This window comes from Scomber japonicus, chromosome 2 (genome assembly GCF_027409825.1).
Source record: "Scomber japonicus isolate fScoJap1 chromosome 2, fScoJap1.pri, whole genome shotgun sequence".
Classification (NCBI taxonomy): domain Eukaryota; kingdom Metazoa; phylum Chordata; class Actinopteri; order Scombriformes; family Scombridae; genus Scomber; species Scomber japonicus.
In genome coordinates this window covers 28,629,367-28,681,876 of record NC_070579.1, presented here as the reverse complement: position 1 = coordinate 28,681,876, position 52,510 = coordinate 28,629,367, and the positions used below count along the sequence as shown (strand labels likewise).

Here is a 52,510-nt window from a genome sequence, read left to right as displayed (position 1 = left end):
ACCGTCTGTTAAACTTCACATCCACCAACCCCTGCCTGCATCTACCTGCCTATAGTCTGGTCTGGATAGACAAAAGATTTGAACAATGTGAGACCATTTCCTGTGAAGTCAAACCACATACCTCAGTATTTGGACAGAGTCTGAGAGGGGAGGGGGCAGTAGAGCTTGTGTAATACTGAATGTGGCTCAAAAGAGAAAACAAATGAACCGAGAGAAATGAAGAGGGAGGCAGCTGAAAATGATACGGGCTGCCCGTTTGAGTGTTGTGTAAGCAGCTTGTGCACTCGACCTTTTGCCTTTGTGATTGACCCTCGCTTGTGATACTTACCTGTGAGACGACTGAATTGTGAACACACAAAAACCACTACCACTCTATATGTCACCTGTAAATATATACAGATTTTTGTACAACTCAAATGATACTGTAAAAGCACTTTTTGATGTCCATGATAGTAGTATTAATTACCACTTTGTAATGACTTGTAGGATGTAATATATTTTATACAAATGTGATGTAGCTGTTTTTTTTACATAAACCCAGTGAATGTACTGTAATGGTGTTGAAAAAAGCATAAATAGCAAGAGAGCAACTCATTTTCCTAATGTGTTGTACAAGTAGATGTGTTCGAATGTGTCCGTCTGCCTGTGTGCAGTGTTTCGTATACATAGTTCATTGATCAGAGAATGTCCATACAGTAGGTATAATCCATGAAGAAGAGATGCTACTACTTTTATAATGCTATGTATGTTGCTAGGCTACTTACCCGTCCAAGAACACAGATTATTAAAGAAAACAGTGTTTAAAAAAAAAAAATCTGAGTAGAGTTTGTCATAATTAAAAAAAAAACACTAACATTCTTAGTATTCTCATTTTTTTGAGAATAAAAAATTGAGATGTTATTGCTTTTAAAAAATGTACATCCTGTTTGAAACCTTTTTTTTAAAGCCTTGGACAGTTTTGGGGGTTGAACATCAAGCTTTTATTGACATACTATGACCACCATACTGAATTCAATTCCAATTTTTACTCTTCTTTCAGCTCTGTTTTGTTTTCCCTTAACTCCTGAGGAAAATATTTGTCCTGCTAAATGCTCCTGAATGTGAAAGCCTTGTTTACCAGCTAACTTTGTCCTGTCTGCTGTTTTGTTGCTGTTGTTTGTTGGTAGCCTACCATGATTTTATTTTCCTGTAAATAGCTGCCTGCTGCTGCTGCTGGAAACATAGTGGTTGATGAGAAAAGTGAGACAAAACCAAAAGAGCAGAATTGTGGGCAGTGAAACCAAACACAATCAACTGAAAGACATTAAAGCGCTGTGTAGATGTGAGGGGAAATACAGAGTTGACTGATAATTCGCTGCAGGGTCGTAACTCTGAGTAATCCCTTGCACAACTTAGTCTCATGATCTGCTGTCATATTGCTTAGTTCAACTTTACGTACGTAGCTCATATTTTTGTCCACACTGCAGTTCATTCCTAATGATTTACTAATATTAAGTTTAATAACTCAATAAATATGTGGACTTTACTTTTTCTCTCAGTCCTGTGTTGACTCATCTGAACTTCCTGTTGTTTTGAATGTGTACGCTCTTTGATTTATAAGTTGTTTTTTGTATTAGTTATCATTACAAAGATCATACTCTCAATTCATCTAAAATGAAAGAAGAACTATCAGCAACATATACTCAAAATATCATGTAGCTGAGTGGCCCCTTTCTGATTTATGTTGTTGTGCATAATATCATAGTACCAATACTGATGCGTAAACGTGTATGAAGCATGTTAATGTTGAAGCCAGGTGTGTAGTTAGTTTGCAACAATGCTTTTTATATGCTAAATATGTTATAATATAAAAAGTCATTAGCATTTAGTTATATTATATTTCTCTCTAACATTTAGCAGAATAGAAGAATAAAGTAGAAAAAAGGAAATACTCAAAGGAAGTACCTTTCATAAAGTATTTGACTGTGGTTACATTGCACCACAGAAGCCACAATTTCTGTCTATTACAGTTTTTCTCTTCATTATGTATCATCAATTTCTCCACATCCTCCTTTTAGATATATTTCCTCCTTTTTCTGAAACTCTCCATCTCTCTGTACATCCACACAAACAAAAGAGAAACATTTATCTCACATGTTTACTTGAACTTCAATAGCAATACAAGACAATCAGAACACTTGAGGTTGATATGTACAAGGATCTTGGGGGTTGCAGAAAAGTTCTGAGGTCTTACACGATCGTCTCTGGAGTCGAGAGTTCTGTTGCTATGGCAAACTCCATGGCAACTCATTCGATCACCAACAGTTAGTGGTGGGAGGGGGGATTCAGAGGTTTTGGTCTTGATGTGAAATGGGATTGGTCAAGAGTTCAAAATCAGAAGGAGGGGATATGTGTAAGAGGCCCCCCGTTGATATTGATAAAATGCTTCACTGTGATACATTAATTATACAAGAATGATGTATATACACGCGCACACTCTCTCTCTTACTCACACACACACACATCTTACACACACGCATGCTCATCAAGCTATACACATACGCGCACGCATACACTCGCACACACACACACTTGAGCACTTTCCTCCTACAGTATGTAGCCTTGTAAAGCCACTAGAAAGTCATGCACATGTTCTTTGAAAGGATTTTTTGGCAACACACAAGTGCTTCTTTGACACACTGTTTGCTTGCTACAGGGAGGGGCAACACCCAGCCGATGAACCAATAGAAACTTAGACGATGGGCCAGTAAGGATAAGCACCGATGAGACGGGAAGACACAGCAGGGTTCAGGAAAGAGAGGAAAAAGAGAAGAGGGAGAGGAAGAGTTATGAATGGATCACAGTTATAGAAAAGTAACAAAACATGAAAAGGGGGAAGTCTCGTGGTGATCGGGAGATAGAAGCAGGGAGGAGCCATCACTGTCACTGTCATCATCGCTACCCTCATCATGCATCATGATTATCATCCTCATCTAAATCATCATTATTTCCATCTGTATGATTATCATCATGTTGTTTTTGTCGCCTTCTTCCTCCTCCTCCCTGGTTTCTATGCCCCGATCACCACCGCCCTAGTCACAGGCTCGTCACTCGCTGCATCTGTCCGTCGTCTCCCTCAGAGGTGGGCTCTGATGTGTATGCTGCTTCTCCATTGGATGCCATTGGTGGCGGCTGGTAGAAGGTCTGCAGGTGATTGGGCCGTGGGCCCAGTGGAGGTCTCCCCAGGCTGTAGGGCAGCTCCAGGGCAGGCCGCTGGGCCTGGCCAGTGGGGCTAACCTCCTCTTGACCTTCAGGGCTGCTGTCTGGGTAAGAGAGGGTCGGAGGGGAGGTGCGGGTGTAGAAGCGAGGAGGGGAGCTGCTTCGGCTGTACACCTGCGGGGAGTGACGGGAGTACAGATTGTTGGGAGGCGAGTTGGTGTCACGTGGAGCGAAGATATTTGTAGGAGGAGAGCTTCGGGGGAAGATGCTAAGAGGTGGTGAGCGTCGTTCTCCAGGGTAGAGCGGGGAAGGGTTTGAATCTCGGGCGTAGATAGGTGAGGAGTCAGGGTCAAGGTCAAGGTCAGGGGTCAAAGGCAGAGCAAAGCTGTCAGAATCCTCTCGTTCACCATGATACCGAAGAGACCCTCTATCTTTTCCTCTTTTCCTCCCGTCTAAACCGCCATCTTTGCTCTCAAACAGGAAAGATTCCTCCCTGTCTATATCCATCCCCCCTCTCCACACATCCAGCGCTCTATCCTTCTGTTTCTCATTCTCTCGTTCAATCCCTGCTCTCCAACCATCCCTGTCATTTAAAAACAAGGATTCTTCCTTCTCTCTCTCCTTCCCGCCCCTCCATCCGTCAATCCCAAAATCTTTCTTCTGAGTTATAAAAGTCTCTTCCTGCTCTGTCTCCGCTCCTCCTCGCCACACCTCCATCCTCCCATCTCTCTTCTCCAGCAGAAGAGGTTCCTCCCTCCCTCTCTCCATTCCACCTCTCCACTCGTCCATCTCTCCATCTCTCTTCTGAGAGGTAAAAGACTCGTCCCTTGCTCTGTCTGCACCTCCCCTCCATTCGTCCATCATTACGTCTCTTTTCAAGAGAAATGTCTCGTCTTTGTCTCTGTCCTGGCCACCTCTCCATGACTCTACACCTGCCTCCCTCTGTTTCATCAGCAGCGGCTCCTCCAGAGCCTTGTACAGTGGCTCAGACTCCTGTGGGGGAGGGGGAGGAGGAGGCGGGAGTGGTCTGTCCCGGTAACGATCCCGGTCTCTCTCCCTGTCTCTTTCTGTCTGGCTCGACTCCACTGTGCTGCGGTGGCGGGACAGAGTACCAGGGGTGCGGCTGAGGGTGGAGTAGGGTCGAGCTTGAACATCAGGGGGACGTGCTTGCTGCCTGTCCTGGAGTCCTCGACGACCCAGAGTGCCTTGCAGCTGCGATCTCTCCCCATCTTTAAGCAGTTCACGGGACTCAGAATCTCCAGGAACACGTGAGTGTGACCAGCCATCTTGTAAGCGTGGCGTGGTGGCGTGATCTGGTCCATGTGTTATGGAATGTGTCTCAGCATCCTGTGTGTGGTGCCTCGTGTGCGCCCAGCCGTCTTGGGCGTTGTGGCGTGAGTTCGGCTGCATGGTGGCAGCCCAGCCGTCCTGGGATTGCTGTGCATGTCGAGTTAGTGTGGCAGTGTGAGTGAGAGCTGCTCTGTCGTGGTGGTGAGGCCTCGCCAAGCTTCCGTAGCGCTCAGGAGGAACAGGCATGGCGACCGATGGCCTCAGGTTGCTCTGCACCAGCTCTGAGATGATCATCTTTTCAAGCGCTGCTGCGTCAGTCAGGTTACAGCGCATTCCAACGGCACTGCCCAGATCTGTGGTGCCATGGGGGGTAAGGAGAGCTGGAGAAATGTCATCCGCTCCTATCCCAACCCCTCCTTCCCTCAGAAGGTCAGTGCTGCCTACCACTCCAGCTCGGGACCCAGGCGTGGCCCCTAGGCCATGCAGGGTGAAGGTGTTAGGAGTGTAGCCTCCATTGAGACACACACTGTCCAGCCCACACGACTCCTGGCTCTGGGATACACCAACCTCTGTTGGAAGAAACAGGAAAATCGATATAACAGTTGGACAGAAATACCATAAAAGACTCAGATGAAGGGATTTACATGAATGAATGAATAAATGAGCAGAGCTTAGTGTTCATGTACGTAAAGAGGGTTTAGCTTTACCAAAAAGATTTGGGTATTAACAGCATAATTTAATGAAATGTTTGGTTATGTTGCCAGATGGAAGAGATGTACATTATGTCATCATGGTCTATGCATAGTTACTGTGTGTAAATATAGCACAGACAGTCAAGGAATTGAACCACAGTGCACAAGGAAGTGGCACTAAATGATTTGAGTGAGCACAACAAAGGAGAGCTCATACTCTTGTTTCTGAAGGTTCCTACTGGTCCACGTTAAGTCAGAGAGACAGAGAGGGAAATTGTCAAAAAACATTTATAAAACAAACATTGCAAACTCATAAATGAAAAGCAGAACACCACAGGGGTACAGTATAAAACAAATTCACAGCACTCAATTCACTCAATACATTTACAGGAACAAAAGCTGACAAACTGTGCTATGCATATGTCTTACGCCACATAGGAAAATTCAATTCAGGGCTACAAGGCAGGGGAAACAACAAGAAGCCAGAGAAAATCAAAAGAAGAGTGATGAAAATATGTTTTTAAAAATTGTCAAAAATTATGTCACACTTTAACACACCACTTGCCAGTCATATGCTGTATATCTTTTACACAAAGAACTGGTGGAATTAACTGCAGGATGTTTACAACATGTGTTTTTTTTCTGTTAATGCAATTGCTAAATAATAAAACTAAAACACATTTTAAAATAAAGGGAGTTGGTGCATAAATAAGCTGCTTCAAATAAAGTATTCAGTGTGGCGTATAGACTTTTGAATGTTTTTGTATGACCACATAAATCAAAGGATAGCTAAGCAAAGCAACAGAGGAGAGTAAATGAGCAGCGTAGAAAAGAACAGACAAAGTCACAATCAGCTGTAATGAGGTGTACCTGTGGAGGTGAAGGGTTGATTGTATCCCTGGGCCAGCATTGTATCATAAGGAGAGGCTCCTGCATGGGTCTGCAACACTTGATTGGTAAGGAAATGGTTCCCCAAAGTGGCTGTAGACAGAAAAGAGGGAGATAAATAAATTTTACATTCTACAGCAACGGACAAAGAACCCTATGATTAAATAAATAATAATAACTGTGATCTTCACCTCGGTTAAGAGTGGGGGTGTTGTTAACATCTGCAGCAATGAAAGATGATTCAGTCTGTCTGCGAACAGTGTCATTCCACATCCTCCTGATACGACTCTGGAGCAGAAATATTTCCCACAAGGTCAAACTCGGCTCAAAGAGAGAAAGGAGACACAGACATATAGAGGCAGAATAATGTGAGTACCTGTCTGTTAGCCGTGGCCCTCCGACTCTGGCTACTGGTGTAGCGGCTGTTGGACCGCAGCGCAGCACCCTTCACCGAGTCCGGAGAGCTGGATGAGGAGGTTGCACAGCACTGCGAAAGACGCAGGCATCGGCCATAGTCTTTCTGGCCCTACACAAAATACATGCATATATATATATATATAGGTTTAGCCACATATGACGAGATTACAGGCTGACATTTGCAGTTACATAACAACATGTGCACAGAGACTGACCTTCCTGGCGAGGGTGCAATGCAGTATGGTGATGAGGAGGCCTTGGGCTGTGTTAAGGGAAGAGAAGAGATACGCCAGAAGGAGAGACGGAGCAGACAGGAACATCAGGCCCGAGGACCAGTTGACACTCTGCAGGAACAGCAGTGTCAGCGAGCCCACTGCCCATGCTCTGGAGACATAAGTGGAGGAGAACAAGAGATTAATCATATTTGTTTTTTTTTCTGACAGGCAAGTTCAACAAGCGTTCACCTACCTATATCTTTTAAAATGCTCTTCTAATTCAGTTTTTTTTAGTTCCCCTGTGGTCAAAATAGTTGAGAAGGTTAAACTGTGTTTTGACTTTCCGGGCCAAAAAGAGAACTGTAGTGTGTGTGTAACTAATATACACGTCTAGCAAGTACAAAAAAGGGTTAAGACAACCAAATATATAATTTCCTCATCAGCAAAGTTTCCACAGAAACAGAGTCCACTTGATTTTTTCTGCAGTCCTCACTTTTACAACATTCCTTATCTTCGACCTTTTCTTACACAAAAGGATGCAGAGACTTCGGTGTAGTTCACGCAGCTGTCAAGACTGCTGCAGTTCACTTTATACTGTACTGGTCCTCCAAAAGCTATAATTGCTGGAGCTAAAACTATTCAGAATGATGCTGATCAACAAAAAACATGTGTTTTGAATGTTTTAGACAACTACATAGGTTTTTTGAGGTTATATTATTATAATCAGGATTCTATTTGTTATTTTATAGCTGGAATGAAGTTTGCTTGAATGAACAGTATACACACAGCTGCAAACAACTAGAATAATTATAATACAAATGGGAATAGGAATGTAGGAAAAAAAGAAAAGAAAGCTACTTAAACACAAGTAATTGGGTTCATCTTGATCTATGCATTATCGCCAACAATAGATCAGCATGAGACACTGTACTAACCTCAGGTTGTCATGGCGACTGGAGTCTGGCTTCAAAGCAGCAGTGCTGTGCATCTTATGTAAGGTCATCACCAAGACAACCAGGTTCAGCTGAGGTCAGAAAAGACACAAAGCAATCACTGTTTACTATATATTAATCAATAATTTGTTGATTAAATAGAAGGTATGTGAAATGATTATGATTATCTCAGTGAGCAATAACTCACCGTAATTATGACAGCTATAGGTCCAAGGAAACTCCAGATGAAGTAATTGTCTGTTCGTAGCCAGCATCTACACACACACACACACACACACAAATCACAGGAAAATTAGAACATTCACAATGACAAATTTAGTCTGTGAGCTGACACAAGAATATACATAGGGTGGAAAGTACATATGCACGCACGCACTCACGCACGCACGCACGCACGCACACACACACACACACACACACACACACACACACACACACACACACACACACACACACAGACACACACACATAGTCCACGTACGCAGTTTTTGAGCCGTAGCCTCTGAAGTCTATGGCTGCAGACACAGCCACCACCAGCCCAGGGATAGAGTAGCCACACAGGTAGAAATACTTCCTCCTGGAGTTACGTCCTTCAAAAACTTCCCGCTGCAGCAGGTAAAGCTCCACTCCCTCCAGACACAACCAGCAAAACACTGAGAGCAAGGAGAAGTGTAGCAGGCCAGCAATGATGGAACACACAACCTGCAAACGTGGATAAAAAAAGAGTGAAATGAGCTACAATAGGGTTATGGGAGGATAATATAGGGTAGAAAGCCCTTTAAGATATTTACAAACAACAAAAATGCATACTTTAAGTAAGAAATGATACTTTACAAACGATAAAAAAGTGCTTTACAGAATCACATTACAAGTTTTTACTCTTTTCAAATACTACTCTGTTTTATATTAGTCCAGCACTCACTGTGTATTGAGTCTTGTTGGCACCAACAAGGAAGAGCAGCTCAGTGATGAGCAGGTTGGCCCACAGGTTGCAGTGGATGGTGCTGTGGTCTGTGTGCCAGGGCGCCCCCTGGCAGCACAGTGTGGTAAGACAGGTGGCCAAACACACCAGCGCTACAGAGATGCCGACCCAGGAAACCACATAGACCAGAAGCTCTTCTACGCCAACACCAGACTGATGAAGTGAGATAAAAAGCGTGTGTTTGAATGCAGGGACATGTGTTAATGCAGGTTTGGGAGCATATGTGAATGTATTTTATGGTGCTCGTGTGTCTATCTCTGTTTTTTTATATGCCCCTGCGGGTTACATAACATCTATTCAAATGAATCACACCCAACAACTAGAACATCTTTCATAGATCACTTAATTCAATTTCATGGCAGGCAAAATATCCTACAGCATTTATCAGTCTCTCTCTTACAGCTACAACTCACAATTATCACCTCTCTGTGCCTGTTTTTTTTAACAACATCTTGGGGATCATAGTAGGGCTGATGTTGTGCCAAAGATGAGTGGTGGATGAGAGTGGAGTCAGGAAGCCATTGGTAGTGAAAAATGGAACAGGATTCAGTTAAAAAATTAAAGTTTGGAAACACGGGGCAACATAGCAGTAAACATGTATAATCCAAGCCTGAGCAACTTTGTACCTGCTCATCATTTACCAACACAATGGTGCACAGAATATAAGATCATTAGTTAAATATGTATTAAATCAGATATAATGTCAACTCAACAGAGTTCACCAGTATATTCTTGCTACACTAATCAATCTGTGTCAGTATAAATAAATTGCTCCTGCACACACAGCAAGTGAGAAGGTGCACAAAAAATTAAGCTGCTTTCTGTCGACTGTGAAGGAGAATGAACGCCTGTCAACTGTTGTTTTTGTGTTATGTGTTACTTACAGCTGGTTGCTGGTACGTCATGAGCACAGCATAGCTGGACAGGTGGTTGCAGGCACATGTAGTGTGTGTATTGTTGGTGTGTAACACACGGCAGCCCTGTGTGGACCACCTGCCACTACCAGACACCCCTGATGCATTCCAGAAAGAGCAGTTGGGGCCAAAGTGGTTCTCTAGCTGTGGGGACACATACCAAAACACATGAGCATCTTTTCACAACACTCAGTGACCAGATTATGTACAGCTTCATTTTCAAACAGACCTGTAGGTGCCTGAGAGTGAAGATGACCGGCTCAGAGAGATACACTCTGTTGGAGCCTCTGTGCACAGAAGCAGAGATGACATGGGAATTGACTACCAGGGTCCTACGCCTAACCTCTGAGCCCTGGCCTAGCCCCAGTCCGAGCCGCAGAGTGGAGTTCTGGGTGGTCAGGAAGGAGCCCAAATTCTTATAGAGAGAGAGGACCAGCTTCACCTGGCCTGCAGAGAAAACCACAGAGGGGATTGATACTAAGAAGAGATGGACCGAAATATCAGTATTTGTGCTGTTTTTACTGATCTATGCATACAAGATGAGACGACTAGATGTAAATCATAAACTAATTAAATCATCACATACCATTGTTGCTGTATTGTTGCAGAGCCACAGCTGAGATCTGCAGGATGCTGTCGCTGTCGTAAGAGTGAGGGAACGTCAGGTCCTGTATGTCCGCCTCTGTATTTAACACATACACCTCCAGATCTGTGCATGCACACAAAGACACACACACATACACAAAATCCTGGATGAGCTGTCACTTTCCACAAGATACACAGTAAGAGAGCTCAAAAACAGAAAGACCACGTACCAACATTTGGTGCTCTGTCACTGAAACGGCCTTCGTAGAGGTTGTTCGCTAACAGAAACGCTCCTTTCTCTACCGCGTCTAACAGCAGTGATGCCGAGCGTGACTGGTCAACACCACTCATATCAGCCCAGGACACCAAAGCCTCAGGTCCCAGCAGGTTGTCGACTGTTTGTACAACCGCCTGTGAGAGAGAAAGACAGATAGAGAGTGTTTTATCTGTCTGTCCATCTGTGTCTATTTATTTATTTATCAATCAATCAATCAATCAATCAATCAATCTATCTATCTATCTATCTATCTATCTATCTATCTATCTATCTATCTATCTATCTATAGCTTACCTGAACATAAGCCCTGCATGTGCGTTCCCTCTTCTGCAGCTGAAAAGAAGAAAAATATCAAGTATCTATTGTTAGCTTCATCATCGCTGACATTTCCGCTTTCATTTCCAGAAAAGGTCAAGTACACATCCACACAAACAACAGGAACAATTTACCTTGTTGTAATTGCGTGCTGCAGACTCTTTATTGGCTGGTCTCAAGGCTTGGAGCTGGGAGTCCAGGATGTCCAATAGTTGTTCAATTAGTTTGACGGACATGCTGACATCACCAGCATAGATCCGCCCCCGGGTCAGGTTGACCAACTCTCCGGCAATGTTGGCGGCGTTCTCTCCGCTTTTAATCTGGAGTGAGGTGGTGTTTATAATGTCAAATATTTTGACATTTAAGAGAGAGCTGCTCGCTGGCTCGCTGGCTGCAGGGCATTTGCAGTGTGTGTGTGTGTATGTGTGTGTATGTGTGTGTGTGTGAATGTGAATGTATGACTCACCTTCTGTGCAATTTGGCTGACCCAGGGAGAGGTGCAGTTGGAAAGGTCAGGCCCTCTGGAGCTCCAGCCCACTGGAGCTGACATGCACTGATAGGAGGCGATACCTGCAGGGGCAGACAGCGTGACACAGGCAGTCAAAAAGAGGAAAGACTGACAGGTGACATAGTTTGTCACTTCTCTTTGCACTTATAGCCTTGTGCATCAAGGCAGACCATCAAATCTGTGAAGTTTATTTGAATATATTTATGCAACACACTGAAAAAATATTCCAAAAACATGGACTGAAAAAAATGCTGTCTGTTGCTGTCCAGCAAGTGATACTAATAGATTTTTTTTCAAATTGTATTGATTCTTTGGGCCACTTGAGGCTCTACAATAAGGTGAAAAACACATAGCTACCTTATGGCTAAAGTGTTAGTAAAAACACTACCATTGCTTTTCCTGTTTTAACATTAAAAATGTCTGCTGTAAAAATGGTCTATTAGGTGTACATGTTGCAGGTCACAAACATTATTGAAAATAAGATTATTCTCCAGTCTAATCTTCAACTCTGTGCTATACCCATGTCCAAACCGTTAAACACGATTAGGACAAGGCAAAATGTACCACAGTTTTATCTACATAATCTCCCAATCAGTTTTTCCTTAGAGGGAAAGCAGCAGTGAAGAAGACGGCTGCACAGCGAGAGGAAGAGTAGATGAACCACATGTCTTACGTAACAGTATAACCTCTCTCATCTTCTTCTCTCTCATTTGAAGACAAGTTCAGACAGAGGACATCTGACTACATTTCAAAGGGAAACAAGATACACAGACACACAGACACAGACACACACACACACACATACACACACACACACACACACACACACACACACACAGACTGCCTTGCTCACATCTACGCAGACACATGCCATACTTACCCAGTGACCCTTTAGGGCATGGCCTCTCCACTGTCTCTCCCTTCAGGGTGGGGGGCCACTGTACCCCTCGAGCCACCCGTCCCTCACATCCGCCCACTTGACCGGGGCCCCCAGGGGCCAAGGGGACGCGCAGAGGGGGGCGTGGGGTCAAAGGGACCATAGCTGTGATTGGCCTCTGGTCAAAGGGCCCTCGGTTGATGACACCAATTGGGTGAGACGCTGAAGGCCTCACGGGAGTCAATGCAACAGTAGCCGTGTAGGAGCGGACGGTCGTCATCAGAGAGGAGAGGGGACCTGCAGGGGTGAAAACACTGTTGATTCTCTAAATACATCAAATATGTCCGATTACACTTACAATTAAACTCCACTTATTCAACAGACCTTTGGTGGGAGGTGGTGGTGTGAACTGCAGCGGGTATCTCAGCACATAGTAGTTATTCCACACGTACAGCTGGTTATCTCTGGGGTTGTAGTCTATGGAGGAGATGTACTGGTAAGGATTGGGGAATGGTATTTGAACCGGCAGCTCTTGTCCTCGGCTGGTGTCGTAGGCATAAACCACCATGTCGCTGCCAACCCGGCCATCCGCCTGGCCCTCGTCATCCTGGAAGACGGAGCGTACAGCGTAGAGCACGCCACAGGCCATAAAGGCATTGCTCGCCCCACGTTTGTCAAAGCCGGTGGCCCACGTACCCTCGAAGCGCAAGGTGTACGGGTTCACCTGCAAATTAGGAAAGATGTAAAAAGATGAGAGAACCCTTCATCCTTAACTAATTCCTTCCTAAACTCCAATCATCCATCTGTTTTTCATTCCTACCTGGCTGACCACGATGCGTCCGTTATTGGCTTCAGTGGAGTAGATAACCCAAAGGCCGTTCTCATCCACTGCCAGATCGATGTCTGACTTCCCTCCCCAGCGGTAAGGCGAGGTGTCATGGTAGTTGGCATTGACCACGACTGCCTCACCGCTCTTGATTCGTGTCCGCAGGTCATACTTGACAAGGTTGCGCGTTCGTTCCTTGTTGTAAAACACGGCACCGTCATACACCACAAAGCCTGTACCATCCACACGGCTAGGCAACCTAGGAAAGAGAATGAGAAAGAATATGTATGTATGACTATGTACAAATTTATACTTTTTATATGAGGTGTTACTAATTATACTTATATTAATTAACAAGAGACATACATAATTATTATATTACATTATTATATACATAATTATATTAATGATTAAGCAGACTTAGATGCAATTGTATAAATTTTAATCTTTATCCAGGATTTCACAGTAGTGATAGACTGGGAAGATAACAGTGAAAATAAACTGTTACACAGCCTGGGTGCAGCAATGGAAATGCTTCTGTCCCTTTTGGGAGTCTCAAAATCACAATTGCTTGTTTTGTAAGACCAACATCCGAAACACATTGAATGGACATGATATAATATAAAGACAAGCATGGAATATTTACATTAGAAAAGCGCCAGCAAATGTTTTGAATTTTAAAAGTATTAAGCATTAACTGATAAACAAAATTGTTGCCTGACAATAGCTGACTGACATGTTCACACACTCATCACTCACTTATAGGTAGTGGTGACTCTGTTCTGCCTGTAGTCGTCCCAGGAGGCGTACTCGTAAAGCACCTCTGTCCTATACGGCGTCCACGGCATGACGTACAGCCTGTCACCAGCCTGCAACGGGTCCTTGCACCATGCTCCCGACTGATGCTCTGCCTCCAGGAGAGAAGAGGCTGGCTGGATGCTGAGCAGTGAGCCAGGACAGACGAAAACTGGAAGATGGGAGTTTGGATGTGAGGAAGAAGAGAGAGAGGGAAGTGAGGGACAGAAAAAGAGTGGAAAGATAGTGGAGGCAGGTGCGTGGAGAAAATGGATCGATGCATGAAAAATGGATTGAATTAGATGCCGTTGATGCAGCGAGATTAAGGAAAAAGAAAGAAGAGAAAAAGAGAAGGGTCTTTAAAACACCTGTGCTGATCTCAAAAGGAAAGCAACTGAAGAGACGTATAAAGTGTTGGAAATCACACACTGTTAGTGTGTGTGTGGTGAGTAAAACAACAGGGACACTGCAATGAAAGGTGTGTGAGTATATTTATGTGCTTTGTGTGTGTGTGTGTGTGTGTGTGTGTGTGTGTGTGTGTGTGTGTGTGTGTGTGTGTGTGCGCGTGTGTGTGTGCATGTGTGTGTGGGGGTTAGTGCAAAAAGAGTGAAAAAGAGTGTGAGGTAGAATCAGGGACGCAGAAGGCGGGGCTAAATTTTGCCTTGAAGTGGATGAGAGGGCAGGTTAGTTTTACGTCGAGCACAACGATTGGTCCACCCACATGTCAATAACTGTATGGACACATGTATACTGTACAGTCTCACTGGCATGCAAATAGGCATGCACACACACTCACACACATAAGCAGTGCTTGGTAAGCACACATCCAGACGGATAAACAATCACACACATTTGGTCTTATTTTTCCTATGACGATAAATAAGGGGCTCTTCCTATAAGGGAAGAAAAGGGAAAATAAGCATGAAGAGGATGATTGGACAAGGAGGAAGGCAGAATAGGAGAGAGAAAGAAATAAAGAAAGAGAGAGATAAAGAAAGAAAAAAAGGGTGCTTTTGTGTGTGAAGGAAATAGAAAAGGTAAAAAGAAGATTATGTTTATGTTTGCGTGAGCAGTTGTGTTTATGTTTGTGTGTGCACAGAGAGATCGAAGGAGAGAAATAAGACACAGACAGATCGACCAGGAGCAAGAGAGGAGGAAGAAACTGGAGAGAGAAAGAAAGAGAGAGAAAAGGAAGGTGCAGAACCTGGATAAAATTGGATAAAAGGACGGATTTCCATACAACAAGAGATGGACAAAATGGGGGGAAAAAAGAACCGAGTAGGAAATGAAAAAAGGGGGGCAACATCCAGCATGACTACGAAACAACGTCCTAGGGTAGGAGGAAGAGAGAGATGGTAGGAGAGAGGAAGAGAAGGAAAGGAAGAGAAGGAGAGAAAGAGGGAGGGGGGTGGGGTCGGGGTAAGGAGAGATCAAGATGCTACAATGTATTGTCTTTACCTTTTTGGTCCACTTCTACTCAAGCATAGGAAAAAAGAGGGAGAGAAAGAAAGAGAAATCAGAGGGTGAAAGAAGGGAAGTAAAGAGAAGCAAGAACGCAAGAGAGAGAGAGAAAGTAGGAGAAAGGAAGAAATAAAAAAGAAAGACAGTAAAAAAGAAAGAAAGAAAGAAAGAAAGAAAGAAAGACAGAAAGAAAGAAAAGAAAGAAAAGAAAGAAAAGAAAGAATTGCAAAGATAAAGACTTTGGAACTCATTCTCACCACAACATTATAGTCCCCATAAAAAAAGCAAGAAACACAACAAGAGACCCAGCATACTCCCCTCATCCTCTACCCGTGTCTCCCACCCTACACACCTCCCCTCTCCTCCCTCCAACCCTCCCGATCTCTCCTTCCCTCAATCAGGCTCCTGTGGAGAAAAGAGAGCAACTCCTGTGGTGTGAATCTGAAAAAGAAAACACACACGCATGCACGCGCAAGTGCACACGTGCACTCCCCCATACACACACACAGAAGAAGACACACTGTATGCAAATGTCCTACAGTTCCTCTCTCTGTACTCTCTCCATCCAACTTTCTTTTCTGCACTTCAAACACACGCAGACGCACACACTCCCTGAGAAAAAGAAAAGGATCTCAATGTTTTCTATCCATCAATCTCTCAGGGATACAGTTGACATCAGGTTAACAAAAATAACACCTTAAACCTAAATGTAGCTTGATAAAAATAAGTTAAATCTGTGTTCTGCGTGCACATGCACATATTTGTGTGTAATTATGTTTATGGGTGTTTTTATTTATATGCATACTCACTATAAGGGACACACTCATATTGGATCTCCAGGTACTTGTATGTTCCAGGACAGGGGTCTGGGAAGACGTCAACCCCAGCAACCACCACACACTGAGTCCTGTTGTTACACCTGGAGAATGAGGGAGAGCAAATGGGGGGAGGAATGGATCAGTAAAAAGGGTGATGGAGTGAGAAAAGAAAGAAACAAGGGAAGGAGGGAGAGTAATTAACAGATAGGAAAGGGGAAGCAAAGGATGCTCCATTTATCTACTCCCCCTCTCCCTCTCTCTGACTATTGATCAGTTCTTCTAGGAAAACACCGCTGAGTACACAGCTAATGGTGCAGTCAGGGCACTCAGACTCAGCTGGAGATTACTGCACTTGTATGTATGTGCACATGTGTCACAACACAAGCATTTTCTCCATCTACTGTTTCCTCAGACATCAATCCACATGTATGTTGTGCAGCAGTGCACACATGCAGTATGTATGAAACAGTAGATATCTCATTGATTGGTTTAACTGCTTCCAAAACACTGGCACATACTCAAATAGCACAGTAATGACAAAATGATTTGCATCTTTGCTGTGTAATATAACCTCTTGTACAAACACATAGTACAATCATCACTGGATCCATCACACAGACACATACACACCTCTGGGCCATAATCTTTAGTGCATCAGGGAGGTAACACTGTGTGTTCTCCATCTGGAAGGGGTCTGCGTCACAAATCTTGTCATCGGTGCGTCCATAGTTGGCGGTCTCTACCATCACCACATCACTTCCTGGGCAGCGTAGCTCAATGGGGTAACCCTCGCAAGCCAGCTCCCTGCGTAGCAGCCCGAATGGCATGGCAGCCCGGGACATAGCTGCTCATGAGAGGTGAAGGTGGGGAGAGGGGGAGGGATGAAGAGGGGAATGAAATTTTCATGAGCAATTTGTATTTACAAACAACGAGCTTGAAAATCCAGTTGATAGAATTTGTTGGTGGCAAATTAATTTGGTCATTGGCACCTTTATCGCTTTGTAGGAGGCAGAGGAAAATGTGATCTGTAGCAGCCTGGAGTTAAAGTGACACTCTAGCAATTTAGCATTGCACTTCCATAAAATTGGGGACTCACAAGAAACACATTTAAGAGTGGTGCAGCACAGGCTACAATATCCTGACATTTAGTTGTCACAGTGTGGGTCGACCTCCTATAATGCTGGATCCTACTTTTCCCATAATGTAACCAACAGCATATTTAGTTAGATTCCCTGCATGTCAAGGAATCCACCCGCCCGGTTTGTGACAAAGCCTTTTTCTCCAAAGTCTAAAAGTGTAAACTGTTGTGACCCATGAGTATTTTAGTATGATCTTTTCTGAGCTTCCCTCAAAGCCACAGAAGACACAAAACAATTGTTTTCACAGGCTGTGTAAAACTCCCAATGGTGAGTATAGTATATTCCCATTAAATAATTACTCTATGAATTAGATCAGCCATCCAGTATCAGGTAGCAGGTATGTTGTTATACACTCTAATTAAAGCAATGCCCTGACTTCAACAAACATAAACACCTTACTTTGAATGACTGCTTCAATCAAAGCATTCATATAGCTGTATTACACCTAAACATAACATAGTTAACACCCAGAAATGTATTTGGCGCTGTAATCATCTAATGTGTGATTTCAGTTCATCTTTAAAACGTGTGAAAGCTTACACTGACAGGATTTCCAGATGAGAACAGAGTGTGATTGTGGGCAATAAATCACACCATGCATACACTGTTGCACCTATGTGTGATGCAATGTGTGGTTATATTGCACTATCTTGTATTTTGAAGGCAGTGGGGAGGCTGAAGCTTAAAGTACTGGCTTTCAGGGGCTCAGCAAATGCAATCAGACAAGTATAAAATTTGATTTTCCTTCCTGTTGAAGACGACATCTCACTATGTCAAACATGCTATGTGTGTAAATTCCCCTGAACCTGCCATATTAATCTGTGTAAACCTGGGTTATTGGAGAAAATCACATTACCATTACCTTAATCCGGTTGTTCACATCAGCCGGAGTATCATGCTGTATAGGGATTAGACCCACATTAAAAGTGAGCACGTCAGTGTGATCAGTATGCTGCTGGTGTACAGTAACTGTCCATGGTGCTGAATGACTGATTGTTTATTAACTAGGAGCTGCAGGCTTCTGAAACACTCCCTTTGGCTACACTTCAAATGTTTTGGTAATCTTTTGTTAATGTAGGTCACAGCGTTTCAAAAACTTTGCCAAGATGACTTTGCCATTCTTTAGAAGCACTGGGCTGAGTTCCACTTCTAACAACGACTATGCTCACAAAATACAGACATCTATATAGAATTGAAATCTTCTTGTGTCCGATTTGTGATTCATCCTGTTGATTGCTGTGTCAGGATCAACACGTCAACATGATACTACAGTACCACAGTAGTGTGATGCTTACCTTGGTTGGAGGGGGCAACGTGAGCCAGAGCGAGCACGCAAACCCCCAGGAACCACACTGATGCAGCCATGTTGGGCAGGAAGAGTTAGGACGTCACACCACCAGCTGCGTTAGGGGAGCCTGGGGAGGAGGCAGTGAAAGTGAGAGATTGAGAATGAAAGAACTGCACCCTTTCCCTCTGTGCAGTATGTATGTGTGTGTGTATGCATGCGTGCGTTCATATGTGTATACATATGTGTGTTCTGTGTTGTATGGTCAGTAACACACACTCACACACTAACAATGAAAGAGTGCACATGAGAAACCCAACTGGGTGGACAGAATAATAGAGAGACAGAGAGGAGAGAGAAACAGAGATAACAATTGAGCAATCGGTGCAGTGAAAAGTCCCTCAATCTGCTGTTACCATGGTGATACCACAGTGCAGTCGGAGGGAGAGAGAGACAGACAGGCAGAGAGCGAGGAGATATGCTGGGTGTGTTTATCTGTGTGTGTCTGCGTGGGTTTGTGAGTGAAAGCGCACGCGTATGAGTACGTGTTTTAAGTCCTTAATTAACCGGGAGCAACACTAGCCGCTGACCCATAAAAGAGCCTTAATCTTTCTATCCTCACACACACACACACACACACACACACACACCACACACACAACGCACATACACATAGGCAGGCAGAGGGCTGGGCTCAGCTTAGGCCACTTTTCAGTAATCCTAAATAAATGATGTTGTAGAGACGATCTCTTCCCCAGCAGGGGTAACGAGGTAAACAGCTGACTGAAAGCATAGGTGATCAGAGGGCGATGCTGTGCTGTGGGGTTTTGCGAGGGAACATACGGGATGCAGCCAACGAGTGATCTACAAGAACAACAGTAATATGACTCCTTAATATAGACTGAACTCTTGGCCCCGGACAGCAGGAAGGATCGAGGCCGAACTGCAACATGCATTACATTTCTTTTTTTCCCCCGTTTCGCATTACAATCTGCTGCTGGAGTGTGTACACAAAATCTAGCATGATGCTCCCCGGAGTGTGTCCGCGTGCATGTGTGTGTACACGTGTGTGTGTGTGTACATATACATATGTATGATTGCGTGTGCATATTTGTGACTTGCTTTTCTGTCGGTCTTCTTGTTAGGTAATGATGGGAGACAGATTTAGGTCACTCCTCAACAAATGTCCAACATGCATTCAAATAGTTGCACTTGTGTGCGGATCCGGCACAGAAACACACACACACATATTCACAAACACACACATATACACACACACACATGCACGCAGAAGAAAAGGGAGAAAGACCTCTGCCTTCTTTGAGTCCACTGAACCAACAAGACTGTAATAAAGCCCCAGGACCACTGTGAAACACACACAAATACACACATCTACTCACACACACACTAAACATAATACATAAAGGACTCAACAGAATGAAACCTTTCCAATTGTATCACACACACACAGAGACAAACACACACACACACATACAGGCATACATTCATGCACATGCATGTACACACAATACATCTCATCACATCCAAAACCCTTATGGCAGCCTGTTCTTTTGCTTGCAACCCCCCCCCCCACCCCCCCTCGCCATCCCGCTCTCTCTCTCTCTCTCTCTCTCTCTCTCTCTCTCTCTCTCTCTCTCTGTCTATCTCTCTCACTCTCTCTCTCTCTCTCTCTCACTCACTTACACACACACACATGCACACACACAAACCCTTAAGTGTTGATGTAGAGTAAGTAGAGCAAGGACACTGATGGGCCTTGACAAAGCCACACACCGAGTCCCCGTGTTCACAGCACCATGCTCCCTGCCTGCAACCAAAATCCAGCCCCGGGCCACCGGCCGGCCTACTTGGAGGAGCAGCAGTCGCTAAGTGAGAGTGTGTGAGTAGTGGGCCTAGAGTGAAATACATTACACACACACACACACACACACCGATATTATGCTGACAGTATGTTAAACATCCTCTAAATAGTCTAACGAGTACATCTAACAGTTTCAACAGTGACACATTCATCAGTTGCCATAACATGAACATGATTTCCCCCCTTTTGTTTCCCCTTAAATACATTTATGCTTGTTAAAACCATCTTATCTCACACTGTCTGTAGCATCTTGTTTCAGCTCTTCATTGAAGCTTTGTGATATTCAAATATTTTGAGAGAAAAATACAGATTTGTGCATATTGGTATCCATATTTCCACAGAATTCTTTGGAAACTTTGGCCACCAAAATAAAGTTGTGTTGAACTGAACAATGTTTTGCTGCACAGGAACCTTTTAGTTTAATTCATTTTAAATCATTTACGAGGGAAAATGTAATATTATTTTTCAGCCTTAAGTGACAGAGATGTGAAACAGGAGTCAGCCAAACAAATCCTCACAGACTTGCTGCTGTGGGAAGCAAATGATACCTGAAAACCATTAAAGTCCGCCTGTTGGAAATCATTCAGACTGATGAGAAATCATGCCAAGTACAAAGATTCACACTGTTTAGAGGTGCAGGCCATAAAATCTACAGAGAGTAACCTCCCCCTCTTTTGGTCAGAGAGCTATCAATGCCTGAGGGTAGATCGCTATGAAGCACAACGTGACAAAACAGCCTTGTAGTGTTATGTTCCTAATGGAAGACTGAATGTGTGTGTGTGTGACTGTAAGTGTGTGTGTGCGTGTGTTTGATGGCTTGAGAGCAATCAAGAGACAAGGGAGAGACAGAGAGACTAGACGTCTGACAGCATAGTGAGAGCAATTGCTCTATTGGTTGAAATACTTTTTTTAATAACAACAGTGGCGAGAATTTTCTTGTCGCTTTCGATAATATTTAAGGATTATGAAAGGATTTTAAAACATGCTACAGTGCCCTCTGTTAGTACGAGCCCGTTTCAGACCATTGACCTCTACAGCTCCCAGAGGGCTGAGGCCTACATGCTGCAGTCAAAGCCACTTACGGGGGTTTTAGAGCCTGTATGTTTGTCTGGTCGATGCGTGACTCTGGGGAATGGAGGTGTCACCCTTTGTCAATCATTTGCTTGTTGCAGGCAGGAAACACAGGCAGCACTCAGGGCCAAGTTCAGAGCATTAGGACCTGCACTGCATGTTGGCCATTGCTGAGAGCATTAGGGTTTGTACTGTATGTAGCAGCCTTCATGTGCACAAAGAAAATGGAAGGAAATTGCTTACAGATATATCCAGACAGTCATTTTCAATGTCGCCCACTGCTTTTTTATGATGTTAGCCATCAGGTTTTACATATTGTCCACTGCTAAAAGCTTGAACTGAATATATGAATACATATAAAGAAAGGTAATAGCATTTATATTCTTCATGTGTGTCTATAGTATATTGTGGTATACAGATGTTTGTGAGAAGGCTGTGGATAACAACTTAAAGACCCCCTCCAGACATGTTTAAGATGAAAAAGGAACACTCTAATTTGAAAATAATTGGCGTGTAATATGTTTATTCTAAATTTAAAAAAAAAAAGTTCAATTATCTTGTTAAAATCCTTAAAATGTCATCTCCTCCTTCTCCCTCATTTAAAATCCAAGAATCTATAAATATGCAAATAATTTTAATTTCAGAAGTTTAACACAAAGGAACAAAATGTCTCCTACTTTACTGTTAAGTCCATTCTTAGTATTGGTGCACTGGAGGCTCCAAGTTTCCACTTCACACTAGTGTAAATTGCCTATTGAACCATAATTGGCTCCAAACTAGTTGTGATGTCACAAATCATCCTCAAATGTAGTCACCTTAAGATCAGATTTTCAGTGAGCATAGAAACTTTCAGTAGCAGATTGTGAAAACAAACTCTGCACTTACATCTGTCAGCACAGTGAAGCTCAAACATTTAATTGAGGGAACAAAAAGCGAAACAAATTTTTGAGTGGAGAGGTTCTTTAAAATATTTGATTTTCATTCACCTGAAGAGCTTCTTCAAAATGACAGATTTCCTTACATATTCATCAAGATTGTGCTGCCCACTGCTTTAGATCACCACGCAGAGTGAATAAACAACCAACAAGAATACATTAAAGAGTGATCTTTAAGGATGGATTTGCAATGTTTTTAAGTCTCTCTTAAAACAACAAGAACACAATAAGAATTTTCTTTTGTCTTTAAAATAATTATTTGTTGCTGTAATTGTGTATCCTCTCTTTATTGGCTGTAAACTGATGCCTTTTGGGGTAGGGTACCCTGATGGGGCACAAAATACACAGAGCTTGTTTCAAAAATGAAAGTTCAGCTGAAAACATATGTGAACCTTCGGCAAGTCACACTTGAATTGACAGGAGGCCTACAGTATGATGGTTTTACATCATAACGGATGGATGAGACGGGAAAGTTCACATGTCAACAATGTCATCGAGATGGATGATGAATACAGAGTTGGTCATGTGAGGATTAAAATACTGTACATTGACACTGTAATACCATATCCATTAAATCAAGGTTTAATCATACTGAATGACAGACTTTGGCTGATTTCAGGCAGTTTCTTTAAAGATTTCCCAGAATTGTTAAAATATTACAATATCAGTATATAATAAATATTGATGTAAAATTACAAGAATACAAGGACCTTCATGGTCATCTCACCACAGTTACATTTATACTTTTAAGTTCCCTGCTACATATGATAGCTGGGGCTTTGGTACACTGTAATAGTTTTAGCATGTAAATAGTATTAGTATTAGCTACCATTAGTATTAATTTATTAGTATTTCAGTATGTAAACTGATATGCACAAATACATATAAAATACATATATGGTACTGTGATGCAATATATGTACAGTAAATATGTATATATATCGCCCACCCCTACACAAGAAGAACAATTATGACTAACAGTGTCCATATGGGAATGTAAGTATTGTATAACTGTTTGACAGGCTTGAAAAAAGGTGATTCATACTTTAAAAATAGAACACTGTGATTAATTGTCACAGGCTGCTCAGAGATTTTGCAATACATCAGCAGGGAATGCTGCATTAATGTCAAAAAGATTTTGTAGCTCCTGGAAAATGTAAATTCCAGTATGTGAAGTAACTGGGAATGAAATGGCTTGCGGTTGTTTGGTTATTCATATTAGGTTTCTAATGTTAAACACATGTGGTAATGCATAGTGCCTGAAGAACTCAGGTTTTACTGTAAAGTCTTATTTATCAGATGTAATGTTGAGCTTTTAGGCTGCTTGTTGCATGGTGATAGCATGTGTGTGATTTGTAGCACTTATTATGAACAATCATTAAGCGTAGGTGTCTGTTGCTTTGTATCCTGTCTTGCTGACATTTGATCTGTGTGTCAGCGTAACCAGTTACTGTGAACTGTTTGAAAATGTCACCAAGACAAACTCCAGGACAAACAACAGGATTGTAATTTTGAGATGTGACAAAATGTCACAACTGCTTCTGCTTCCTCTGAAATTGTTGACTGAGGTGTGACAGAGCAGAGCCAAATACACCCAGTAGCTCTTCTTTGCAGGAAGACAGAACAGGAGCCGGGCAATAAGTTTGGACAATATGGTAAAATATACCATGATTGTCTCCCAATAGAGATTTTGCCATTCATATATTAGATGGACTAAATCACTATTGCATAATGTTAACAATGGATTTTAAGGTTTTATCCATCAATATGATGAAGTACTTTCATTTCTCGGGTATTTAATTGACTGGATTTAGCAGAAGCAAACATTCAAGTCTGATTATCGTATGCAAACTGCTTATAAAATGACTTTTTAGAAAATATACTATTTCACAATATGTATCAATATCATGATGAAATCATACAGTTACAACTTATATTATAATGAAAAATATGTTCATTTCTGCTTTACACACAGGACAATTTTGAGAAAGAAAACTCTTCATCACATGGAGATGATGTTCACTAAAACAGGCCGTCATGGTTCAGTTTCCTCCACTGCAACAGTGCAATAAGCTCAGCCAATTGTACCACTGAACTGTAAAGCACCAATTAAGACAAGAAAACACAAACTATGCAGAAATATCGTAGAACTATTAGTCCATTCATCACTCAATCAACAGAAAATTAATTGAGATCTATTTGTGTAATTTCAAATATTGAGGGTTTTTGACTGTTGATCAAATAAAAAAAGTGATGGACATTTTTGCACTTTTCTTTTTAATTTCACAGAGGAATCTATTTCATATCATCATGATTTAATTCAACAGTGAAAATTGAAGCCCTACAGTATTATAATAAATAAAATCCCAGATGATGACTCGGCTCACATCACAATATTGATATTACACTGATAAATCCGTCCCCAGCTCTGAACAGGCCTGCATAAATGCTCATGGCAAACTGACTCAGTCTATCTGACTGATGTAAAGAGACATTATAGGAGTCTGCGTTAGGTGGTCCGAGGAGAAAAGAGATAAATATGGTGCACTTTACAAGTCAAATGATAGAAAATCATGTCAAATTGTGTGTGTGTGTGTGTGTGTGTGTGTGTGTGTGTGTGTGTGTGTGGTTTAAGCAAATCAATTTGTTTTTTTCTCCTCATGATGTAAATGATCCCTACAAGGAAACAAAGCTCTTTATCTTTGTTTTCTCTTTCCCATATAAGATACACAGCACAGACACACACACACACACACACACACACACGCATGCACACACACAACTAGGTGAGTCACCTTATTAAGATTAGAGTTTTGTGTCTCCATACAAATCAGTTCAAATCAATCATCCTTTCCTCTTCCTTATCCCAAATCTTCTATCTGATATCAATATGACACACAAATGAACTACCTTCACACACACAGTCAAGGTTACAGATGTAACAGAAATTCAGCCTGACAGGAAAGCAGGAGTCCTGTCAGCCACTGAGCTGTTTCTTTCTCCTCTCATCCCTCTTTCCTCCATCCATCCCTCAGCCTTCCTCCTCTTCTTCCTTTTTCATTTGCCTCCTTTGCATCTCGATGTCTGTCTTCCTCAGGTCACCCCTGCTTCCTTACCTGGCCTCCACCACTGACCCAGTCCTCTCTTCCCCTCTCTGAAATATTGATAGTGGACTCTCACTCAGTGTGCTCTCTCTGCTGATCCTTTTCTCCTTGTGTTCCCATCTGTGGTGAATCAGCAAACCCCAAGCTGCAAACATCCAAACCCAGCCCTGCATTTATACCCCTTTGTGTGTATGTATATTCCACTGTTTGCTGCACCACATCAGACACTGCAATGAGTGTGTGTGTGTGTGTGTGTGTGTGTGTGTGTGTGTGTGTGTGTGTGTGTGTGTGTGTGTGTGTGTGTGATAATCAACATTTTTCACCCAACCTATGACAGACCCCTCCAGTCGGCCAGCATGGGACACCCTGAGTCATTACCACTTTCTCCCCTGCACTCCCTCTGAGGCCAAGAGGAGGCTAATCACGTGCACATGAATATTTCACGGCACTCATGCCTCACACTCGTTTACTACTGACCCAGCTTAATGGCAGCTAGGCTGTATGAGGCCCTGCACAGCAGCACATCAGATCCCTGTCCCTCAGTGATCAAATGGCCCTTGACAGCAGCAGCAGCAGCAGCAAAGGAGCGGGGCACCTCTGCTGTCTTCTCAGGCATTGATCACGTATGTGCGCGTGTGCATGTGAAAGAGAGAGAGAGAGAGAGAGAGAGAGAGAGAGAGAGAGAGAGAGAGAGAGAGAGAGAGAGAGGCGGGGTGCATCCCTATAGCCTATATCCATATCTTACCGTCAATCCTCCGGTTTCCCTCCTCCTCCTCCTCCTCCACCTCCTCCTCCTCGCTCACTGCGTCTCCCGCATCCCGTCTCTCAGCGTCCGCGCCCTCACCCACTATACTCCCCTCCCTGTCTCCCACTCCACTCTGCCCGATGCATGAAAAAAAAAATGAAATATTCAGTAGGGATTGGTGATGGGCGATACCTGCTGGGCTATACGCTAGACAGTAAAGCAGTCATTAGCGCGATATGTGCAACAACTACTGGGCGTCCTCCTCCTGTGATCAGTGTACTGTGTAGGGCTCTGCTCTGCTGGACCTCACACCCTCCCTCCGTCCTGTCGAGGCTCGATGTCTTCCCCGCTGCGCTGTGTGACTGTGCGTCACGTTGGTATCATAACTCCCACGGGTTTCATGCCCAGAGATGATGCTGGCTATATCGGCCTAATAGCTCCGATGGACGAGAGGAGGAAAATACACGATCGCACACGAAAACAATAATTAGACGCAAATGAACGCACATACCCGGACTGCTCTGCGTCCCTCCGTCGATTTCTAACCCTCACAAAGCCCAGTTGTCATTGTTGATCATACGCCTCCGAAATTGTTCACATACATCCTCGCATTTAACGGAAAATAACGTCGACGTGATAACAGCCGCTTTGCATATCCTTGAAGAATCGTGATGAGGCGCAGCAGCACATCAGGACGGATACGGGAATTGATCTGGATCTTTTTTTTTAAAGGGCAGCAATCGTGTAAGAAAATGATGTTGAGGTAATAAAAAAGAAAAGAAAAAGAAAAATACAACAGCTGGACAACCAGGAGAGATAAGGTTTCCCGCTCCTGGCCTCGCCTTGCATCCGTCCTTCTCTCTTCTTCTTCTTCTCCTGGCGCTCTCTCTCTCTCGCTCTCTCCATCCGCTGGTCCGCTTGTTGCGCGTTCTACACTCGAGAGCGCGCCACGCGTGTGTGTGCGTGCGTGCGTGCGTGTGCAGTGCCAAAGAGAGAAGAGAGGCAGGGAGAGAGGGGGGCTTCGACTATTATCAAGGTTTGTCTGACTGAGCAACAATAAGCTGCTGTGTAGGCAGGAAAGGAATATGGAATAAACAGCAGCTCATGTTTATGGAGGCCTTTGTGTTTTATACAGCTCTGACCAGCTCGAATTTAGCTTTAGCATCACATTTCTATCCATGACAAGAGCATGATGTAAGGGGAGCTATTGTGTTTGGTGTTTTACGGCACACAACCAGCAAGCACAGGCATTTGCAAATATTTCCATTAACCATAAGGAGAGCTTTATCCAGAGCAGCCCTGAATGAAAATATTGTGTATTTGTCCATTTGTCTGTAACACATAAATCTTCATGCCACTGTCATCCATAACCTACCAATCACCTGATGAAACTACAGCCTCGACATCCATCACTATATACATTTCAACCCCAGGTATAGTCCTGCCAGTATTGTCGTTACTCCTGAAATGTATAGAAGCATTCCATTGCTCTTAACATTTGCAAGAGGCGTAATGACAGCATATAGTAAAGGCTCAGATGAGGAGGTGAGGCTCAGGCATAGGAGAGAAGATGGAAGAAAACCTCTCCTTAGGTTTCCTGAGAGTTCAGGAAGTCCTGTAAACCAATTTAAAGATCCTGACTTATCACTTAAAATCATTTATGGATTTTACATATGAGAGAAAGAGTGCAAAGGCTAAACACAGTCCTTAGTGTGGAAGAAGACAAGTCACAGTGAAAGGAAATCACTGATTATGTAGAAAGCCAGTTTCTCCATATTTTCACTGGGCTTACTTTGAATAGCTATGATTGCTTCCTGTGTAGCCCATAAAGTGAAGCGAGACTTCATAAACACTTGAAGCACAACAGTCACTAACAAAATTATTTTAATGGTGCTGAATAATTCATTTGATTTCAGAATATGCATGGTGTGTTTTGATTGGGAGGTGCAAATTATCATGTAGGGGGAAAAAGTGCAGTGCTGAGCTCTGTCGTTGAAGATGGGGAAATGGTTAGAGTAATCTCCTGGGTGTCATAAAACAAGTCATAATGGCAAGACTTGGCTCAGAGCTAACCTTGGCTTCAATGTCTACTTGGCAGCATTCAAAGACTTTAAAGACGGACACTTCTAAGCTGAGGTCAGCATTGGTTAGCAGTGTTTAGTGTTCCTTTGGATATTGTTTTACATTACATTTTATTGGTTGTTGGCATATCCACACACAGTTATTACTGGGACTATGTTTGCAATGAAACCACAGCCAGCTTTTTAATAGAAAAGTAAAACTAGCCACAGTAGCATCAGTTTGACATTCATGAACAGGATGAGAAATGTCTGTATTATCTGTTTGTGATGAATTGGCAGCATCAGTAGAACCTCTGTGACAAAGCTTTTAATTACTAATCATGGCAACTTTTGGGGAAACCCTCACTCATGTCCTCTTGCTTCAGCTCTCATCATCACCATGATGACCCCCCTCCTCCTCCTTCTCCCCCCTCTTCTTTTCCACCCACCTCCGCATCTTCATCTCCACTTCCACCTCCACCCCACCCTCTGCGCTTTTTCTTCTTCTTTTTCTTCTTCTCGTCCTCCACCTTGTACTTCAGCCTTCGTACGGGGTCGCTGAAGCTGCGCATGGACTTCTCCTCAAAGTCCTCGTTGATCAGGAAGTTCCTGTCGATCATCTCTGCTGCCTCCTGCCAGTTGCGGTAACAGTCTGGGCCGAGGCGGAGTATCTCCTCCACTGCGTTTGGGCTGAGGATGGAGCAGTCGGGACGCAGGACCACCACTGTAGGCAACTCCTCCACGTTAAACATGGCCTCCAACTCCCTGTAGACACACGCACACTGGCACACACATTGGCATGGAGCTAATGGATTTATACAGCTAAGTATATTTACACTACAATCATCCCACCAGCAGGTTGTGCATACAACTAGCTGGACAATCCCACACACCTCCTGTAGGGGTCCTCATAGGCCAGGAACAGGCTCTTCTTTGGCAGCTCCTTGAGGAAGCTTTCTTGCTGTTCCTCTGATTGATCCAAACTGACAAATAAAAGAAAAAAGGAAAATCAATTTGTGGTATGATATGGGATGAATCTAGATGTCATGTTAGTTTGTCTTCTCCTCTCTTCATCAGGATATTTGGTTCTTACAAAACAAGGAAATGACTGAGAAAGAGAAGGACTACCACAATCATCTTATGTGTGTCCTCAGAATAGATAGAGGTAAGGAAAGGAGAGGGCTTAAGATTTTGCTGGTCCTTATCATTACCAAGGGCTACAAGGGGATTAATGTAAGGTTGATAGGGATGAGAGGCATGGGTAGGCATATAGTTGACTGGATTAAGTTTAGGTTTTGGGGTTGTGGGAATAAAGGTATCTGAGTGTCTGTTATACCTAATGTACAGGAGAACAAGCTGAGCAGCGCGATCCACATAGAATTCATCTGTCAGATGTTTGAAGAAGTCGTTGAGCGTGGGCGCAAACTCCTGACAGCTCTCACATGCAGCAGAGGCAAAGAAGAGCATCAGGATGCGGTTCTGGAGGCGCATGGTGATTTCACGTTCTGTGTCCAGCTCATCCTGGTCCTTGTTGTTCTTCACCAAGACCCGGTCAACAAACAGATCGACCATAATGAAGTGTGACAGTCAGGAGTAGGGATTAGGAAGCTAGAAGGATATAAATATGTATATATATTGGCTTGACAGGAACATAGTCAGAAATGCACAACACATCATAAGGCAAAGGGGGAAAACTCTGAAAGATGTGAGGGGTTGTGGGGAGAAAGCAAACAAAAATACATGAGAATATTTAAGTCTTGACATTTTTAAAGGTTTATGTTTTCTTCTGTATGATTAAGAGGAATTAATTAGCCTGTTTGTTATCACTCTGTCACCACTTATACACACTTCCCATTAATCATATGAGCACATCTCGCTTGCTGGTAAATCGGATAATCCTCACAGTTGCTTACCTCTAACGGATATTATCTCCACTCGAGGTAGCAAATCCAAGAAGAGAAGAGCTTTCCAAATATGTCTTTTTTTTTTCTTTTCAACTCTTCCTGAGTTGCACTTGAATCCGTTCCGAGCCTGTCAGTTTGTATCACGTTCCCTCATTGACTCTGTCTCCTTCACCTTAATGGCAGTAACCGCTCATTCCCCTTTCTCTTTGTGTCTCTGCGCTGCGTCCCCTCCCTCCTCTGTCTGGGAGGGAGGGATTGAGAGACAAGGTGACAGAGGGACAAGGGACATGAAGTGCTCACAGTGTTTTTGTGCGTGTATGAACACTGCGGCTGAGCGAGCATAATGTGTGTATGAATAAAGAGCACAGAAATTACAGAATGAGAGACATGCCTAAAAAATAAATAAATAACAAACGCTATTATGGGTTGAACCATAGTGACACCTTTATTATTCTGTATCTAATGGAGGAGCAGAACCACAGGGAGTATCTGTCTGGAGATAGTTTGATTCACTCTGCAGCTATTGCAGTGATATACTGTACAGTCATGGTCTGTGTTAAGAGTGTAGAGAATTTATTGGCTTTTGCAGATCAATACAACTTAAGTTTAAGCCTTTAGTAACAAAATAAAAAGGTATAACAAGAGACAGACCTTCAAGTAAGAATAGCAAAGTAACGCTAAAAAAATAAAGAACATGTACACAAACACAATTTTCATTTCAAATTTGAAGCTCATATATACAGGAGCAGGCGCCAGCACCTGAAATCAATTTAAAACTACAGAACAGGCTGAATGACACACACACACCCAGCAGACATGGAGCATCAAGAACATTCAATCCAGATGTGAGCACAATATTCACTTTCCTTTTAGTTCTGTTTTGCTCTCTAAGTTCCAGATGTTCAACCGTCTTTACCATCCAGGTACCATGTGGTACGGTAGGTTTCACATTCCAGTGAAATAGTTTGAGGCATGTAGTGTATGTTTCTGTGCACACCATTTGAAAACTTTTTTTAAAACTTATAATCAGTGACTGGCAGCAAAAACGTATATACATTGAGAGTCAGTCATTCGTTGATGGGTTGGTAAGAGCTCAAAAGAATGATCATATTTTAAACATAGTTATAATACACTCATTGTATAATAATAGCAGAGCAAAATATATATGATATATATATATATCAATATATATATAGATATTAGTATTAATAATAACATTTTCTTATAAGTCAACTCAGTTTTGTGTCATCCCTTCCAAAATTGTATGTGTTTGGTGCAGGAAGGCCAGGAGCCTGTCTCTTTGTTATGCTTCTACATGCCTCTACACTTTACTGACAGCAACACAGCAGAGGAGCTCTGTTCACTGAGCATTCTTTAAGAGATATTGTACTTGCCATTGCAGGCAGATAAATATTTCCTGAAGAGCATGTGAAGCGGCTGCATTATTAGTAACCATAAATGCAGTTTTTAAGAGGCTGGACTTGAAGACGTGAAGACAATGACTAGATGGGCTCAAGATCAACAAGGTTTTGCCTTTTATATATATGTATACTATTTCCCTTTCATTCCTTTTCCTCATCTTTTCCTCCATGTCCCTTTATCTCTCTCCTTACTCTTTGTATCCCATGCTTCCTCTTTCTCTTCCTCCACTTCATATTGATCTTTTCCCTTCACCCATAACTTCCACCATCTCTTTTTCCTCTTGTCATCCTCTGTCTTGTATTTGAGTCTCTTCACGGGGTCAGTGGCAGTGCGCATATTTAGGTTGTCAAACTCCTCATTGAGCATGAAGGTCCTCTCAACCACCTCTGCCGACTCCTGCCAATTACTGAAACAGTCTAAACCGAAAGAACAGATCTCCTGCACAGCATTTGGAGAGAGGACGGAGCCATCAGGACGAAGGACCACAACTGTTGGCACATCTTTCACTTTAAACATGGCCTGAAGTTCCCTGAAAAACAGACAAACACACACAGGTATGACATTGTGCCCTATTCATATATCAACTATTAGAATTGTTATATTTTGTCTTGACTGTGCATGATATTAGTGTACTTTAAAGGACATACAGCCCAAGCTTTAGATTTAGAAGCACACACTAAGATTAACAATACATATATATTTAGAAAAACTCAAAAAAGAGAATTATCTATCTTCCTCTATTCACCTACTTCCTGTATGGGTCCTCAAAGGCCAAAAACAGAACCTTTTTGTGCATCTCTTTGAGGGATCTTTCCTGCTGCTCCTCTGATTGGTCCAAGCTGGAGAGAGGAGATGGAAATGGAAATCTTATGAATGATAAAACAGTGTGATTGTGGGGTTATCCAGTCACATATGTGCATCAAAGAGATAAAGGGACGGAAAGATAGATACCTAATGTAGATGAGAGTGAGCAGTTTCGGGTATTCAATATAAGCTGGATCTTTCAGTCTCTTAAAAAAATCATTCACAATGGGTAGAAACTCCTGGCACTTTTCGTTGTCAGTAGATGCAAAGAGGAGCAACACTATCCGGTTTTCAAGGATCCCGATGATCTCGCGCTCTGTGTTGAGCTCATCCTGGTCCCAGTTGTTCTCCACCAGAACACGGTTTAGGAACAGGTCCACCATGATGATATGAGAGCAGTTGGAAAGGGTTTAAAAGCCCACTCTGGAGAGAAGAGGTGTTAAAACACAGATAAGTTACATGTTTCATTCTTATCATGGTCAGTGCAGTACATCATCTGCATTCAAGAAGTCTACCACCAAAGGAAAATCCACAGTCAGATAAAAAAGTCTGAGACACTGTTCAATATCATCCAGAGATCATCTGAGATTTTCAGAGCAGCCTCAGGACAATTATTTTACATTAGTGATTTGCTATATTTCACAAAATGACCTTCAGCAACACAAAGAGAACCAGTGTGAAGTTGTTGCACACAGCTGTGATCTATACATTTGAGAAAATAAATCATGTTCCCCAAAGTGAGAAAACAGAGATTGCTGATACAGTCTGTCACAGTTATAAAAACACAGGAATTATGTTTTAATTGCAACATGATGCATGACTATTTTCAATGCCTAAATGCCTACAATACACATTGTTATTTGAAATTCCTTCTAATGTATGCATTTACTGTGTCATAAACACATGGAAAACACGTGTTAAATGATCATTATTTAGTGTTTCATCTTTAATAAGTGAACTTATTGTTTTTTATCACAATTATGCATTGTAGGCATCCAGTGCTTCTTCTAATATTAGGCACTCTTCACATGAAACACATCATTTTCGGTGCAGTAGAGAAACCATAGCCATATTGTAATAGTTCATTTGAAGGATTTTTTCGAGGCCTGAAGAGATGAAAGTTTTCTTTTCTTGTTTTTAGTTCAAGAAAGATCAGAAATAATAAACATAATTTTGTGTTATTCATTTAAGAGACTGTGATCTTTTTCTTTCTCATCCCTTTATATATATATCTCCTCAGGCTGATCTTGTGACCCCTTAACTGTAAGGTTGACATGAGGTTGACAACTGAGCCCACATGATTCATCATGATTCAAGATTGTGAAATGCTGCTGAAATCTCTGGTAAAAACTATAACCAAACCGTGTGATAATTTTGCATAAGTCCAGAAAAGCACTCTGAGTAACTGGCACCACAAGTTATTGTCTATCATTTAGAAAAATTAAACGCTGCTTTTGAAGCATTTCTGCTTAAAATGTCTTAATGACTTTCTGTATCAATAATTATCAAAGGATCAAACAGTCTTTTCATTTTAACAGCCGATATAGTGTTTTGGGTGGATTCTCCCTTTAACTGATCCTGCATAGTGAATGATTGGTGTTAATTTTTTGTGTTGCTGTCTGAAGAAGGACACACAGTTTGTATAGGCTACATAAGTTTTTGTACATTATAGTTACCATAATCTAAAGTAAAACTTAGCAGCCCAGCCTGCCCTTCAGAATCAGGATGAACAAGACATTTATGAGATCATGTTTTCCAAGAGCAGACTTACGGCTCAGAACAAAGAACCACATAAGAAATAAATTTCAGATATAGAAATAAAGATCAGGCTCAACAGCTCAGAAATGTGCTTTATCTGTCTCGGCCACCCTGTATTTCACTGTTGCAGCAGCTGCTGCAGGCTGTGAATTGACAGCGATAACCTCACAAATTAGATTTGGCTCTGTGGCTTTGAGCTGTGCCAGATCTATTTGAGACTACAACTCTGGATTGAAACTTCCAAGGCTGAAGTAGAAGAAATATGTTTGAAATTGAGCAGCATTGGACCTTACCTGGGAAAAAAGAGGATTTACTGTAAGTCTCAGAAAGGTCAGAACTTAAATCCTAGATTTGGAAAAGTTATTTCACAACCATCCAGTTCACTATTTGAAGCTCATCGATTGCACCTGATATATACTAGCAACACTGCCTTGTTTTGTTAGTAGCTAATTTAATAGGCCATCAATCTTGGTACGTGCTGTGGCAGCTGAATATACAAAAGTAATTTACCTCACCTTGAAACTCCTTGACTCAAATATATTCCGAGTTTCTCTCGCAAGCCATTGTATTATTTCTTTGATTTGTTTTCTTCCTCAGTTCCTCCTCCACTTTTTTCCTTTGAATCCTGTGAAGTTGTTATTTTAGTAACACATTTCACTGCCTCTTCCCCCCTTCTCTCTGCGATATGCTCAACCTGTACTCTGTGGTCTACCAAGGGAGATTACAGATAGCTGTAGGTGTGGCTGTCCTGTAATTCAGGGGAAGAGGTTGTTCCTGTTCCTGTGTGTGTGTGTGTGTGTGTGTGTGTGTGTGTGTGTGTGTGTGTGTGTGTGTGTGTGTGTGTGTGTGTGTGTGTGTGTCTGTGTGTGTGTGTGTGTGTGTGTGTTTGTGTATGTGTGTGTGTGTGTGTGTGTGTGTGTGTGTGTGGTCCCTAAAAACTCCAGCTCAAGTACAGCAATCTTATTACTTCAAGAGAAGAAGGGAGGGCGGAAGGATGAAGATACAAGACAAATTGGATTGCAGAAGGATGGCTGACATTTAGGTCAAGTGGTGAAGAGAAACAAATAAAGAAACAAAGAGAGATTTTATTTCAGCATCAAGCGATCCCTCCTAACCTGACTCAACCTTCCCGTCATAGCCAATAGGTGCTAGTTGGAGTCTTACTAATTACTGCATGTCATTTATTTACCCCTCAGAGCATAATAATGATTCTTTTGCATCCTGTCATCAAGGTGATTTGACAGCTGGGATGCAGAGCGTCGAGGAAATGAACTGAGAAAGTCGATAGCTTGAGTCAAGCTTGCTGCTAGTAAACCCCAGCAGGTGCTACTGTAGAAAAGTGGCTATTGATCTGTGGAGGCTCTTGCAGAAAATACCTGGCTTAATCTCAGAGAGAGGGGTGAAGTAAATATAGAGGTGGGGTGAGGGAGAGAGAGGGAGAGATCTAAAAGGATTAGTCTGAGTCACACAGACGTGTGCGATGGCACGTGGTTGTACACACAATCACACACACACACACACAGGGCTTTTTCTCGCATAATAAACATCAGTGTACTGTGGACACGTGTGCAAACACACAGACACACGCCAAAGCTCTTCATCTCGTCAGTCCTCCGGGACAACCAACTGAGTGGTGAGGATTTCTGCACAAAGTTATTGTAGTCACAGTCTGCTCTCATGCTGTACATGTACACACACACACACACACACAGTCACTTTCTCTTCCAGTAGTTGCAAAATACATCACAAACTCTTTGTGTAATGCAAATAGCATGGTGCAGTCATGTATCACAGATAAACGATGAGGAGATGGTCAGTGTAAACAGGGAAGAAAGAGTGATGGCGGTCTGCTGCTGCCCAAACTGACCATTATGTTCTCACAGGGCAGGCAAACATGAGCAGGCACTAATTATAAAATAAATGACTGAAATAAATAACTATTGTGTGCCAAATAAAGGAAGCAATTCTGATCTTTGCGCCACTATAGCTTTGGCTAGAAATGAACCCACAATTTGTAGTGTTAGTGCTACCATATAGTTTTAACTGAGCTGTAAGGCACTGTGTATCTCCTTTTAGCCTGAGCTATGTTATATATATATAATACACAATACAAAACACCACAACCAAACAAGCCTTTAATTATAAAGGTTTTTATTTTTTCTTTGGTAAAAAAAAAAAGACTTAGTTTGTAAACTTAGAAGAGAGACAAAACATGAATAGTTACTTAAAATCTATATTGATTTGTTTTTCTGATGTTCAACAAACAAAATGTAACAAAAGTTTGAGTTAAAACTGCATCGTGTAGAGGAAACAACACTAAACCAATGTATTGCTGCTGTCAGAGTGTGCAATGTTTTCACAACAAATGAAACACACCGATACATTCATGAGTTTAAAAAAAAGTAAGGTTAAGTAATAACCATATCCAACATATAATAAATAACACACTGGCTACTTGGAGCTAAACTACAGCAGGAAGCTGAGAGTCACTAGAGGAGAAGAGGATAGAGTAGTGGCTCCCAACGAAGGAGTTGCAGGATAAGTCTTAAGGATCGAAAGATGAGTGAAAATCTTCTAAATATTTTTGTTTTGTTTTTGTTCTTGTACATTAAAGGATAATCTCATCACTACCAGTAAACATGCAACAGGCTTCCTTTTAGACATAATATGTTTTCCACATTAAAATACCTAAAACCAATTAAACATATATATTTTGTTGAGTTGTGAACTTAAATTATCTCAAATGTCTCAAATCCCGCAACTTTAATCAAGGTAAAAGTCTGTTTCTTTAGGTCGCATGTCAATGGCATCACATTCTCTTTACCCCCTCTACTTGCTATAACTTCTACAGAAACACAGGAAAGACCAGATGATACATCAGAGACTGAGGAAGGAACTCAACGAACTAGCTAGCAAGCCACTCTATTTTTTACTACTGTTAGTATTTCTCACTCGTGATGGAGAACGATTATTTGGTGCTGTTTGCTGCGCTTTCTGTTGCTGAAGCTGTCCCTATAAAGTGCAAACTTACAGGTGAACTAAATGACCCAAGAAGATCTTCTGTCTGAGTCATGTCAGATTGGTTGTCTTTGGCAAAGGTTGTTGTTTAACGATGATTACAGCTCCCATGATTCTGCCATTTAACAACGTAATCATTTGTCTTTTGTTACTGTTTAGCTTAAGAGACCCTTAGAGGCAGAAATGACATACTATGTGTTTAATACTGAAAAAATATTGTGGGGTATAGCAATGGTAACACTTTACTGATACTGTCTTCTTCAATTAGAGCTTTTCAGCTTTTTGTAACTCATCCCATTTTGTTTTTACTCAAAACATACTGCAGCTTTAACTTATAATTAGGTGACATTTTGTACATGTGAAGTGGTTAATAGCGGCTTCTTTTTTGTTTGGCAAATGCACTCAAATTTATTAGGGAATTTATATTTGATATTCTACAAGGTGAGTCTGGGCAAATTTAAATTAAAAACAATGGACCAGGCTACAGTCACTGGATGTGCGTTGGATGCAATAAATTAAAAAAAGCTGCTAGCTTACTCTTCAAGAGTGTACTCTTCATCTAACCTCATCACTGAGGAGAAAGGTCAAACAGTGAAGAGAGAAATGTTTGAGGAAGAGCACTTCATTTGTCCATCTACTCTGCCTGTCCTACCTCTTCACTTGCATGCTGTTAAGTCCCTCCCACTTATCCATTTCCCCTAATATCACAGCTTTGTTCTCTCTCCCTCCTCCTCATGTCCTCTGTTCTTCATCACAGCTCATCCCGTGCGCTCCAGTTCTCCAGTTCAGACTGCAGTACGTCAGAGTTTTTGGCCTCAAAGCTCAGCTCCTCCTGCTCTTGAGTTTTCCTCGACTTGGCACGGTCCCAGTCAGTTTTCACCGTCTCGTTGTCCCAGACTACTGATGTTTCAGTGTCACTGATGTAGCCTGCGTCTCCTGTGTAATGGGTTGGATATACCAGGAGGGGCTCGGCGGAAAATGCACGCAGGTCCCGATGCTCAAAGTGGTCCATGTACTTTGAACTGATGAGTGAAATTAATGGGGGGATGTGATTAGGTTAACAAAGACGCCACAGGACAGAAATAAAAAAGAAGAAGCAGAGGAGAAGGGTTATACTCACATCGGATGTTTGTCATACATGACAGGAAGGAACTCATCAACAGGAAGCATCTTGGTCATAGGCTCGGCCCTGAGGAGCTTCTGCGCTCCTTGTAATGACAACATGTAGCCTAATGTCCAGTAGGAGTAGTCAGCCTCTACTAGGTTGTGGATGTTTGGTACAGACTTCTCTGGATGGTCCACCTGCATTCGCTTGCGTCCAATGTAACTGTTAGCGTGAAAATTAGGAAAGACAATAAATACCACGGATACAAAATATCCTGAGGGCAATTCACACCAGGATTTATATAAGTGAAACTTTGGACTGAAATCAGTTCATTTCATCCTGAACACACATGATAGTCACTGTGTACTGTGACGGTGCCATCAATGTAACCTCCATATGCAGTATATGATGGACTTTGTCATGCATGAGGGAGAAATTTAAGTCAGTAACTGAATGTCCGTCCTTACATTTTTATGTATAATTTATACAACTATAGACTTTTTAGTCAAATAATTGGATATTTTTTAAAGGCAGCCTGTTTGACAGTTGCCTCCCCCTTCTGGCAGAGAGAATAACAACAAGAACACTGTCGACATGTTTACTTACTAGGCTCAGCCAAAGCCTACTCTGGCGCTACTGTTGTGGCTGTAAAAAGAAGGATAATCCATTTGTTCTGATAACATTTGGAAAGTCTAGAAGACCCACATAGTTGAATTATTTCATCCAAACTCACATTAGCAGAAAGGTAACTGGAATTAACTGGTAACTGGCTCAGCCGGCAGAAGCCTGTAGTGCAAACTGTTGTGTAACGGACATTCATTTACATGTAAAAGTTCTGCACTGCAGGTTTAACACAGCTGCTTGTCTTCTGTATTGATGATTAAATAGGGAGGTCCATCCAAGCCTTGGAAGTGCATTAACTGTCAGTCACCTTGCTTCGTCTTTGCGAAAACTACTTTCTGAATGTCAAGAATAGCTCCTTCCACTTTGCTGTAATATGACAGTTCCTTCTTGGTTAAACCGCTGTGAATGTGAAAAAGCTGGAGCACAGAGCTTAGTAGAGCGATGCTAAGATGCATTATTCCCACAAGTGTTTCCAGTGTCTGATCAGTGGTGTCTGAGATATCATGTGTGACAGATGGACGGATTTCATTGTGGGAGGACAATAATCCTCTCTGTTTACTACACTGTGTTTTCATTCTGTTCACTGAAGCAGCACTCACATGAGATCCCAGTCGAGCTTGTGTGTCGTCACCTGCTGCAGCAGTGCCTGGAGACGTCGTTTGAAGAATACCTCAAAGCGGAGGTCGTCTTCTATGACCAGGGAAGTGTGTAGACCACGATCTACTATCTAAACATACACACACGTATAACTTTTTCATTTCTTGTTGCATTCATTTGTTTAATGTGGTATACGTAAATATGGTGGTATTTTTAATCCAAAAAATAACACAATTACAGTTTTAAAATACTGCAATGCAAAATGGAAACAACAGTTAATTTCCACTTGATAAAACTAAACTGTAGATACACTAAAATGGAGCAATCCTCAGATTTCTCATGCACAACAGCAAGTTATTTCATAAAAGGCTAGTACATTTATTGAAACATAAATAAAACAAAGCAATTACTTCCACCAAACTGCCTTTACTTACACAGATAGTCACTGTGTTTTTCAACAATAAATGTTATCTACTGGCAAACCCAGAGGCCTGATCGAGCTCCTCACCTCCTTCCAGATGTTGTAATGAGAGAGGAAACAGCCCAGTTCACCCTTGGTCAGGGGTCGACCATGATAAGGGTCTTTGTAACCTGGTAGCATCTTAATCCCCATGGCGTCTATGTCAGACGTGTTCAGAGCTCTGAGGGTGGGAGAGGGGATAAACAAAGATATTATAGATGGAAAAAATAAATTACAGGGATGTAAATGATGGGATGAATACAAATGATGCACACAAAAACACACAGGCCATGCAGGTGCTACTCATTGTCGCTGTTTAAAAAACCCCACAATCTATTATGTAAAATATGACACACACTAACAATAACATTTCCTACTGTGCACAGAGATTGGAGTGGACCTTCCTCCCAGGCAAGCTAAAATGATGTGTTTCAGTGAGTCTTTAAATGACAGCATGCACCCTGCTACTTTTCATGTGGTTGTTAGTCTGAGCCCTGCTTCCGTCCATCAATCTACATCGCATATTGCAGAGGCACAAATCAGGAATTCACAGGCGCTGGGGGAGGAAGACGATGAGAAACGTACTTGCCATCCACAGCAGCAACAACCTTACAGCTGATCTCCTGCTCATACAGCGCTCTCAGCATTCGATCACGACGATCAGTTCTCCGCACCAGATTTATCATAAACACCTGGGTGCACAAAAACGCAAAACCTCAAACACATGCTTACTCTGAGAGACAGAGAGAGGGGGAGAGGGGGAGAGAGAGAGAGAGAGAGAGAGAGAGAGAGAGAGACTGTTTGTACCTCATCAAAGCCCATCTTGTTTGGCTGCTTGGGAGGAAGAGACAGGAAGCTGGAGGGCTCCAACGGAGAATTATTCACTTTCAAAGAAAAATGGAGGAGGGTTACAAAGAGAATCTGTAATGTTTTACAACAGGGGTTCCCAAAATGTGGTCCAGGGATCCTCATGAGTTTCCCAAAGCTCTAAAATGAATCACAGTTTCACTGCTGTTTTAATCTCACATAGTAGAATTTAGCAAAATCAGAGTATATATAATGACATTTTTTTATTATTATAAATTTAGTAGGTTTCAAAAGACACAATGTGACTCAGTGATGTTCATCAAAAGACTTTCAATAGGACCAAACCTTCAATCTGATAACATAAAATCTACACACCACATCTGCTCTACAAATAATATAAAATGTATACAGCAGATTTTGTTGTTTTATCAGAAGCATACAATATGTTGTATTTCTATGTGGAAGATTGTAACTCTACATCTCATAATGTTATCACTTCAGGCTACTTTCAGGGAACCTGTGATGCTTTTTCATAATGGGCACAGAAAGTCATACTCTTACAAATCAAAAATCTTCCAGTGCAATGAGATATGATGAGGTCTTAATCACAGACTAATATTTATTTAGGTGTTAGATCATGAGAAACTGCTTTTCCTAAAACAGCAGAATATAATCAAATAATTCAAATCTATCTGAGCACAGTTAAGCATCTGGACTCACCCATGATCTCAAGCTGAGTGTGCAAGAAACTCTCTGCTTCATCCTGCAGAGTAGCATGGGAACGCATAGGTGCTGGGAAATAGCCATACGGTTCTTTGTTGCAAACATACATCTGCACATCTGAGAAGGATAAAAGATAGACAAAACATGCTCACACATTTAACTAGACAATTAACCAGCCCTTTTGATGACAAGTCAACTTCTGCTCCATTTGTCCCACCTGCCATGCGAGCTGAGTAGGCAAAGACAATGACATCATCCAGGGGCCAGCTGTACTCTGTGTGCGGTGGATAAAAAGCCAGCTGACGAGAGGCTTCTTTCCGCAGGTCCACCAGGTAGGTTGAATGGACCATCGGTACAGCGAAACAGCCGAGGCGCTCCTGCTTACGGATGGGCATGTAGGCTGGTGTTCGCTTGTAGTAACCCTATGGTGCACACAAACAATTACAACACTTCATCCAGCTTGTTTTGATGTCAGGGGGAGCTTAATTTGAGCAATTTGACTGAGACATGGTTGCTTCCCCAATATACTTTACACACATCCATATTTTACTACCAAATTACTAAAAATAACGTAACTTTGAATGTGAATGTCTAAAAAATTGGAAGTGACTACCTTTGTGAGTTATTGGCTTATTAACTGCTTTTTAACTGTTGAATAAAATTAGATAAGATTTTCTGTAAAGAAATCATAGAGGCAAGCGCTTGTTTGGAGAATGTTTCTTGCTCTTCTTGGACACTGCCCTGATTTTTACGATGAGTAATTGTAGGCATCCTATGTAGACAGAAAAAGATCACAGACAGCTAAAGGATGTAAGCACCATGTACAAATATGCAGCATGTAACACAGCAGAAAGTTTGCTTAGTCATGATTATATCAGCATAACTCTGTCTGGTAAAGATGGTGGTGACAGAATGAGAAAGTGGAGAAGATTTATCAAATAATATAATGAACTGCGTGGGTTATACACTATACAATCTACTGATACTAAAAACAATCCAAGATAAAGGTTATTTTGTTATACAAGATAAGTGTATGGGAATTTTCCACATTTAGGGTCAAGCATGAGCCTTGAGGTCACAGTAAAAGCAGCACAACCATCTTGGTAGAGAGACATACTGTTTCTCTCCTTGAGATGGTGAAGGCTGTAGGTGTTTTGGGGAACGCAGGAGTAACTTTGATAACAGTGACACAACATTGCTATGGCAACCAAGGTCAGAGGATATGACTCTTGAACATTCCCTCACGTACATTCACATATTACAAACCGCATACTTGTAGTTATTCAATAGTAAGTTTATGGTTTAGGGGTTTTTTTCTAAATAGTATGGTGTAGTGTAGTAAGTAAGTGTGACATTTAATAGCAAATTAAAAAATCTAATCACATAAAAGTCATCCTATTTTTTTGTTTCAAAATACCAGCTGCTTTCCTCATTTCTTAGAAGCTAAGTGTGTATACATATGAAAGGCTTAAAAACTTTATAGAGTTCCTTTCATATAAGTTATGAAGCAGACACTGAAAAATAAACATATCTTTTACTAACTTCACACAAGTTTGAAGGACATGTGGGTGTGAGTGGTGAAACATAACATCTACAGTACCTGTGAAGTCATGCCGCACCAGAAGTTGGAGTACGCAGCTCTGGACTCCAACATGGGAGCTACAATGGTCTTATTCTCTCTCATCAGTTTCCATAGCACATCTGGATTGGTGAGCAGGTTGTCACAGTCAGCCACCTGCAGACAGGAGAAAAGGCATCATATTGATAATGAACTATCACACACACATAAAGACTGTAGTTGCACATGCAAGCACATACAGAAATGTCACAGCACTGCCACTCAATGAGTGATTGAAGCCCCTGTGAAATGATTTAATCATTGAGCACTGTGAGCATAAGCAGCTCCTTCCTGTTCCCTCTCATCTCACAGCCTGTAATTTTAGACAAGCGTTGCCAACAGACTGCAGTCATATTTGCAGCCGGCTGCTCTTTACGCCGGCTGTGTTTAGAATAACTGCTGCTCCGGGTCCAGAGAAGAACACATTATCAAAGCCAAACAACAGTTAAACCTTCTGTATGTGTGTCTCACCAGGAACCACATATCTACTCCAATACATAAAGAGCACTCCCAGCAAAAAAAAAAAACCCTGCATATTTGTCAGAATATGTTGTATAATAATTGTCATAATTGTGTATTTGTGCAGATGGTTTTCATTCAGCATCCACTGCCAATCTAAAGATGAGGTCAATCTTAAACTGGCATTACTGTCTTTATATTACAACATAGTCCCACATGTCTCCTGATGACTGATTTGTTTTATGATATTTTTCATCCACTTTTTAAATATTTCATGTCACGACCATGAAAAAAAATCATTTTTGATTGGCTGTCAGGTGCAGGTTAAAATTGTACACGAGGACACCTCAAACCTCAAAATCAACAGTGAAACTGTCTCTACATCGGTGCACATGGTACCTTAAACTGCAGGTAACCATAGCAACAATAGCAATATTTATGCTCTACTGCAGTAAACGCTCATTAGTTTAAAAAAAATACTAACCAAGGGATAAATTGACTGCAAACAACCGCATTATAATGTTGTTGTGTCTGTGACCTCCACCCTCACCATTACTTTACTTTATCATCATGGTTCATTATGCATATTTGCTTTAAATATGCAGCAAACAAAACTGCTAAATACAAAGAAAGGCTTAGATATGACAGAGACAATATTTGAGAGTGTGCCTCTTTCCAATCAGTTTTAGGAAATGAAAACATTTAATCTGCATTTGTGAGCAGGCATGCAAAATGTCGGCTTTAGTCATAGCTGTGGATTAAGTCACTTTGCTGTGTTATGACTGAGCCTTGAGTTCTTTGCTACATTTCTCTACAGGCAGACAATGGACGGGTGGATATTTAGAGAGTCTGTGCCATGAAGCAGCCCACTTCACACTTATCTCCTCTCACATCTGACCCTTTTTCAGAGACAGCGCACCGACTACATAATAAGAAGAGGCTGTTGAAACTGTTGAGTGGATGATAACATACCAGGAGGTAGTCGGCCCAGATCTCACGGGCTGTGTCCAATGCTGCCTGGCGAAGCTTCATTACGTGTTCATAGCGTAGGTTATTCCAGTGCTTAGGCCCCACCTCATCCTCAAAGGCACTGAGACATATGTGCAGACAAACCCATTTAATTATGTTGCTCATCTCACACACAAACACACACATTATTTCACAAACTTATACACAGTACCTGGATTCATCGTCAGGTCTCCACTCCACATAGTGATAGTCATTCTGCACCTGGATGAGCCAATCTCTCAGTAGGGCTGTGGTGTTATCTATGTTGTGATCTGTCGCCACCCTGTGGGAGGATTTTAAATAAACAAAAAAAAAAAAAACAGAAGGAGAGAGAAACATTGAGTATAGAGCATCTTGATCAGTTGTCTCAACTGTGCAAATAATGTGATTTTTGCTTGTGGAGGTTAAATATATGGCGTATAAATGCAGTTTGGTATTAAAATATCATTATATTAGGGAATGCACCGATCTGTAGAAGAGTTTGAATACATCTTATTAAAATCTGACTGATGCTCGAAAAACAGCTTCTTGGTGACTGTGGTTGTATAATTCATCTGTATTGGGCCACTGATAAAATCTTGAGCCCCACAGCGATCCCTGTGAATGATATTGCCTTGTTTATGAATATCTGCCGAGGCTTATTATTCTGTCACTCAAACTTGCATTCAGACAGCAGAAGCCTCATTGTTGTCTGCCAGGGTGCAAATTAACTTCTTTGTGCAGCAGCCGAATGGTTAGTGAATGTTCAAATGTTACCAGCTACTCATTAGATCACCATTGTTTTTTTTGGCTGGCCGGTGAAGCAACTCTAACAGCTACTTGCATATTTTAGCAACATTTGGCTCATGAATGCTGTGTCCTGTGTCCGGCTTCTGATTAGACCTACGACGATTGATTAATATATCGAAATACACTTAATCAACTATTTTGATAACTGAATAACTGTTTTAGTCATATTTTATAGGTAAATGCCAAATATTCTGATTCAAACAACTTTGTACATCCCAAAATGGCAATTCAGTCCCACATCCCACCCAGCCCACCCAGCCCACATAAATGAACCTCAAACTAGCAGCAGCACTCCAGCATCAACATGCCAGTGACAGCAGATCAACATATGGGTACAAAATACAAGAAGTGGCACATATTTGCTGGTTGCAGCTTCTCAAATATGAGAATTTTGAGCTGAAAATAACAGTTAGTTGTGTATATGACTTCAATATCAGCATTAGTGCTTTTAGTGCATTAGGGGACACTTTCAAAATTATATAATGTGATATGACGACCAAACAAGTACAGTGATGTGATCTGTTAATTTAATCAAGCTATAACGTTTTCTTAACCTCAAATAGGCTCAGAAAACATCTAAGATATATATCGACATGAACAAATCCCAGACAGTCTGGAATTCGGTTATATCTCAGGTTTTGGATGATACAGAGGTTTATATTATGGTATAATATATTGATTCACTGACCAGCTCTACTATGGCTTTCTATCCTATGAGGTTCTTGCTATGATTAGAGCAGAGCTGCACAACACTTATGTCAGGCGTGGACAGAGAAGAACAAAGACAGACAATAGGGGCTGGGATGGGGAGGAGTGGCATTTCGTCTGCTGTCTGTGTTATCATAACAAATCTTAGTGTTTGTCACGGAACGGGTGAGGGAGAAAGACAGGGAAGGAATGTGTAAATATGACAGAAATGGATTTACTCCCGACCCTGTTGTGTAGTGAGTGACAGTCGGCGCGCCGCAGGTGTTAGTTTCCCATGTGTCTGTGGGGTTTTAACACACAAGTGCCGTCTCTGCACCTACATGTGACCGACTCACATATCCATCTTCATCTAGCCCCCCCCCACCACCACCACCACCACCACATCTGTCTAACTTTTCCTATCTGTTCGACAGACATGTCTGACTACTGTGAAGATTTGAATGAGTGGTGGCAGTAAATAAAAAAGGGTTTATGGAAAAGAAATATTTGGCATCGCTTACATTGCAAGCAACAGAATCATGCCTGAAGGATATGAGACGATTATGAAAGAAGCAGGGGGGGATGACAGCATTAGATATATGGATTGATATAATCTTTCCTGCATGTCTCTGCAGAGCACACACTCAACATAAGGCAGCCTGCATACATGTGTGTTTATGTTACCACTTGCCAGGTATTCCATCTTATTCTGTCTGGCTGATGATTACAGGTATCAACAGGTGGCCGGAGAAGCTTAGTTTATATCGGTCATGCGGCATTTGAAAACTTTTCTTTAAATCTGTTCTTCCACAGGGTGAGCAGATACAGTTGTAGATCAAACTAACCACATAGAAAACTGAGCTCAGGCTGCCACATGGGTACAGCTTGATTCAAGCTGTTTTTTTGGCTTGAATACAAAGGAAAAAACTCAACATCCAGGCTGATTTGTTTAAATAGACACACAGACACCTAACTTTCCTTCTGAAAAAAAAAAAAAAAGTTTAATTAAACATTCAGATGAGGCACAACACCCTCTTTCATCAAACAAACAATAGCCTACGGGTGATGTATGTCTATTTTTCAAACCAACATTTAAGTAGGTATATTAAACACAAACCTCCTTGAGGGTACTGACATTAATTGACTTAACAAAGCCACTGGGTTCCAAAGAAATTTAATGCTGATGAAAAGATAAACCTAATCTTCAAAAAACACATCTCCTTCCAGAGGGTCACAATAAGAAGAGGAAGTGAGCGCAGCGGAGACAAGAATAATCTGGAAAGGCTGGGGGCTGGGGGCTGGGTGCCAGAAAAAACTGCTGCATGGAGGTAAAAAAAAAAGAAAAAAGAAAGATTTAAATTCGGCATCAGAGGCATTTCACACAGCTTCACACAGACAGTTTGTTGATAGTTTGGGTGCCAGTTTCGAAGCATTTGAACAAAACTGACATTGTTTCCAGCAAAGCCTACAAAACGAAGATGTGGAAGGGGAAACAAGGAGGGGTAGGAGGAGTGTAGGGTGGGTGGGGCAGAGGGCAGAGGGGCGATGAGAGAAGATCTGTGACTGAATGGAACTTTTTCATGGGCACGACTCTGCTGGCGTTACCCGCCCTCAGAGCACCACTCCCGAGGCTTGAATCCATTAAACACCCCGGCGCGTGTTGAGCCACGCGGCTTGAACCTCGATTCATAATATACCAGCGTCTTGTTTATTAACAGTGAAAATAAAACCCTCATACATTTTCTCTCATCTAGATAATAAGACAGCGGCCCCGTCTGGCCACAACTAATAAGAGTTTCCTCTGTTATTCCTGCAAAGGCTTGACGTGTCTCTGATGCTCACTCAATGAGTTTACAGTGACGTTACAATGACAATTCAGATACCCCTAAAAATCATTTTGAATGTTTTAATAATTATGTGTCACTCCCCTGAGATGATTTTAACAGTACCCAGTAATTAGACTCACCACAGCGCGATGCGGTCCTTCGGGTAGTACAGGCGCTCGATGGCTCCTAGGAACGCCGGCAGAGAGTGTGCCGAGTTACGGCACACCAGCGCGATGACGACCCGGGGAGCAAGGAGCGGAGACTCGGGGCTCCAGCGCTCCTCGGGGAAATACCCCTGGCTCAGGCCCGGCAGCAAAACAAAAAGAAGGGCAGGCAGCAGCGATGTGACCCGGTGCATGGCAGGACAGACACTCGCTGATGACACGGCGGACAGAGAAGGGCGCAAAGGATGTAGAAACTGAGGGTCCCGCTGTTGTGTTATGCCGACATTGGATACATGGCGGAGGAGCTGGCCGTATTAAAGGGCAGGTCTGGGCTCGTTTAAGGGGAACTCGTTCTTAAAATACCGTTGTAGTCGGCACCCTTTCTGTGTCTCGTTTAAATGGTGAAAATGAACCATATCAGGAAATCCAGGCCTGCTTCGGGTTAGAATCGATTGTATCTATATAAATATCTTCCTTATCCCAGACAGCCAAGTGGACTGTTAGGTTTCCTTGCGTTATATTTGTTTTCCTCCCCTTTAAGAAGAGCTCCAGCTGTAAAAGCTGATATGGGCGTGTTCAGTCAACTGTAGGCCGGTCACAAGCACAAATCTGTATGATATTAAACTTAGACACTGTACACTTATATGGACGGTTCACTCACATTACATAGCAGTGGTGTCAGATCCTAAGTAAAAGTATCAATACAGTAATGTAAAAATACTCCATTACAAGTTAAAGTCCTGCATGAACAATCCTGCTCAAGTGAAAGTACACAAGTATCAGCAAAATGTAGGCTTCTTAAAGTATTGCAGTAAAAGTAGTGGGTTGGTTTGGTTTTGATTTCTCTTTTTCACTTTCTTTGATTTTGATGAAATATTGGATCATTTGAACAGTTACTAAAATGAGACCATGAGAGAAGTTTAAACAGAAAAATCACTATTTGGTGGCCAGCATAGACATCTGAAATGTGACCCCATCTACACACATATGCTTTTTGTAAGACGTCAAATGTATCTTTCATCTTTAACAATATGTTGTGTTTTAAAAGCTTGTTATTATCCACTGTATCATCTGAAAGTACAATATTTTCCTCTGAAATCTAGTGGAGTGGAAGTATAAAGTAGCATCAAATGTACTTTTAATTTATACTTGAGTTCAGTGTGTGAGTACAATTTAGTTACTTTGCACCGATGCATTTTCGGTTACACATGAAAAACTTTTGATTCAGCCAGTGTTGTATCTGTTCTAGCCTGAGACAAAAGGAAAAGCACTGTCAAAAATATAAAAACACAAAACAACATTATAAAAGCTGTATTTATTACAACTCAGCAAAGTAGCTCAAACCAACACAAGAATGCATGCAATAGGCTATACAGTAAAATAAATAAATACATAATTTCCTGTTCATTTAGTAAGTAATTTTCAAATGACTTCCTTTGTCCAACTAGCAGTCAAACATCCAAAGATAATTAAAGTTAATATAGAACAGAAGCAAACTGTAAATCCTCACATTTGAGAAGCTGGAATCAGTTAATATGTGGCATATTTGCTTTATTCATGATTCACTGATTATCAAAATAGTTGCAAAATTATTTTTTAGTTTGCCGGGTCTCACAAGATCTAAATGATCCGACGTAAAAATACAGATATCTGTGTGTCCTCCATGGAGGTTTTGACCCAGTTGTCAACATTACACAACCCTTTTGTGTTGTGCTTCAATTCAGTCATGGCTCAATGAGATGGATGTATTCACCTGCATCAAACACAGAGGGAGAGATGTTTTCTGAGTTTTGCAAGTTGGCCAAAGTGTCATTCCGGTTTGACATAGTGCTCGGCGTGAGTGTTTCAGATTCTGAGGCAGAGCCGTCAGAGGTTTGGCAGAAGTAGTGCTGGCAGTCATCAGGAGGCAGCAGTTCATGGTACATTGGCTCGGAGAAAACAAAGCTGGAGCTGCAGGTACTGCTGGGGCTGACAGAAAGAGGCACAAACTGCTGTGGTAGGGAGTACTTCATCGCTGCAGGAAAACACACGCCCGCACAATATTTGGAATTACATAACCTTGATATTGCAATATTCGAGAAAATGTAACAAACAAATTACACAATTGACAAAGGCCCATTGTAACTGAGGAGTAATCATTCTACAGGGTTTTTTAATGTGGGGCTGAACATTAAATCCCGTCATTAACTTTTCCAAAATGACTCATTACACTCTGTACCTGACTGGATGTAATAGGACAGGTTGTCTCTCAAGATGGAGTGGAAGATTATATCAGGATGGATGAAGACGGCTTGTTCTGAGCTGATGATGTCATCATAACGGGACAGATCCTAAAATCAAGGTAAGTTACTGCACAAATGAAGACCAAAATATATAAGATAAACATTCACATGTGACGATATAAAGACGCCTACCTGTTCCCCCACACTGTGCACAAATGCTGGCAGTGTTATGTGCAGGATCATCTCAAGAATTAACTGAGAGCGAAGAGCCAACAGTTCTGTGTCTAGGTGCTGTGTTTGTTTGCATTGTATGTGTGTGAGACAGAGATGGTTACAAACAGAGAAATATGTATTCATTTGTAGTTCAATTTGTTATTTTTACAAACTCTGTGAATGAAAGAAATGCTTTTTATCCAACACACCTTGACCACTCTGTCTTTGACCCTGCACAGCACATCCACGAGCTCAGAGGAATTAAGAGAGAAGCATGGATATCTTGAGACCATCCTCCAGAACATCACAGCACACATATCGACCACCTGACAGACAGAGAGAGTCGAGGGATGTGAAAGACAGCATGGTAAAAAAAAAGAAGGTATTTTTTTACCTTACTGCACTTAACTAGGTACATGAGTATGTTTGTTAAATTACTTTGTAGAGAGCGCTCTGAGCTTTCACTACCAAAGGTTTCCAGGTTCCACCGTGCACTCCCCATGTCTCCTGGAGCCAAGCACGCCCCTCCAGGCTTAACTCCAGCCTGTTCAAGCACTGCCACATTCTGCCATCACCTGGTCCAAGACCACCCAAAGGTGTAAGCACCTAGGATAAAAATATGTATGATGTCATAACAAAGCATTAGATCAGGCTTAAATTTTACTTCAATAATATTTTGTGATTGAGCAGCAAGTTTCATCAGGTAACAGCTGTATTATTCTTTAAATCCAAAAATTCATAAATTAATCTTAATAAATTACATTTTAATGTTTTAAAAGAAGCATAACACACAACCTCCATTAAAATATTTCATGCCTCAAGCCACCTACACACATTCCATCACATAGCTTCTGCCAGTAAAATAATGAAGTGGTTGAAAGGAAATATAAAAAAAAACTTTTCCTGATGCCTCAGGAACATTTTGATCAGAGATTATCGCTTTACATGCTTTTAATAAGCAGTTCAATCACTAAAATGTAGAAGAACATCAATATTAGCAGCTTGTAAAGAGCAACAAATCACCTCTTTTTTGATATCTTTCACTGATGAGTTTTTGGATCCCAGCTCTATGATGTTATCACAGGTCACTAAGAAGTATTGCCAGGTAGATGCAAATCCATCACAGATGGGTGTGGCCACTTCCTGCAGAGTGCGGTTGAGTCTTGGGATGATTGTTTGTAGAAGAGACTGTAACATCGGTTCACATAGGTCCTCTAAGGTTAGGAACAAAAACATAGATTGTGAACACGGTGTCATTTGACCTCTTCTGGCTTCACATACACACACACACACACACACACACACATACACACACACCTGTGATTGTGTTAGCGATGTGGTCTTGCAGCAGACTGGCCTCTTGCAGTCTTACAGAGATCTGTTTCTCCACATCAGAACGATAAAGTGACAGCTCTCTCCTCAGAACTACCATTGCAGCTTCTACCTGCTGTCTTGCCATCCTATAGACTTCTGACAGCAACTGACAGGAACACACACACACACACACACACACACACACACATTTTGAGAGTGTAAATATTAGGAAATAGAAATAAACATTAGAGTTTATTATGTGCTAATTATTACATATTGCTTTATATAAAATGTGTGTACATTGAGACTTATTCCTGCACATGTGCGGTTATTTTAAGAGAAACCTTCATACAAGCAGAAAAAAACGTGATAACGTAACTGAGACTAAGATAAAAGTTTTTGACCGTATAGTGTGGTTCTTAAAAAGAAACAGGACAGGATGGATATTTCTCAATGTTCTATTTTTGAGAGAAGCTCATTGGAGTTTGCCATGGATGGTGTTTAAAAAGTTGAATAGATATGGATATTAATAAACTGTCAAAACCAGATCTGATCCGCTTCGTTGGATTTGTGAGCTACTCTGACTGGCTAACTCCAGTAAGAGGTTTAGTGATTTAAGTTTGATTTCGCCCAAAGGCATATGTTGAATGTGAAGATGTGTATTGTGTATATCAAATCCTACCCTATTTTAAAATATATATCTTTTATTACTTTGATCCAGGCTTGCTTCCTCCTGCTGTGAGGCACAATGATCCT

General features: G+C 41.8%; 5 protein-coding genes across 5 annotated transcripts in view; 1 reads left to right on the top strand and 4 right to left on the bottom strand.

Moving 5' to 3' along the window:
- The window catches only part of LOC128372529 (phospholipid phosphatase 3-like), a 6,818-nt gene extending 6,306 nt beyond the window's left edge, over window positions 1-512 (top strand). The window contains exon 6 of the mRNA XM_053332626.1: window positions 1-512. This exon is cut by the window's left edge and continues 93 nt beyond it. Within this exon, the coding sequence (XP_053188601.1) occupies window positions 1-12 (12 nt within the window). The 3' untranslated portion in view covers window positions 13-512.
- Window positions 513-3,075: 2,563 nt separating this feature from the next.
- On the bottom strand, window positions 3,076-18,515 carry LOC128368403 (adhesion G protein-coupled receptor L1-like). The gene is made up of 25 exons (XM_053329204.1): window positions 18,446-18,515; window positions 16,642-16,855; window positions 16,003-16,112; window positions 15,191-15,205; window positions 13,697-13,904; window positions 12,932-13,196; window positions 12,496-12,835; window positions 12,115-12,408; window positions 11,193-11,296; window positions 10,861-11,046; window positions 10,706-10,744; window positions 10,365-10,545; window positions 10,136-10,258; window positions 9,779-9,996; window positions 9,520-9,693; window positions 8,576-8,788; window positions 8,135-8,355; window positions 7,841-7,907; window positions 7,636-7,724; window positions 6,701-6,869; window positions 6,445-6,594; window positions 6,260-6,356; window positions 6,051-6,161; window positions 5,398-5,418; window positions 3,076-5,057 (listed from the first exon to the last, which is right to left on the bottom strand). Exons 1-25 carry the CDS (start codon window positions 18,513-18,515, stop codon window positions 3,076-3,078), a joined length of 5,661 nt encoding a protein of 1,886 aa, XP_053185179.1.
- A 10,112-nt stretch (window positions 18,516-28,627) lies between these two features.
- On the bottom strand, window positions 28,628-29,804 carry LOC128375903 (nucleoredoxin-like protein 1). Its single transcript, XM_053336316.1, has 3 exons — window positions 29,569-29,804; window positions 29,126-29,215; window positions 28,628-28,997 (listed from the first exon to the last, which is right to left on the bottom strand). The coding sequence occupies exons 1-3, from the start codon at window positions 29,802-29,804 to the stop codon at window positions 28,628-28,630; spliced, it is 696 nt and encodes a 231-aa protein (XP_053192291.1).
- Window positions 29,805-31,711: 1,907 nt separating this feature from the next.
- Window positions 31,712-32,745, bottom strand: LOC128375947 (nucleoredoxin-like protein 1). The gene is made up of 3 exons (XM_053336376.1): window positions 32,510-32,745; window positions 32,308-32,397; window positions 31,712-32,087 (listed from the first exon to the last, which is right to left on the bottom strand). The coding sequence occupies exons 1-3, from the start codon at window positions 32,743-32,745 to the stop codon at window positions 31,712-31,714; spliced, it is 702 nt and encodes a 233-aa protein (XP_053192351.1).
- A 3,976-nt stretch (window positions 32,746-36,721) lies between these two features.
- Window positions 36,722-48,468, bottom strand: colgalt1b (collagen beta(1-O)galactosyltransferase 1b). Its single transcript, XM_053330627.1, has 12 exons — window positions 47,982-48,468; window positions 44,712-44,822; window positions 44,504-44,621; window positions 43,055-43,189; window positions 41,672-41,876; window positions 41,452-41,571; window positions 40,732-40,808; window positions 40,510-40,616; window positions 39,973-40,105; window positions 39,467-39,594; window positions 38,259-38,465; window positions 36,722-38,160 (listed from the first exon to the last, which is right to left on the bottom strand). Exons 1-12 carry the CDS (start codon window positions 48,197-48,199, stop codon window positions 37,890-37,892), a joined length of 1,830 nt encoding a protein of 609 aa, XP_053186602.1. The 5' UTR covers window positions 48,200-48,468; the 3' UTR covers window positions 36,722-37,889.
- Between the last annotated feature and the right edge of the window lie 4,042 nt (window positions 48,469-52,510).

Bases quoted from the DNA above. Each gene is read 5' to 3' on its own strand.
- LOC128368403 (XM_053329204.1), bottom strand. From the start codon at position 18,515: ATGGCTGCATCAGTGTGGTTCCTGGGGGTTTGCGTGCTCGCTCTGGCT. The intron at 9,694-9,778 runs GTCTGTTTGAAA...GTGTCCCCACAG, and splicing joins TCACTCTCAGGCACCTACAG to CTAGAGAACCACTTTGGCCC. The intron at 5,058-5,397 runs GTATGAGCTCTC...TTCTTCCAACAG, and splicing joins AGGAACCTTCAGAAACAAGA to AGGTTGGTGTATCCCAGAGC.
- LOC128375947 (XM_053336376.1), bottom strand. From the start codon at position 32,745: ATGGTGGACCTGTTCCTAAACCGTGTTCTGGTGGAGAACAACTGGGAC. The intron at 32,398-32,509 runs GTATCTATCTTT...TCCTCTCTCCAG, and splicing joins CTCACTCTCATCTACATTAG to CTTGGACCAATCAGAGGAGC. The intron at 32,088-32,307 runs GTAGGTGAATAG...TCTGTTTTTCAG, and splicing joins TTTGAGGACCCATACAGGAA to GGAACTTCAGGCCATGTTTA.
- colgalt1b (XM_053330627.1), bottom strand. From the start codon at position 48,199: ATGCACCGGGTCACATCGCTGCTGCCTGCCCTTCTTTTTGTTTTGCTG. The intron at 44,823-47,981 runs GTGAGTCTAATT...ATCCTCCCACAG, and splicing joins AAGGACCGCATCGCGCTGTG to GGTGGCGACAGATCACAACA. The intron at 40,809-41,451 runs GTGAGTCCAGAT...TTTCTTTGAAAG, and splicing joins CACTCAGCTTGAGATCATGG to TGAATAATTCTCCGTTGGAG.
- LOC128375903 (XM_053336316.1), bottom strand. From the start codon at position 29,804: ATGGTCGATCTGTTTGTTGACCGGGTCTTGGTGAAGAACAACAAGGAC. The intron at 29,216-29,568 runs GTATAACAGACA...TTTATTTGTCAG, and splicing joins CTTGTTCTCCTGTACATTAG to TTTGGATCAATCAGAGGAAC. The intron at 28,998-29,125 runs GTGTGTGGGATT...GTGTGTCTACAG, and splicing joins TATGAGGACCCCTACAGGAG to GGAGTTGGAGGCCATGTTTA.